Source organism: Syngnathoides biaculeatus, chromosome 6 (genome assembly GCF_019802595.1).
Source record: "Syngnathoides biaculeatus isolate LvHL_M chromosome 6, ASM1980259v1, whole genome shotgun sequence".
NCBI lineage: Eukaryota > Metazoa > Chordata > Actinopteri > Syngnathiformes > Syngnathidae > Syngnathoides > Syngnathoides biaculeatus.
In genome coordinates, this window is record NC_084645.1 from 30,189,526 (window position 1) to 30,261,614 (window position 72,089).

The window sequence follows — 72,089 nt, forward strand, 5'->3', positions numbered from 1 at the left end:
CTGTATTTATGTATCAGAAGTGTTTTGGGGATGAATATTTTGAATAATTATGTTTCGATTTTCTCAGGCTAGGAAAGGCACTCCCATTGTTGTAAGCATAAATGTGCACACATCAAGAAAAATCATTTAAACTACAGGTGTCAAACTCAAGGCTCCGGGGCCCAATCTGGCACACCACATGATTTTATGTGGCCCGCAAAGTCAAATACAGAGTGTCAATTTCCATGATTCTTGTAAAAATTTGTTCCAAAATTTCAAATTGTCATATATCATCAATGATAATGTTGAGATATTACAAGCATTGTTGTGTTACCAAATGTGAATAGTTGAAAAACACATTACCCTAAACGAGTTCATAAATTGATGACGTAAATTTGACGAGATGATTAAATATTTTTGTTTCACAGTCATAACGGCCCTCTGAGGGAAACCGGAACAACAATGCGCCCTGCAAGAAAAATGAGTTTGACACCCCTGATTTAAACAGTAGTTTGGATTGTTTTAAATTTGTGCAAATATTTACTGGATTTATGACTTCACCACATTGTCAGTGACTTTGTTGTTGGTCTCTGTAGTTCTTCAGAAACATTTATGGATTGGAAAAAATACAAATAATTTGTGTATATATTTGCGTAAATGATTTTGAGACAGGCGGCACGGTAGGTCAGCTGTTAAAGTGTTGTCCTCACAGTTCTGAGATCCTGGGTTCAATCCTGGACCCGCCTGTGTGGAGTTTGCATGGTCTCCCTGTGCCTGCGTGGGTTTTCTCCCGGCACTCCGGTTTCCTCCCACATCCCCAAAACGTGCAACATTAATTGGACCCTCTAAATTGCCCCTCGGTGTGATTGTGAGTGTGGCTGTTTGTCTCTATGTGCCTTGCGATTGGCTGTCAACCAGTTCAGGGTGTACCCCGCCTCCTGCCCGTTGACAGCTGGGATCTTCTCCAACTCTCCCCATGACTCTTGTTGGGGATAAGTGGCTAAGAAGATGGATGGATGGATGGATGGATGGATGGATGGATGGATGGATGGATGGATTTTGAGACAAAGTGGAACAGTGTCTGACTGGTTAGCACATCTGGGTTCAAATGTGGCCTCGCCTGTGTGGAGTTTTCATATGCTCCCTGTGCCTGCATGGGTTTTCTCTGGGCACTCCGGTTTCCTCACACATCCCAAGCCCTGCATGCTAGGTTATTTGAAGACTCTAAATGGCCCATAGGTGTGAATGTGAGTGTCAATCGTTTGTTTGTTTGTATCTGCCCAGCGATTGACTGGCGACCAGTTCAGAGTGTACCCCGTTTCTCAACCAAAGAAAGCTGGCTTAGTTCTGCAGCGCGCCCACGACCCTAGCGAGGATAAGCGATACAGAAAACGGATGAATTTTGAGGTAATTTTTAATAGTACTCCGCTTTTGCCCAAAAATCAGATGGGATTATCGGCCGCCCTCATCCGCCACCCTAATGAGGACAAGTGGTATAGAAAATGAATGGACGGATGAATCCCTTGTAGTTACAAAAATGCTGCCTGTGTCTATTGGCCATGTTTTGCATTTTTCATGGGTATAAATCTGCACACTGTTAATGATGTAGGACATTAAACAACCTCATTTGAGTACCCAGACCGCTCCATTTTTTTTTTTGTTGTTGTTTTTTTTTTTTTAAAAGCTCGGTCCAATCAAGCAAATGATTCCTCTCGTGCAATATGATAATGACTGTGTGTCTTCAAGAGGACAGGGGAGGACCCCCATAGATTATATTAGCACCGTAAAAGATAATTACCATATGCCTGTGCATCCTGTAAACTGACGCGCTTGATGTTTGTATCGTGGATTATGAAAGTGTCTTTACTTAATTACTTCAGACTCCACTTGAGTGGATTGAGACGCGGTCATTTTTCAAGCTTCATAATGTGGGGAAACACCGTGAGGTAAACTATTGTGTCATAAATAATAATAATAATAATTGAAGCTACAAGTGGTGATGAGTTTGCACATATTCATCTTTAATTGCATATCTGGTTGCTTCACTCAGAACTATGCTGAAATATAATTTCCCGCCAATTCTTGTTAATTCCCATGGAAAGGTGACAATTTTTAAACCAGTCTCCAAACGATTGACGCCGTCAGTTCTGCGTCAGACGCTGTTCCATGGTGTAATAACAGTGTTATACTCAAAGAGAACATTATGTTTATGTAAATAGTGCGTTGTGTTGCGTGACATGTTTGGCATCCCTGAGTGTGAGAACTCATTGTGCGTGAACCCGTGTATGTAATTTCATTATTCAAAGCCAGCGTACTCCTTTTTTTTCTTCCTCCATCATTGTAAGCGTCGCTTATGTTGATACTTGACCTGTGCAGGTTATCGTTTGTGTATACCTGAGCCCCACCCTCCTCCCCCCTCCTCCCGCTCCGCCTGAATCAATTGTCTGCTAATCTCTCGCTCCGGCTTTTCAATTGTGAGAAAATGTAACCAGCGCGAGGGCAGCCCCCGTAATGGCTTGACCCGTGAGCCCCCCCACCCCCCACCCCAACCCCTCAGACAAACAAAAGACCTGTGAGGAAATTTGAAAAGTGGCGTCGTGATAATAAATGAGAACTCTTCACTCTGCCACTTCTCAGAATAGATGATAATGTATGAGCAGTTTACAGTTTTATCTGCTCCAAATGTGTGATTTTTGTTCAAGATTATCATAATGTAACTTTTCATTTCTGGTCATTAACTCTACTTTACTGTAGTTGTAAATCAAAGTGGGTGCACTCCAATGACAAACTCTCTCATAAAATGAACAACGTGAAATTTGATTGACATGTTATTCATGAGTAGTCGTAGCCCCCCCCCAAAAAAAAATAAAAAAAATCTCACAAAGCCATGTTTGAAAACACAGGAATTTAACCATTTTTATTTATAGGGACACTGTCATGAAATGCACGATTTTTAGTATGTTATTAATGAAAAAATGGCAGCCGACATGGACCCATGCGTTTTTTCACCACAAAACATGATTTTGACGTACAGAGCTTTTTGTAACTCCCGCTGTGAAAATCCTCTTGAGGGATTTGTTTTCGAGAAAAGGAGGAAGTGACGTACATGGCAGGACCGCCCTCAAGTGAACTCAATTGTTTTCTATTAGTTCTACATCCGGGAACATGGCTCGTTGTTCCTTTGTGTTAGCCAAAATGCCGGCTCGTTGCATTGCTGGACATTGCTTAGACATTCGGGAGGATGGATTTACCCTTCATAAGATTCCAAGAGAGACCCGGTTCATTGTGAAAAATGGATTGCACGGGTGCAATGGACAAGCGCTTCATGGGTAGGTAGGTGTGTATACAGCTAATAAAAAAAAATAGTAGTTTGGGGCAGACCACGTAATCCGTCTCTCATAATGTAACAAAAGATCTGCATATGTTTGACAGGGGTGCTATATGTGTTGATGTGCATATCGGACGGCTTCACGTCGAGCTCCCCCGCGAAGGCTGCCGTGTCGGCCCGCCAGCGAAGGCTGCCGTGATGGCTCGCTGGCGAAGGCTGCCGCGTCAGGCTCGCAGACAGCGGCGGCTATGAACAACAGCTGCCGACAAAGGCGCACTCAGCTGCGTGCTACGACAACGGCATAAAGCGGCCCGGCTGATAAGCCACCTCGGCGGCGAAAATGAGCCACCCCAGCTGACAAGGCCGGCGGCCGGCGGCCGGCTCAGCCTTGGGGTGGCTTGTCGCGGCGCCGGACTGCGATGGATCATCTCCATCGTGGAAGTGGATCGGACAGGGAGGCGGTTTGGCCGTGATCGCATATCATCGGAATATGGCTCGAAACAATAGGGTAATATTGCCCCGGACACTTCACTCGATTGTGAGATGTTCTCTTCTTCGAAAAGAGCTTCCGTGTCAGAAGGGGCATCTCCCATAGTAGGGTCCACAGTGTGTTTTCAATGGCGAATGTCCGGGCTGACATCACGGACAGGAGATGCAGCCAATATGGCGACCACTTGGATGTCGTAGAATGACACTTCCGCAACTTTGCGCATGAATGACGCGCTCTCCGCTCATATTTATTTTTTCGTGTAGACACTGAAGTGAATCATGTTATATGTATTTTTCATTTCATTCTATTCTATTTTAGAATGTTTAGAGGGATGACGCTTGACCTTTAAAGGAGCTATTTTCGAGTCATTTGGGGAATTTTCCGATTGGTGCGTAATTTAAACAACAAATATAAGACAGAATGGCAACATTACCAAATTTTCTTGCGCATTTGGGTGGTAAGTGACAAACATTTTATGATCCACAAATGGGAGACTGGTAAGTGGGAAAAGCAGTAGTGGTTTTAAAATATTACTTCCATGGTTTTTTTTGATTGAAAGATTTTTACAGATGAAATCTATGCAAACATTTCAGACTTCTTATGGTAAGAGAAACGCCTTCCACATCTTCCTTTGTCTGGCTGCAGAATGCTGTCGGCCGCATGCAAGGACATCCGCCGGTTAAACACAGTCTAAGTAATAGATGGCGATTCAACGGTCAAGTCATTGACGTTGATGTAAGCGCTCGTAATGAAGCTAAATCCGAAACTGCAAAATTGCCAAGTTAACATCCTTTTTGCGGGCTTGCTCCGCGTTTCGAAGGTCTGGCGCGCTCATTTAGTTCTCAGAGGCACATAATTAGTCCGCTTCGGGACCTTTGGCTCACCGAGCGCCTGCCTGAAGTGATTGGCGTCATGGCTATGAAAGCCAACGTTTTACCTTTGTATATAATACCTAAGGGTGATTGTAGAGATAGCACTGTTGTTATAGTCTTATGACATACATTAAATGAGCTTTTCATGTAGAACATCCGTAGTATTTCAACTAATGGCATGTTTTGATGTCTATGGAATGACAATGGGGGTCATACATGTTGACATATCTCACCCAGAGGGGGAAATGTTTTCTCTATACAGACTGTTTTCACTTGTATCATTTGCTACTTATTAATAAAAAGAATTTTAATTACAGTTAAAAGCACAAACACAGCTTTGACTCAAATATCCTTTTCAGTGTCATCACAAAAATGTAGATCATGCAAATGATTAAAAAATACTGTTCCATTGTCAGTCGAAAGGCAAATTAATTGAAGGAAAATGGCAATTCGCTTCATATTTTACGACTTCCGATGTTCATACTTTGGAACGAGTGGACTAGCATTTGGATTATCAGAAAGTGGCAGCAAATCAGATGAAAACAGCGTCGGACCCCTCTTTATTCTGATTTTTCCATTGGTCCATGGGCCAAACATATAGTGAAGAAAATAAGTATTTGAACACCCTGACAGGAAAACGAAGGAGTGGATCGATAAGAAGCATATCAAGGTTCTGCCATGGCCCAACCAGTCTCCAGATCTAAACCCAATAGAAAATCTTTGGAGGGAGCAGAAACTCCGTGTTTCTCAGCGACAGCCTAGAAACCTGTCTGATCTAGAGAAGATCTCTGTGGAGGAGTGGGCCAAAATCCCACCTCCAGTGTGTGCAAACCTGGTGAACAACTACAGGAAACGTTTGACTTCTGTAATTGCAAACAAAGGCTACTGTACCAAATATTAACATTGCTTTTCTAAGGTGTTCAAATACTTATTTGCAGCTGTATCACACAAATAAATCATTAAAAAAATCATACATTGTGATTTTTGGATTTTTCTTTTTAGATTATCTCTCTCGCAGTGGAATTACACCTATGACGAAAATTTCAGACCCCTCCATGACTTCTAAGTGGAAGAACTTGCAATATAGCAGCGTGTTCAAATACTTATTTTCTTCACTGTGTTGCGCGTGGCATTCCTCGAAACTGGAGTTCAGAACTTTCAAGAATCAACTCATAAATATTCCCGAGAGTTAGAGAACAAGGCCTGACATGAAACTCCAGAAGTACTTAACACCCCCGGCAAAATATTTTAAATTCCATATACAGTGGTGCTTTGAGATGCAAGTTTTGATCTAGTCTGTGTCCTGCTTCTTAACTCAAAACACTCCTATCTCAAATCTCCTTCTAGTGTCACCAGCTTGGCCACCGGGAGGGGCTAGAGTCATTCAAAACAAACGAAGAAGAATGGATTGCTTCTGGCGTTGCACAACACGGTAAATTGTTGTAATAATACTTTTTTTTTCTTAGAAGATGAAGAATATACCTTTCAGGGATGTTATTTATCTATATATGTTGTTCACTTGTGTCACTTCAAATATCCGTTTCTTAAAGGATTCTAAGACCACGACTGTTGACGCTAACTGTTAGCATGTCAATGGCATTTTCCATTCATTTGTCATTGTTAGCCTGAATTTAGAGGACCTTAAATCAAAACGACACATCTAATTCTCTCATTAAGCTTTAAATGGAAGCGGCATTAAACGTCTTAAAACCTTTCCTTTTTTTTTTAAAATGAAACCGTCAACATATGTGTTGTGCTCTTTATTGTGAAGTTAGTGGTCTCATGTCATCCCCTCAAGGAGCTCAATGGGATCTTCCATTGGTACTGTCAAGACGGCAAGGTGTTTTTTTTTTTTTGAAGGGGTCTTAGAAACCCCACAAAAACAAGTGAAAAGTGGAATTCTGTGAATAACTTTTCGTTAGCCTCCATGCAGAAATCATAATTTGCATTGGAATTGCAGTGGTTTGCTCCATACATTTTTACCATTGATCTTTAATTTCCCAAATAGTTGTTATAAGAATTTTAGCCAAACGCCGAGCTCTAGTGATAGCTAATGGAAACACGGTTTTAAAAAAGAAAATAAATGGCCAGGTTTTTATGGTTGCAGTATTTGCAGTGGATTTACCCTTCCTCACTCGTCCTGATTTTTTTTTTTTTTTTTTTTTTGTCTGCACTCACAGAGACAAATCCCCAAGCCCTGGCTGCTGCTTTTATTAAATTCACCTCAATAAAAAAAGCTCAGACAGGATTTATTAGGTGCTCGGCGCGGCCGTTTAGTATTTCCCTGCGTTATTAACTGAAAATCAATAGAAAGCAAAGAAAATGGAAGTCATACAAGTGTTGTCGCCTTTATATTATGTCGCTTGTCGGCTCAGATTCATGGTAGGCGGACTTTCTGCTTACATTGCAGGAGCTCAAGTGGAAGTTATTCATTAGAGAAAGCCGGCGGTCGGCTACGTTCTCTGTGGCACCTCTGACGCATCTGTCTTGGTGAGGCTGGAATGGAGTGAGAAAGGATGCCGATGTGGCCTGATAGAGATGTCACACGCAACACGCCGCCCGCCCGATTTATGATTATTTTGTTCTTAAGACCTTTTTTAACACCATTACGAGGCCTGTACCCTTGGAAAATAAACTGTAATAGCATTACGCTTAACCCTCTCTCACCGCCGTAAAAGCCATCAGTCATTATAGCCCGGTGCCATTCATTCCCTTAACTTCTGCCATCGTCACTCCTGTGGCGATGACAAGGGTTTAATCTTGATCTTAAACAGAGGTGCTCTTACCTGCTAGTTCACTCTCCTCAAAATGATGCACACAAGGCTAAAGGACTTCATTCTCAGAGCGGTGAGGCAGATGTGGTAACCAGTTGCCCAATTACAACAAAAAAAATTTTGGTCAACATTTTCAAGCAGGTCCTTTTGACCCCCAACCTAATAGCACGGTTAATATGCTAAGAAATAAAAGATACTCACCAAGGATGCAAGGCAATTCCATCACAGGGAAAAGTGGCTTTGTTCACGTATTAAGCTTTTCCTCTCGGAAAAATGTCGAAATAAAGAGCTTGCGCCCCTCACTAATTTAATTACTCTTAGGGACCTCCGTGACAGTAATGTAAATATTCCATCACGAGGACCTGAGAGACAGCGAGTAATTACTTAAGGCTTTCTTCACATCTCTCCTCACTACTACTTTTTTTTTTTTATTACCCAAAAGCTTTTTAACATTAGCACTGTCTTCCTGACAAATTAAATGAAATTTCATTAGGCCCGGGCGTCCTAATGGCATGAAACTATCAGCTGTTGTGCGGCCGGCTCACTCCTGGCTCCGGGCTAGCCCCGGTAGATTAATCAAATAGTCAAACCGAGGCGAGGGGTGGATCGATTCCCTTGTCCGTTTTTGTCTTAAGCTCAGAGCCGCAATGGCTTATGTATCGGTCTGCATATCTTTACCGGGAAGTCTATCCCAAAACAATTATTACAATGTTGTGTCCTTAATTCGAGGAGAAAGGAGATTTGTGAATGTGGTTAACGAGTCTCCGAAGTGTACTAGCATGCCTTTCAACTCTCCTGTTCATCTTGTGCGTGTCAGTTTGACCCATTGCATATTTAACCATTAAAAAAAAAAAAGAAATAATGAAGGGTTATTAAATGTACTGCATTTTAAATTTTCAAATAAAATCATATTTTATGCAACATTTTATACTTCAACAATGTGTTGTTTTAAATTCTAACATTATAAGCATTTCTCCCCCAAAATGGTCATTTAAACACATTTATGGTTTATTTACGTCTTAATTTGGGGTGAAGTCATGTTTGTGTGTGTCTATGAAAAGGGAATTATACCCTAGTGTGCGAAATCTGCAAAAAATTAAATGATAAGAATAAAAAGCAAAGTAAAGTGAATTAATTCAACATTTCTGGACACTCCTTTTACTTGCTTATGTGAATATATATACTTAATATCGCATTTCAATTTTCTGTGTGTGTGTGTGTGTGTATATATATATATAAACCTTTTTTTTTTTTGCCTTCAAAATTTGTTTAAAATATAATAGCTATGTTTGACCCCACCTGCCCATAATAGCTGGGCTAAGCTCCAGCACTCCCGTGGCCCTTGTGAGGATGAGCGGTTCAGAAACTGGATGGATAATAGGAGGGCTATATATTCACCTTGATATGAATAAATGCATAGTGAAGAGTTCAGATGTACTTAATGAAGCATTCAATCATAGAAGAATTTGTGGGGACAGCCCATAAAGGTTTCTGTCATTGGTTTTGTCGCAAGCTGCCATTAGCTATCACATTTAACACCTTGGCTCTGGTCAACTTTGAGCTGCTTGACCTTTCACCTCCGAAAGTGGGACGTGTGTGTGTGTGTGTGGGGGGGGGGGGGATCGGGTGGGTAAGGCCCCGTCCAAATGCGCCTGGGCCACGCGGGACCCTTCAGGGATTTTTTCAATCCAATTGGCGTCTGAGAGCGGATGCAGATCTCAAGGTTGCACCTGGGTGTTCAAGGGCAGGTCCAAGTGTAATCGGCACTTAGATCATAGATTAATCTTATTTGCTATCTATTAGGCTTGATTCTTGCTTCCTTGGCTTCCCCCCGCCGGACCCCTCCCAAAACCAGGATTACTGCGATAGTTTAAGATAATGGATTCTTATGGAAGAAGAGGTCAAGAAGCGTTCTTGTTTCCCAACCTACGGCTAATATGATTAATCTAAAAGCCACTCTTTCAAAAGAGGTCTCACCTTCGGTAGCCCTAATTGGCAAAAAGGTATAACGTGAGTGGCGAGGGGACTGCAATTTGATTGGCTCCGCTCAGGTGTAGGTGAGAGGAAATACAATTTGTGTCATTCACTTATTTACTGACGGAAACGCAGCCGGCATAAAGTGTGTTTTCCATCAAAACAAATCAGCGAGGGTGCACAGATGGGATTTATTTAATATATTATGGGTAATCTGATATTCTTAAGCATTCAACCTTTCAGTCCTCCTGTGCATTGTATTGCTATATAATGTCGTACATTGATGTTAATGAGCCGAGACAGTATGGATAATTGACATTTACTTGTTTAAAAAAAAAAAAAAAGGCATTTGGGTGAGTTGAAGACAGACTTTAAGGACATACACTATAAAAAATGGCTCCGTTAACATTTAAAAGCACTTTAAATGGAGGATAATTGTCCATCAACACGAAAGGTTACATTGAGAGATTTATCGATTTCCCTAAGTAGCTCATTTTGATTCCAAATCTTGCCCTTGTTTTGATTTCTGCGCTTTGCCACGCGCCGGGCAGATAAACGGCAGATAAACTCTGATAAAATATATCCAAATGTGGCAGCCTCCCCGATAACCTCCCCAAGACACGTCGCTTATCTCTTCCGCTCATCGGCAACTGAATATTTATCACAAACAACAGCCGCGTGTTCATACAGATTATATACAAGTTGCACCCCGTGTTTATTCGCCCCAACTCCCACCTCAAGTATATTAAGTGATATTTTAAGCCTGGGTGTTTAAATCATTGACACACTAATTTGCAAATAAATTACAACAGTTAATCAATAAAAGATTTTCATCAGATGAGTTTGAATCTCAACTTAATTGGAGTGTTCCTCTTGTCTACATTTAGAATTATTTAGATATTTTTGTAAAGGATTTGTATTATTTGATAATTCGTAGGATAACCTTTTTTTTGCCTCTACCACAATTTTGTTTAGCTTTCCAGTATATTACTGAAAAAAAAATAAGTTTTCAAGTGTGAATCACCCATAGGACTAGAAACTTGAAAATAATACCCAAAAATCTTATTTGATAACTTTAGGGACAGAAAAAGTTGAGAAAAGCGTAGACATTGTCCCGATCGCCCACCCGTAGCGAACGTTGAGCCCCAAAGCCGGGCCATCACATTAATAAAAGCACATTAAAAAAATAAAAACAACCACTGGGGCACAACACCATGACTGAGGATAACATAGAAATCAAAACTACATAAAAAAAGGCTGAGGTGAACTAACCAAGGAGTAATAATACAACTAAGGGAGGAGTTCTTGGACAAGTCCAGAGAATTGAACAGGAACAAGATCACAGAGTTTAACCTGCCTTGAAATTTCAGGAAGAGCTTTTAATAACTTGTTGCAAAAACTATTTTAATGGTGCTCTATTTGAAGTTAAAATTAACCATTCTCAATGTCCAATTTTTATTTATGACACAAAAATGTGTCAATTTCACCCACAAAACAATGAGGGGATTTTGGTAACATACATCGTTTAATGACAGTGTTTAACATACTCCTTAATGCAACAGATTTAGAATATAAAAATGCAAGAAAACCAAACTAGATTACACTCCCTATTACCGTCCTAAATGAGATTGTGTTCATGTAATGGTGGAATAAATGCTGCCGGTGTGCCGATGTGAAACGTGATTGACTTGGTTTTAAAACCGTCTGACGCTGATTTTTCACCTCTCAGCTTCTGTTTAGCGCTTCAAAAATGGGATTTCAATTACACGGCGACCGTCTGGGCTGCCCAGGTGTGTTCCTACAAAACGGGGAACGTAACCTTTCGTGAGGAGAGATTGAGGCCTCATTTCCATGCTCACCTGATAGCGTCACACTACTGTGCTCATTAAAAGCTGTCAGTCACCCAAAGGCGTCGCGTTTTGTTTACACCATTTGTCAACGTCAGCGGCGTCATGGGAATTGTGAAGACTCTCAATCGGAAGCAATCTCTGGTTGCAATTATTTATCTTAAAGATGTATCAATATGGTATTGATTGCTTGCATAATTTCCACAACAGGAGTTTTTGTACGGGACAGTAAAATGGAACCATTTATACTATACATTTTTCCTCTCAGCAACTTCTACGTAATAAGGTGCATTTTTCTTTCATACACGTCTTATTTATAGATGGTACCAATGCTACTAGAAAATCACCTTTATTGAACCAAAGCACCATTTTTTTTTTTTTTTACATTTGAACAATCTCACAGCACGGAACCAAACAAATATGTCATAAGAAGCTCAATTTACTCACAAATTGTCTTAGTGTCAAAATCGGGGCCTGTGTAGTTAAACACAAAGCTGATATGATCGCAGCGCTTGTTGATAGATAGATAGATAGATAGATAGATAGATAGATAGATAGATGGATAGATGGATAGATGGATGGATGGATGGATGTTAGGGTGAGGGCTAGGGCCTAATTATCATGAACAAAACGTGGTAATGGTCGACCAGCTAGTCGACGATCAATTTCACCATCAAAAGGCCACATCTGTGCAACCAAGCCGAATACCAGAAAAGTAATATAATTTGGTAGTCCTACAATGATCATGTGATGTCTGAATTTTACAAGATATGTATATTTTTCATCAACGTACCTGTTTGTATATCACTGGTGTGCTGTACCATTTATTCACATTTACATTTCCCGATGAAACATGTTACATTAAATCACCGTTGAGTAAATTGCTTAATATCTGATAGCCGAGAGATAGTTCATCAATATATAGTGCTTGTGCACCTCATCAAATCATGTCACTGGCCAGAAATGTCGGTCAAACAAACCATTCTTCAATGCTAAGTCGATTGGAGATGATCCAAAAATACGTCTTACAGCACAACGCCCAGAATTTTGTCCGATACCGTTAAAAATTTAGAAGGTGATAATAAACGAAGGTATGTGGAAAATTGAGAAACGCATGGCATAGAGGACCCGTATTTAATGCCAAAGTCGATGTTTTCGCCGACAAGAAATTGCACTATTACCCTGCTTGCGCTTGTCTTGGACAACTGGATCTACACATGTATCTGGTGTGTAAGTCGTTGAGATTCACACGGAAGAGTTTGAAACCGCAGAAAAGTCTGGACGCATACAAATACTTTGTTGCTAGATCTGTTTTCAATCAAGAATAAATCCCACATAGTGATGGAGCCACTCAGATTTGTTCATTTCAAATACCAATATTTAAATAAATGACTGTTGACTGCTGTTTTTAAACAAACTTGCATTCATTCACTATGATTGGGGGAAAAAAAAGACAGGGAGTCGGCTCCTCCGTACACGAAGCGTGTTGCGGCCACACGTTAAACTTCGGTAAACTTCTCCGTGACAGATTTTTTTTTTTAAATATGCATTGTTCCTAAATGAGTCCAATGTGTATTTAAAAAAAGAAAATAAACCGCTGGGATAGGCTTCAGCCCCCATACACGGAAGCGCGTTGCGGCCACTCGTTGAACTTCGGTAAACCTCTGTGTGACCGACGGTTTATTTTCTTTTTTTAAATACGCATTGGACTCATTTGAGAGCAATGCATATAAAAACAAAAAAACAACGTCTGTCAGGGAGAAGCTCACCGAAGTTTAACGTGTGGCCGCAACACGGTTCCGTGTATGTTGGAGACGACTCCCTGTCTTTTTTTTTTTAAACGCATTGTTCTCAAATGAGCCATCTTGGCATTATAACTACTTCTTGATAATTCAAGATTGAGAAGAATAATTCCTACCTGAAATGAAGTGATCGCTACACAGTAGTGTGTATTAGATTGGGCACCGTCCATCACGTTTAATTGCCGAAATCTATCGATCTTTTCTCCTCTTTTCCGGTGGTATTCCATAGAAAGATCTCTTTGAATATCTGTCTCGTCTGTTGTGACAACCAAGAGCACAACAAGTCTCGGGCATTGTGAATATTCTGATTCAGTTCAATGTCCCCCACAATGTCGAGCAGCTCTTTTTGACCGGTAATACGGCGCCGTGAAAATGGTGACATCGCGTGCACGACCTCTATATGAAACAAATTGCAACATAAAAATGAAGTTAAAGTTTAATTACTATTTTTTCAAAAAAAAGGCTCTGATTAACAGGCACAAAACAGCATTTTGTCACGTCATTAGTTTCGGTTTGTCCCGTTCGAGTGACCACACCGCGTCATCGTTTTCCACAGCAGCTGCCCTCATGTCTTCCCTCACTACAGCTATCGTCCTTCTCTCAGGTCTTCCTGTATCCCTGTGACTTGGCAGCTCCATCCTCATCATCCTTCTAACAATGTACTCACTCTTTCCCCTCTGGACCAAACCATCGAAGTATGCTCTCCCAAACTTTGTGTCTCATAACATCTAACCTCGGCGGTCCCCCCGACAAGCTCATTTGTAATCCCACCCAACCTGGGCACTCCTCTTCACCTCTGCCGCTTGTCATCTTCTCAGTGCCACCGTCTCTAAGCCAGAATACAAAGTACATCATGGATGGCCTTGCCACTGTCTTAAAAACCTTTTCCTTTATCCCAGCAAAGACTATTTTACAACACATGACACTTCTGTCAACCATTGCAACTACAACTGCAAGCTAATAGCAGCAAATAAACACTCCTAGAAAAGGGAAAAAATGTGATACATCTAACAGAGATGCAGGGCTGCAAATTTCTAGCTGCGTATTGGTCAATGTGTAGGTAGAAATGCGATAGAGACACCAGGAAAAAAAAAATATTAATGGCGTGGGTTGACTGTTTTTTTATTAGTTTTATTCTCGCGTTTAGCATAATTATTCCTTTGAGTAAATTGTCACCCCGTTGCAAAGTTTTCCTCCATTCAAAATGCTGTATCCAGTGCTTTTTCTCTCGCTGACTGATTTACCTCTATATGAGCTTTATATTTTGTGCTGCATAATCACTGCATCAAAATGAAGTGGAAAATGCTAATGTCTCTAATTGGACTACTAATAGAGACCGTTTCCCTAGCTCCGAGCTTTCGGGGGGTCTGTGTAATCAGTGTCGACAGTCGTTAAGGGAATGGAGAGGCAACTAGGAATGTCAGGAGAGGGCCCAGGCGGTTCCGGCTGACACTACCCCAATCTTCCGGCACCCATTAAATGGCAGTTTCAACACATTACCAACCATAACATCCTTGAATATCACTGATTTTATTTGCAGTATCAAACATTTCATTTCACGCGCCATTAATGGAAAAGTGCTGCGGTTCTAATGCTGCCGAACATTTAGTAACTACCTGGACTCGGAGAACCAATTAACTCCAGCGACAACATGGCCAATTAAACACACAAATAGGTGAGTCCGGCGTTGGTTACTGCCCTAGTAATTCACTTTTGAATAAACCCATGCAGAAAAATACAAAAAGCCTTCATGGAAATGTCCTGTGAAGTGGGTCGAGCAAGGAAAATAGAGACAAAGACTGTACAAAGAATTCGGTAGCACTTCCATACAATAGGTCATGATGTGGAGTACAACAAAAAAGGGGTGGGGGGGGGCAGAAAGTTGATTAATAGTTCGCATAAGACTGAAATTAGAACTGATTTAAACATACAAAAACTCAAATGTAACATGTGCAAGTGTGCCACCATTCAGTCCATAGCATTTGCTATAAATCCATTGGCCTCACACTTCTGAGGACCACGGTCCAAATCCCGGCCCCGCGTGTGTGGAGTTTGCATGGTTCTCCCTGAGCCTGCGTGGATTTTCCTCACACATCCCCAAAACATGCATTCATTAGAGACTCTAAATTGCGCATAGGTGTGATTGTGAGTGCGACTGTTGTCTCTCTGTTTATTCAGTGATTCTTTTGCCTACCACTAGAGGGGGTCCTCGTACCACTAGTTGTACTCTTACCAAACATTTAGCAGTATGGCAAAAACTACACTAAATTGTAGATCATTTCAAATTAATTCAGTGATTTGCTTTGAATTCATCAGTTATGCAATTTTCAACCTAATGTTTAAATCCGAGTAAATGTTATACCATAAAGACAGTTTTTTGGGACTGTATTCCTCTTGTTTTTTAACAATAAAGAATATGGACAGCCATTCTTGTCTTGTCATTGTCCAAAGTTAAAATTAGCTCATCGTTTGTGGTGGGAGATGTTTCTACTTGTGCCAAATACACAGCTCGTTTATACACACAATTTTAATTTTAACTTTAATTTGTTTTTTGGGGTTTTCAGACAAAATTCTGCATCCACAAGTGTGAAGTACAGTCCGCATTTATTGCTTGCTTTTTTTTTTTTTTTAATCAATAATCTGGGTTCCCGATTTGCAAGTACGCGCTTTTTGATTTTTTGAATTTTGAATTGTCTTTTTAAAAAAAGACAGTACGTCCTGTGTTTATTGAGAAATGCATTCAAGGTTCATACCGATGGCCCCTCACGGCTGCGTAGTTCTCTTGTCGTCATACTGTACGTCCCCATTCTTTGGTCTCATCCAGCCGCCGAGCTTTAATCCGTTCCTTTCCGCTACCTCCGGGATAGATATCTTGTCGTATTCCAGCTTATTGTTCAGGAGCAAAGAGGTAGCCAAAGGCCAGGTAACTTGGATTTGACTGGTGTATTCTCTCATTCCACAGGACACAAGATACAAATCAAGTTCCTTTGACCCCATTGTCCTCTCCACACTCCGACTCCGCCAAAGGCGACACTCTGGTATGGGATCCTTTCTTCACTATTTATTTATTTATTTATTTATTTATTTCCTTCCCTTACCTCCTACAAAAGCCATAAGCCGCATATATTTCCTCAGATAAAGCGTCCGACTGTGAGACCCGTTGATGTTTTGATTATTAATGACGTTTACACATTGTGCAGGCTTAATAATACTGTAATCATTTGAAAAAGATGCACAAGCGATGTTTTGGGTTGTTTTACCATTTTAATGAACTGAAATTTCCGCTCCTGAGCCTGCAATTTATTATTATTATTATTTTCATATCGATGGGCAATCTTCTTCACTAAGCGAATTAGGTGCAAACCAGTAAAGCCAGACACCCCAGTGGCCCATTCGGTGCTGTGTGGTCCACGTTCACTGCCGAAATGCGCTCTTCTTGTCATCCTGACCTTTCTTCCGTTTTAATGAAATCCGACGTGGCTTAAAAATAAACAAGCCCATTCTCTGCCGCGTTAGCCTGCAGACGCTAGTGACCTATGAACTTAATTTTCTATCCAAACATATATTCATAGGTGGCACCTTCCTCCTTCCGTGATAGAAAGTGTCACAGGTGTTGAAGTCTGATTAAAAATATGATAATGTCAGTGTCCTCGCCCACAACTATTTTAATCATGCAATGACAGGAATAGGATTAAATGTAATATCTAGCATATTTTATGTGCTGCCACGGTGGTGTTTGGATTATATTAGCTATCACTTTGCAATTCTTCTCCAGTCATTTAACAAGTGTTCTTTTCAATGTCAAACGGAATGATTGAATGGGTATGTTACGTTATCGGCTGGCAATCTCAAACTTAACCATTGACTCGGGGAAAATGTAAATAAATGTTGCCTTTCGAGACCATTTTTTCATTTAAAATAAAAAACATGACTTAGAGGTGTGTCACTTATGTACTTCAGTTGCTATTGGTGGTCTGAATAGATGATTAATGTACAAAAACAGACAATAGATTGTCATTATGTTCGTAGAAAATAAAAATTGTAATGTGGATTCTCTGAAACCACATCACCATTTTATTTTTATTGGGTTCAGGTTTTGAAGTAGTTGTAACACTACTTGAGAGCACAGCATTGGTCTGATTGATTTTTCACAGATGTCAATGTCTTACAAAATTCTGGCTACAGTTTCGTTTGAGGTAACCTTACTATTGGTATTGGATTGTTTTGTTGAACAACTACCGTAATTTCTGGCCTATAAACCGCAGCTTTTTTCACACGCTTTCAACCCTGTGGCTTATGCGGCTAATTTGTGCATTTTGTTCTAACACCTGCAAGGGGAGAGAATGAGACCAGTGGAATATATGTGCCGAAGAAGGGACTTTTACCGGTATGTTTTTTTATTATATTTTTTTTTAATCGGCGCCGTGCTAGCATTAGCGCCACGCTACCGTGTTTCTGCTGTGTTGCTGCCACGTCTCAATGATTTAGTTTTTATTTATTTATTTTTATTTTTATTTTTTTTAACCGGCTGTGTTAGTGCTGTGCTACTGTGTTGCTACTGCCAAGCTGCCGCGGCTGTTTTTATTTTTTTTTACCAGTATTTTTATTTACTTTTTAACCAGCCCTGTTCGTGCTACCATGTTGTTGCTATGTTAAGATAAGATAAGGTATTAAAACTCTGTGTACATGCTCAATAGGGTGTAAGTCTGGAAATCAACATGGGCAGTCTAAAACCACCCCCTTGTTCACTGTGGTTCTGACTTAAATATTGCGTTATCATATGTTCATGAGAGTCCCTGTAGCTCAGTGGTTAGAGCACTGGTTTGGTAAACCAGGGGTTGTGGGTTCGTATCCCACTGGGGCCTTCACTCCCTGAGAAGGGTTGCGTCAGGAAGGCATCCGACGTAAAAATTGTGCCAAACATATATGTGCGTTCATCTGAGGTGACACGCTGTGGTGACCCCGAAAGGGACAAGCCGAAAGAAACTTACTTACATAGGTTCGTGATTGAGTATGAATGATTAAAGTTTTCAAATTTGCATAACATCGGCTCCATAAGAACAAAACCGCCCTTAACTGAACTTTGTTGTCAGAATATCTCATGTGCTGAATTTTCAAGGGTTTTTTTTTGACAACAGAAAAATTGACACTTTTTTTCAGACACAACTGTTATCAACAATCCCTGCAAACACATCACTACTGGTATATTAAATCAATCATATTGCTAAGTTTAGTTGTTCATATGGCCCGGCGGCGATTATATTTAGGAAGTGGCACCTGTTTCATGTCACGGAGACAAACAGTACAGACCTCTGCACCCCATACCACCTTCCTTATCAGCACCTTGCCCGCAAAGGGTTAATTCAATCATGTCAAGGTTCCCTGCTCTGTTCCTCACCTCTGCCATCATACTTTAGGCCCATTGGAGCATTTCCTCATTGATGGCACCTTTGGCTTCACAATAGAAGCTAATTTGTTAGAATCTTTCACAGGTCAGGGACTGCTTAAAGGCGACGAGGGCGCCTCTGCCCCGCTGGAAAAATAGAGCCGCCGAGAGCCTGGGGCAAATTAAATGCCCACTCGTTTTATGGCCGTAGACATACAAAGCATAAATATCCATTTATTTGAGTTCAATTCGGTCCGCAGGATCTTGCCATGCCATCCCAGTTAACGTAGGTTAATAGATTGATTCCACTGACATGGCTCATAATGAACAGTAAATTGTTTTATCTCTTAAGTCTTATTTGGTCGTCCAGGAAAACATACGAGGTAATATGGCTGTGGCTAAATGGAGCGTAAAATAGATCTCTCCCCAAGGCATAAGGATAGGTTGATGGCGAGGCTATGATTAATGAAAATAATAATGCTCTTGAAATAGACATTTTTCTCTCTTTTTGGCATTTTTGGCCCTTCCCTCCGATGGTCATTCTGATTGCTCATGCACAAGATGATGGATTCCTAGGATTTTGATTTTTGTCCATGGGATTCTGTTCTTTGGGAGAGGCTCTCTAGATTCAACGGTGAGCTCAACTCACTTCATCGCCATAAAAACAGCCATGTACTCTAGCTACAATCTAAAGCGTGAAGGGTAGGTAATGTGGGCGCAACAAAATAGCAACATATCACATAATCGCTCATACATCGATAAAGATGAATAAAACTAATAATTTTTTCCATACAAGTACTTACATTGAGTACTTGCAAAATCAAGTACCAACCAATATTTAATACTGTCATTCAATCTTGCAGTCATGATAAATGTTTTGTTGAATCCAATCTCATTCAAAAACGTTTCATGCAAATAAATGACTTGGTGGAGAAACGGCTTGTCTTGACTGACATTTTAATATCCACATGCACGATTTGTCACAGTCTTGCCACACATTTCACTTGAATTTTGGGTCTAACACAAGTCTTTTCAATTATGTGCTACCTCAGTCCTAACACTAGGGGGCACTTTGTAAAAGTACTCTGTATGAATGAAAGAGAAGAAATAAGAGATGAAGAAGATTGTAAAGTCTGCTGGACATTAGTAATATCAAGGCCATGTTACCTTTTTCTCTCTTTTTTCTCATGCGTTTTAGAGTACTTCCACTTTTAAGTGATATTTCTTGCACTAAAATCTGTTTTAATTGTACATTTTATTAGTTTTTATTTTTGTATCAGAATGCTTTTAATCATGCAAGGCGCATTGAGTTACGTTGTGATTGAAATGCGCTATACAAATAAATTTGTTTTGCTTTTTATGCTAACTCCAAAATAAAATGAGTAAAACTTAGTAAGGCTTCTTTATACTTGCGCAGGCAGCAACCACGCTGGCCTCACTAAAAAAGCTGTCCCACGCACAGTTTGCCTTTAGATGCGAGCGCAACCCACGTGCGCTGTTTTAAAAATGTGCTGCAATTCCGGGGGTATTGGCTAGGACCCCACTGGGGTGGAGTTTCCTCTGCATTTTTATGGCCAATTCCCCGAGCCGTTTTTGCTTTCCGGAAAAAGTAACAAAGCAACAATGGCGACTGTGGAACATAGTCTGCTAGAACAAAGGGACCAAGATGACCAGATGATGAGTTTCATATAGTAATTATATATATTAATATTAAAAGGCAGTTGTGTGGGTGGTATGTGCTGAGTGCGTCATGACAGCATGTGACTGAAATGGACCAATCAACAATCTCCACGGCATTCTGCGTACAGCCACAATTTGTGCTGTGTGTGTGTCGAGGGGGGTCCTCGCGTGTCAATGCATCGGTCATGTGATGCATTGACACGCATAGTGAGGCCTTAAGACTGTTTTTTGAATATACTTTAAGTTACACAATCTAAAAAGTTATAATATTGACTGGGGAACTAAAATGATAGTTTATCAAACCATTGGTTATGTCATTTTTTGATACGCCACACCATGGCCTGGTGAGGGGAGCTTGACTGGCAGCTGGTGGCGAATTCTAACTTGGAGTCAGACAAAATTGTCCCCATGTTTACCTATAAAGTACCTCTACATGGCTGACATGACTCCTACCAGGAAGTTTCTTAGGCTGGTAAAGTGGTATCGGTGGAGTATACGTTTATTTTTACGAGTATGAGTGCTGGACAGACGTACGATATCTGCACTGGTACACTACTGCTATGGATATTGGTCCGTCCCTAGAAATCAATATTCACTGTTTGACGGTGCATGTCCAGCGGACCAATGAAAAAGTTTTTAACATTTGGCTGATCTGCTACTCTCCGCCTATTAATGTATTTCATTGTGATGCTATAGATGGCAAATTGTTGTTTGTTAGTCAACGATTCCCACACCTAGTGGGGTTCTTCAATGCCGCCCCACCCCACCCAAAAAACAAAACAATACAAAGAAAAGTTAACTTCAGTGTTTAATCTACTGATAAAGATGCCTCTGCACACCAACATTGTAGCACCACTGAATTTGCTCCTCCCATTCCGTCATTTAAGGGCACGCCGACTCCTGATGTCTTCTTTTAACCAAATCAATGACTTTTAATTCTGTACTATTGATATGCTTAGATAATGCACCAATTGAACTGTGCTTCTGGAGATGAAGAGTAATTGGGCCCTGACCCCTTGGTGTGCTTCTCGTCACCGCATCAGCACCCCCAGTACATTCTGTCTTGCAAGGAAGAGAGCTGGAAGGGTGTGGGAGGTGGAGGTGGATGCGGGGGGCTCACTTTGTAGACACTCACTTGTGGCAAGGTGATAAATTACAGTTCTTAACTACCATTGATTACCCAGTGTTTCTCTAGCTCTGGTGACAACTGTTCAGTCACTCTGAATGGCTTTTAATGGCACATTAGAGAAAAGAAGGTGTACAGTTTCCCCAACATTGATTCCGCTGGCTTGTTGCCTAATAAAGACAAACTGACACGGACTCCTCTCTGGGAATATCCAGCTTCAGACATCCGACCCAACTTTTTTGCAATGCAATATATTACAGCTGCAAAGCGCACAAATGCTTCCGATGGCTCTATGCCAACACTATATCGTTAAACCTCAACCTTGAGACGTTTTAAAATGTTGTTTTTGTTGTTATTTATAGTATATTTGGAGGCAGGCAGACAGTTTTATGCTTCCTTTATACTGTTGGGTTTGTCGTGTAACATTTAGAGGTGAAGATATTAAAGTTGGAAATAACTGGAGGGTGTTTCTTCAAAGGCATTAATGAAGCACATTAAATTTAACAACAAAAGTACAGTTTAAGAATATTGCAGAACTTTTGGTCGATCTTCAATTTTTGGGGTATTAAAAGAAAAATAATTTGGGGGTTCTCAGTTCAAGGAAGAGTTCCAGATATCGTAACATCCATAGCGTGATCACGATACAGTTTGGATGAAAAAGACTTCATCCTATATGTCATAAATATCAAACAATGAAATGAAAAACAGTTAAGTGTTAGCTGTGGATCCTTTCTTGTGCTGGTTAACCCATTCGTGGGCAGCGTCCCATTTTTGGGACATCATGATGTTCACCCATTGTATCCTTCAGTATATCAAAATATTGAAGTGTTTTAATCTGAAGCCATAATTTGGTATCAGTAGAGGATAACTCATTGGTCAAAGTTAGCACAAAGTTATTTCCCTTTCCTTCCTGACGCAACATGGCTGCCTCTAGCTCATGCCTCATATAACTTAACCATAAACGAAAAAGAAGTGTTATTTCCTTGATTGTGGCCTGTTAGGAGACTTTCATCACAATAAGGCAAAAAATTGCCACCCTGCCCATGAATGGGTTTTAACCAAATATTCCTACGCCATTCCGCAAACTAGTTCATCACTTCCCATTTGTAAGCTTGAAACCTCGTATGTCAGGAACGTTGTAAACCGAGCATCACCCCTATAGAAGCAAAAATGGAAATGATATGTTATGCTCAATAACACAGTGATCCACAAGTTCTGTAGCTACGCTGGTAGTTGTCGTGGTAACAAAAGCAGTACTCTATGTTTTAGAGGGAAAATGGGTTATCAGTGGGTTATTTGCATGTGACAGGACCCACCCGGTCAATATAGATTAATTTCAGCAAGACAAGAAAAATATTGTCAAGTGTACTATAATCTGTGATCTTTGGGAAATTTTGACAAAAGCATTAAGACAAACTGAAAATTCTTGGGGGGTAAAAAAAGCACAAATCCATCTATCTGTTTGTCTCCATTAACGGCTTCTTCCCATGGTCCATTTTCAAATGTAAAGCAATGCTATACATATTTAGATATTTTAGCGCTTTCCTTTGTCTATTTTTGCTGCTGCGATTTTGTGTGCGAGCGCTGTGCAAATGCAGGTGTGCGCTACTTAAGTATCATACACCAACGCCACGCCGCCCGCCCCGAAGCAAATGAAGCGGCGAAGCCTGTCGCCGGGGTCCTATTTTAACTGCGGGAGTGCAATAAGCGGAGCAAAGCTGTGCAGTTGAGCTCACAGAGCGTGTTGGCTTTGTACAGCGCACCTGCTCTTTTGGATCTTTTTGATTTATGTGCGTGCTCGCAGCACCAAATGCACAAGGGTTGAGGTGACTATAGATCAAACACTGTCTAAGAATTGCCGCATAACTCACGTCACTGCTTTTGTGAGCGTGTGTGTCATTTGGTGGAAATGTTGATGATTGACAGCAGATGAACTTTGGGGGGGAAAAAGGCATTTGGAGGGTATTTAGTTTAGCATAATTTCTTTTTGTACCTCCTGAAATCCCTTTGTTGTGACCATAATATTAGAAACACCTATAGTGCAGTTATACAACACAGTAATAAACAGCGTTACATACTGTAAATAACCCTCAAATCATGCATTAGCTTTGTCTGGACTTTTTTGTGGAAAGAAAGTGTCCTAGGGTCACGTAAGAAAAGAAAAAAAAAAACAATATGAGAAAAATGTGTGAACTTTGAAAGAAGTTGTAATGTTATGAATGAATGAGCAAAGAATATAATACAGTGTTGCCTCGGTTCTCGAACACAATCCGTTCCAGAAAGACGGTTGAAAACCGAAACATTCGAAAACCGAAGCGCGATTTCCAATTACAATGAATGGATTTTTTTTAGCTTTTCCTGATAATAAACTGCATTGTAGAAATACATGTATTGTTCAAATATTTAATATAATTAAATCATTTAAGAAATATATTTATTTCTTGTTTAAAATGTATGCTTTGGTAGTAGAGTATGCTAGGCTGGGAGTGCATTGCCGTCTCCGTAGCGAGTCGGCCCCTCGCCTTGAAAACCTTTTTTTAATAACAAAAGTGCAGAATAACTTTAAACGAGCAATAATGAGGGGGGTTTGTTGTATGTTGTTTTTTATTTGCACAGAAAGTACGTAACGTACAAAAAATTTAACTTGCAACTAGAGGTAGGGTTAATGGAACAAAAGAAAAAAGCAATGCAAAACAACTGTTTCAAATGTCTTCGGTGGGGGTGACTCGGCCGTTTTTAACAAAGAAAGAATCTAATGTAGACTATTTCTGCCATCTTTTGAGCACCTTCTTGAAGTGGCTCATGACAACGTCATTGAAATTTTGCAGTGGTCTGCAACATTCTGCTTTGTTAGGGTGATGGAGTTCGACAAAATTATGGATGTCGTTCCAATTAGTGCAGATAGCTTTTATATCGACATATGAGACATCCTTCCTGCCTTCAGCCTCATCAGACGACATCTCCTCCCTTCCTCGCCAACACTATCCTCAGCTAACTGCTGCTCGTTCATGAAAATAAGAAGCAACTTTTCGACTTCCTCCAAGATCTGTGGCCTCTGCTTGGTCAACACGGTTGCTCCTTTAGCAACATCACTTGCTTTCAGGGCATCCTTGTGTTTCAGAATGGTGCTGATCGTCGATTTCTCCATGCCATACTTCTTTGATAGCTCAGAAACACGCACACCAGATTCATATTCGGCTATCAAATCCTTCTTGAAGGCGTCAGTTTTACACACCACTTTCCTTTTTTCAGCACCAGCGAGTTACCTTTTTTGGAGCTATGATCGGGGGGGGGGTTAATATTTCTCAATTAGAAGAAAAAAAGTCACTGCCGGGACAGGTAGGCGTGCAGAGGAGTGTGTGGGTCAACTGGTTGGGCTTCGTTTCGTTTTTTTTCGGGATCTGTTCAAAAGCATGATAACAAATCGTTGTGGGTCAGCTGGTCGGGCCTTCGAAAACCGTTCTTCAAAGCAAAAAATCTCAACATTTTCGTTCGAAAACCAATTTGTACGAAAACAGAGACGTTCGAAAACCGAGGTACCACTGTAAATGTCTAGAGAGACAGCACCAGCCAATCTGGGACTGTTTGGGAATTTTTCTTTATTTTATTGTCTCAATGTTATGACATAAAACTCTCAAGCACAAGTTAATTTGAAATGTTTTGTTTATTATGATTCTTCTTATTAAATAATGACCTTATGAACGTGCCAGAAGTACATTTTCCCCTGACATAACTTTCAATGAGGACCCAAAATTGTTCGGATATGTATATAATGACAAAAGGCCTCGAAATATCTCCAGAAACCATACACAAAATTTTACACCCGGTCGGCCTTTGTTATTTGTGGCTGCTATTTTGGGTGTATTCCAGGGGTCGTACACTGACAAACTCCCACAAGTCCCCATTGGCGGTTTCTGGTATGTACAATATGTTGGGCCGCACAGGGCTTCATTTCTAGAGGTCAGAAACGTAGACCCACGGACACTAGATGAAATGGTTTGATCTTGGCATTGTGACATTGTTGATTCTATGTGGATTTTGCCCTCCGTAATAAGAGATTATGAGGTCATCAAGGATTTTCCTCATGTTGAAATGAGAGTTTATTGAGTTCAAGGAACTCTGTATTTGTTGGAGCAGCCAAGACTAACAGGAAAGCAAATATTCGAGAAAGATTGTTTTGCCTATACCATTTAAACTGGGTGGAGCATTCCATCATATTTTTATCAGTCTTGCATTTTGGTTTAAAGCAGCCATGTTGGTCTTATTCCAAGACTCGTGCTTTGGTTACCTCCAACAAGGGAATTCACTTAATTAGCCCCAACCGGATCTTCTTCTTTTCCTTTCGGCTTGTCCCGTTAGGGGTCGCCACAGCGTGTCATCTTTTGCCATCTTAGCCTCTCTCCTGCATCTTCCTCTCTCACCCCAACTGCCCTCATGTCTTCCCTCACCACATCCATAAACCTTCTCTTTGGTCTTCCTCTCGCTCTTTTGCCTGGGAGCTCCATCCTCAGCATCCTTCCACCAATATACTCACTCTCTCGCCTCTGAACATTTCCAAACCATCGAAGTCTGCTCTCTCGAATCTTGTCTCCAAAACATCCAACTTTGGCTGTCCCTCTAATGAGCTCATTTCTAATCCTATCCAACCTGGTCACTCCGAGCGAGAACCTCAACATCTTCATTTCTGCCACCTCCAGTTCAGATTCCTGTTGTTTCTTCAGTGCCACCGTCTCTAATCCGTACACCATGGCCGGCCTCACCACTGTTTTGTAAACTTTGCCCTTCATCCTAGCAGAGACTCTTCTGTCACATAACACACCAGACACCTTTCGCCAGCTGTTCCAACCTGCTTGGACCCGTTTCTTCACTTCCTGACCACACTCTCCATTGCTCTGTATTGTTGACCCCAAGTATTTGAAGTCATCCACCCTCGCTATCTCTTCTCCCTGTAGCCTCACTCTTCCCCCTCTACTTTTCTCATTCACGCACATATATTCTGTTTTACTTCGGCTAATCTTCATTCCTCTCCTTTCCAGTGCATGTCTCCATCTTTCCAATTGTTCCTCTGCATGCTCCCTGCTTTCACTGCATATGACAATATCATCTGCGAACATCATGGTCCAAGGGGATTCCAGTCTAACCTCATCTGTCAGCCTATCCATTACCACTGCAAACAGGAAGGGGCTCAGAGCTGATCCCTGATGCAGTCCCACCTCCACCTTAAATTCCTCTGTCACACCTAAGGCACACCTCACCATTGTTCTGCTGCCATCATACATGTCCTGTACTATTTTAACATACTTCTCTGCCACACCAGACTTACGCATGCAGTACCACAGTTCCTCTCTTGGTACTCTGTCATAGGCTTTCTCTAGATCCACAAAGACACAATGTAGCTCCTTCTGACCTTCTCTGTACTTTTCCACGAGCATCCTCAAGGCAAATAATGCATCTGTGGTACTCTTTCTAGGCATGAAACCATACTGTTGCTCGCAGATACTTACTTCTGTCCTGAGTCTAGCCTCCACTACTCTTTCCCATAACTTCATTGTGTGGCTCATCAACTTTATTCCTCTATAGTTCCCACAGCTCTGAACATCCCCTTTGTTCTTAAAAATGGGAACTAGAACACTTTTCCTCCATTCTTCAGGCATCTTTTCGCCCGCTAGTATTCTGTTGAATAAGTTGGTCAAAAACTCCACAGCCATCTCTCCAAATTGCTTCCATACCTCTACCGGTATGTCATCAGGACCAACTGCCTTCCCATTTTTCATCCTTTGTAATGCCTTTCTGACTTCCCCCTTAGTAATCATTTCCACTTCCTGGTCCTTCACTCTTGCCTCTTCAACTCTTCCTTCTCTCTCATTTTCTTCATTCATCAACTTCTCAAAGTATTCTTTCCATCTATTTAGCACACTACCGGCACCAGTCAACACATTTCCATCTCTATCCTTAATCAGCCTAACCTGCTGCACATCCTTCCCATCTCTATCCCTCTGTCTGGCCAACCTGTAGAGATCCTTTTTTCCTTCTTTCGTGTCCAACCTGGTGTACATGTCTTCATATGCCTCTTGTTTAGCCTTTGCCACCTCTACCTTTGCCCTACGTCGCATCTCGATGTACTCCTTTCGCCTCTCCTCAGTCCTCTCAGTACCCCACTTCTTCTTCGCTAATCTCTTTCCTTGTATGACTCCCTGTATTATGGGGTTCCACCACCAAGTCTCCTTCTCCCCTTTCCTACCAGATGACACACCAAGTACTCTCCTGCCTGTCTCTCTGATCATCTTGGCTGTCGTCGTCCAGTCTTCCAGGAGCTTCGGTTGTCCATCGAGAGTTTGTCTCACCTCTTTCCGGAAGGCCGCACAACATTCTTCCTTTCTCAGCTTCCACCACATGGTTCTCTCCTCTACCTTTGTCTTCTTAATCTTCCTACCCACCACCAGAATCATCCTACATACTACCATCCTATGCTGTCGAGCTACACTCTCCCCTACCACTACTTTACAGTCAGCCCCAACCGGATCCACGGGTTAAAAAAAAAAAAGTACACCTGCAGTGTGATCCAACACAAGAACTGTAGCTAAAAAAAAAAAAAAAAAAAAACATATCAGGGCCAGAATAATAATAAACAAATATCCACAAATGGAATTGACGTCACAGCTAATATTGCGGCCCCCATGTTTTTGGGCAACATCTTCCTTTTGAACAATACTGCTTATGACAATGAACGCGGTCATCTACTCCAAATCCGGTTTCGCAGTGCTCTTCCGTAACACTGTAACATGAGGCAAATGAAATAAGCTTATCTTTTTTTTATATATATATATAAATATATCCACAGCTGAAAGCCATGCACAGAGCTTATTGACCTAACAGGCGTGACGGCTTGTGACTTCCTGTTGGGCTTGTGAAGTTTCAAGATCCCCCGGGATGAATACGTCCCGGGCTTTGAGTGAAGGAAAACAAGATTGGCCATCCTTGAGTTATTAGTCATTAAGGGATCAACAGAGTTTACAGGAAATGATCCTCGTTGCCGCTGGACTCAGCCCACAGATATTTCATTTAAAATAGTACGTCGCATTTCTGTCCAATTACCAGGCAGTTGTTTTGTTTCAAGAACAATGCAAAAGTTTCTCAGCATGAACGCGCACCATAAAATAATGAAATGTTCCAAACTTAAATGCTTTCAAAGCTGCCGTGGTGTGTTCTGCGTGCACGTTTTATATAAAGATACATTTTTGTAATGCATACTGGTGACCTGTTAACTTTTTGTGTCAATGTCGAGGTAAGTAAAACTTGCTAAAACTGTCCACACAGATGCTGACATGAATGAATGAATGCCGTTTATTGTCATCATACGACTGACTGTACAATGAAATTGGAGAGCGTCTCCCTGCGTCAGAGCATACATAAAATAAATATAAAAGGCAATGTGTTGCCGTATAAGTGTCACTGGCACAATGTCAATCCAGGTTATTATTGTTATTGTTATTATATCAAAAAAATTGCATTGAGCTTTTACATTAAATTCGGCACACTTTTTAACCCCCTGTTGTGTTAAGTAGTTTTTCAGTATGAATCTGAATGAATTGTTCATTTTTTTGTGAAAGTCCTTATTTGATTTGGTGCTGTTTTTTTATGTAAAATTTCGAGGCAGGATAATGATACATTTTTAAAATTTGGGCAAAATGAGATGATGGTGAAATAAGCTTAAAAAAATACTGAAGTTCAGTTTTCATTTTTGACCACATTTGTTTCAGTTTTTAATGTAGAAAATGGTAAATACACTGATTTCCACGGTATGGACTTCATATTGATTTTGTGATCAATAATCCCATGAATAGTTTTTTTTTTTTTTTAATATTTTTAGTCAGTTTCTGGTAGTGTTGACTATGCACATGCATATACAGTCTTATTTTTTTTAATGTTGTATTAAAGTCTTAGCTGTGATCGCAAATAAATTATTTTCATCATGCCATTTATTGTGATTTATTTTCAGTATCTGACACTTTTTGATAAGAAAGCAAGCCTGAAGTAAAATGGACTCATAAACATTTATTGCTATACATGTTAAGACAACTGTTTTACCATGCATTTCTTTTTTTGCAAAAATCAAGAATGATCTGTTAGTAGTTATGTGCCAAATATTGATTTGTAATTGTGTTGAGATATAAACATTCATCAGGATTTTATTCCGTTTCTGACACTTTTGGATAATTGAGGAAGGTTCAGGTCAAAATGGCCATGGATTATTATTATTGTTATTTTTTTGCTGGGTTATTGATATTTTAATGAATGGTTCATGATAACGGTACACCCAGGAGACCATCACTGTCCACCTGTGAATATAATTGATAAAATGCTAATATATTTGTAGTTCATGGCAACTGTGTCCCAAAATGTCGGGGAAAAAAAAAAGCTTCCTATTTAGACGTCGACTTGACTTGACCGAGCAAACACGACTGATTATGTTTAAATAGCCGAGGAAAGCATTTTTGACATTTGTGTCAGTTTGTGACCCGCTCCTCACCGGGCTGACCTAGTCCGTCAACAAAATGTCACCGGAGACAAATCCAAAAACAAAAGCAATGAGCCCTCATTTGAATGAGGATAATGTCATAATAGCAGCAGGTTGAGATGCTGTTAGAGCGATTGCCATTGTGCCTGAACCTGATGTCAAAATGCCACGAGATGCGTCCCCCCGCCGGGTCAGCGTGCCCCGGAGGTCGGGGCTTTTGCCCCTGCCCCGGGCACCGGGGGCCGCGCTTAACTCTCGAGTGGGCCTGGCAGTTCTGTCAGCCGCGCGTCATGTGAACGTCGAAGCGGTGTAACAGGGTTAAACTGATTAGCAATGCGTTTGTGTTCCCCGGGTCACTTTCTGGAGAACAAAAGTCATATTAAAGGATCTTTTTGTTTCTCCGCCGCAGTTCTTCTGACGTACAAAAGTCACTGACGGAGAGCTGCCATCTTTCCTATTCACTTTTTTCGCAGTTGGTGCGCTCTCTTTGTGGATATCGCAAATCCTTCTGCAGCCTGAGCCCAGCCTTCACATTCTTAACCCGCCCTGTCAATACATGAACTCCTCCATTCCTTTGAATTCTCACTTTTTTGGCTTTCACTCAAACTTACGCTCTGCCTCTCCGTTTCCTTCTCACTTTCACCCACACTCGTCCCTGGGAAATGTGGATCTTTTCCTGACAAGTTCCTCGTGAAGCAAAGCCTCTGGAGATCATCAGCAGTGCTCTGCCAAAAAAAAAAAAAAAAAAAATGTGTGGGAATGTCTGGATGGGAAGGGGAAAAGGGGGACTTTTAATTGTTTTTCTGTTTTTCCATTCTTCTTCTCCTGGAATTAGTCTGTAGAAAAAAAGGTTATTGCTTTCTATTTTTTCTACAGTAAGTCACACTAAATGCTCATATATGATTCTGTTCAACTCCTGTTCTTATTGCTTTGAAAATATTCTCCATGTGCTACAAATTACGCATCCTAATTTTGTGTTGTGTGATACAAATCAAGCCGCTTTGAATATATTTTTTTCTTTTCTGTGTACTGGTGATTACACAGCGGCTAACCTGACTGCATGCACAGCTGGAACAACAAGTGCTCTGGTTTGACGCTAATTAAGAGCTCACTCGCTTCCCCAACCGGAGCGCTGAGGTCGAGAGTTAGAAAACGCTGACAAAGGTTCACTCAGTTTGGAGCTGTACTAAACTCTTTGAAGTAAAACCATTTTAAGATTCATTTGACCAGGCCAGGTTGTATTTTCTTGTTAGCGTAACATTCTGTACCAGTGTACACTGTGTCTCACCCATCCCCCACTACTGTAGTTCAGCGCAGGTGGTCTTGGGTTTACGTTCTTTTCCGACAACACCGAGCCAACCCAATTTTGTAAGTAAATGGCAAGACACAATACCAAACCAAATATTTCAACCAAACAATTGGAAAACAGCAACAAAAACTGAAAAAATATTGCTAACCAGAACGAGATAAAGTACAGTGTGATGTCAACTTTTCTGTGTGCCATTCATATTCATGACATTTGCATTATAAAAATATCTGAATATAAATTAAAGTCAAAATAATCCACAGAACATAATATTGAAAATCAAAACTCATTTGTTTAATTTGATCCGTAACTTTTGGTGTATTTTCCTTACTTTTTCAGTGTTATTCCGTATTATTGGTGGCTTAACTGAAATATCATCGGGTATGTTGATGACGACTTTGTGCTAATTATTTTTTCTTATTATGAAAACCAACAATCTCTTTGTGTTTTTGATCAATCAGAATTTAATCCATACAATGTGGAGTTATAGATGAGTGCGTTGAAAAGTAGGAGTTCTCTCTGCTTTTCTTTGGATACTTTATTCAAAAAGTGTGCAAATACTTTGAAAGGGTTCATGTGTCAGTTGCCATCGTGCAGTGATGGACATGAAAGGACGGGCATTGTTTTCACACAATGAGCCTCCATTCTTAATGCAGATAAGCATAACAAAGTAAAAGTGGGGGGCCGTCAAACATCTAAAACTAGCGGTGTCCGGCCGATATTTACATGTTGGCCCTTCTCATGCAAGGCCGCGTTGCATCAATCAGGTCCACAATCAACCTTGTTTTGCAGTGAAAATGATTTCATTAAAGGGGCAGAAATTCTTGAAGTCGTCTGACTTTTTAACATGACTTATGCATGGGAAGCAAATAATGGGGGGTGATTATTTGTTCATAAATCACTAGAAAATTAGGGAGCGCACACTTGGCTCATTTAGTAACTTTATTGTCTTTGCATTGCAATTGGCGTGATTGCCACGTCTATTACTGGATCACATCAGGGGGCTGATTGCCCACATTTATTCTAAAGATAACAACTGGCTGATGTAAACAAAGCAAGGGAGGATGTTTAAAACCAAACGGTTTTGGGCCAGTAAGGTGGAGAAGCGGTGGCCGGGTGTGGAGCGAGGGGGGGTGGACGAGAGGTCCCCGTGGATGGCGGCGGGCCGCGGAGGTCTTAACTAGTGCCTGCCACTTGCATGGCCGCTCCACAGGAAGCAGGCCTGCTGGTTTGTTTAGCTGGATGTGATTTCGAATTGCAAGAGTGGAGGGGGGTCGGGGGTGGGGGCGGCCCCACTCATATGAAACACAATGGGGCATACTTTCTGAACACGGCTATTAGGCAATAACGATGTGGCCCAGGTCCAAGATGTTGGCGCTCCGTGGGTGTGTGCGCAGATTAAAATATGCCCCTCCTTGTATTAATCAAATAGTGGCCCCCGTGTGAGGGTGACGCATGAGTGCGTGTTCCTGGAGCACAGGGGGAAAGGCCGTTTCCTCACATTTTTCACAGACCCTCAGAATTTGAACGTCTCTCTTGATAACTTGTTTGACGTATTGATGTCTGTAATGAATTTTGTGATTGTTTTTTTTCCCTGAGTTTGTTTTGCTTGGACTGTTGCGCCGTGTCTGCTAAGCTAAAACCCCTCTGAGCTAATAATATCGCTATCCTCACTTTTAGGATGATCACATGTTACAAAAGGTAGACAATGAACTTGTTTGCCAAGCAATGTAAAAATACCAGAGAAGGGGCCCACCTTTTTTGCTTTTTTTTGTTTTTATTTTCATCGGTTTATATTATGCTTAGTCGTGTCTTTCATACAAATATTCATACTTTGATTATGATGTTTTGAAGTCACAAACGACACTCTGTGAATTATTTTCTGCAGCAGAATATGTGGTTATACGACACGCTCAGTTCCACCCGCGCTTTGTTTTTCACACATTTTACAGTACGTAGAAATTTTTCCATATATTTACCGTGGCCGCATGGTGGATCAGCTGGAAAGCGTTGGCCTCACAGTTCTGAGGTCCCGAGTTCAATCCCAGACCCGCCTGTGTGGAGTTTGAATGTTGTCCCTGTGCCTGTGTGGGTTTCCTCCGGGCACTCTGGTTTCCTGGCACATCCCAAAAAAACATGCAACATTAATTGGACACTCTAAAATTTCCCCTAGGTGTAATTGTGAGTGCGACTATTTGTCTCTATGTACCCAGCGATTGGCTGGCAACCACTTCAGGCTGTACTCCGCCTCCTGCCCATTTACAGCTGGGATAGGCTCCAGCACTCCCGCGCCCCTCTTGAGGATAAGCGGCGAGGAAAATAAATGGATATATTTACCGTAATTCTTATCAAGGTCACAATGGACATGCAATAAACTGATTTGTACAACAGCATAAGAGTACATTGTCATATGGCACAATCAGCCTTGTGCACTTAGCACCGTACTTGTTTTTCACTTGAATGTTTGATAGTTATGAGCAAAAAGTGTTTTTAGCGTATACCATAGTTACGACTGCACTTGCATAGGTTAGTGACAGACTACTGGCTGCTTGGCACAATATGAACAATACAATTTATGATACCTCAAATACATACGAAAATAATGTATACCACGGACATGCTAACATAACGAGCATGTAGCCAAAAAAAAACAAGCAAAACGCAACACTTGTTTCCAGCAAAATGAAAACTACTATCTGACAGTGTCGCTCTTCCTGTTCTCTCCCAATTACATTAGGTGTCTTCGAAGGGTCAGCAGTTTTATTTAATTTTAGTTTATTAGTCTATTAACGTCTCTTAGTACGTGTTTGTAGTTGAGTCTTTTACTTGCAATAGTCCCTACACACTTAATTTCTCAGGATCACCACACTTAACCCAACTTTTGCCATTATAACGTCCCCCATGTACCGTCCTACAAACATCGAAGTAGATGTGCTATTAACATATTGAGCAAATAGAGAGCAATCCCCCCCCAAAAAAAAATCAACTACAAAGACACCCAGGAGTATCCCATTGCAGGAAATAGCTCGTCTCATTTTCTCTGTAACTGATTCCAGGAAAGGAGTTACATGAGAGAAAGAAGTCAAGCGGTGGGATTTAGACCACTGAACAAGATAGATTATTCCAAATTCTAATTGCAGAACTGTTGATTTAATTGGGATCCATTTGGCTGACAAAAGAAAGCGAGAGTTGCGGGCCGGCGGGGAATGCCTCCGGGGGCCCGAGCGAACGCCGAGTGGCTCGACTCAACGCTCGGGGACGGATCACTTCCAAGGCGAACCGTGGGAGCTGGCAGGATGGATGGCGGCGGTGGGAGCGAATGGGAGGGGAGGTCCGCTAAATTGATGGCAGAGTGAGGAGCTTTCACTGGAGAGGCATCTTTATTTGGAGAAGGGGGCCCGTTTCAAACCCAAAACTAAACTCCCACTTGGCTCCGTAATGTGTAACGCGACTCCGACCTCGCAATGAGACGAGTGGATATGGTTCAGCAGGACTTGTAAATGGGCCGCCATTATCGTAACCCGAACAATTTGTCAGAATCACAGAACCAAGAGAACACAGCAGAGAGTGGAAGAGAGTGTGTATGACTCTAAGCGATAATAGTGGAATGTCTACGGTCCAACACAATCTGTAATTTGTTTACATTTTAAAATAATTGTTGTCTTAAAATATAGAAAAAAATCTTTATAAATAACATGGATAAGAAGGTATTAAGCTGGTCAGAAGATGGATGGGTGGATGGTATTAATGCGTCATTTACTGTCATGTAGCAGGGTGTGTGAGTTTTTTCCCTACCAGATCTGCTCGGAAAATAGTTGATGCTGACAATCGTAAATGTTAAACCTGTTAAATATTTACGAACATGAATCCTTTTGTCTGCGGTTGACACTGGGTTGGTCTGATTTACAGACTGTGATTGAAACATGAAACACAATAATTAGGAAACCATTTCTTCCGCAATTCCAATCTCTGCCGCTGCCATTACTACAATTACTACTACTACTACTACTACTAAGGAAAGCAAAGCAAAGCAAATTTATTTGTATTGCGCATTTCATACATGAGGTAACTCAATGTGCTTTACATGATTAAAGACATTTGAAAACAAAGAGATAAAAGATTTAAAATGGCATAAAAACAATAAAAATGACAAACAAAATATTTTAAAAAAGACAATTAAAACCGCATACAGTGCAAGTAATATGATCTAAAAGTGTATAAAAATATATTCTAAAAAGCATGAGAAAAAAAGAAGAGTTTTCAACCTGGATTTCAAAACATTCCCACTTGGGGCTGACCTCACCTCTGTTGGCAACTTATTCCATATGTGTGCAGCATAATAGCTAAATGCTGCTTCACCATGTTTGCTTTGGACTCTGCGCTCCACTATTTGACGTGAGTCAGTCCATCTCAGAGCGCTAATGGGTTTGCATTCTGTAAGTATTTCTTTCATGCATTCAGGACCTAAATCATTTAGTGATTTATAGACCAGTAGCAGAACTTTAAAATCTATTCTAAATCTGACTGGAAGCCAGTGCAAGGACTTTAGGATTGGAGTTATATGCTCTTACCGCTTTGTTTTGGTCAGAACGTGAGCTGCAGCATTCTAAATGAACTGCAGAGGGTTTAATACTCTTTTTTTTTTTTTGGGGGGGGGGGGGTCCAGTCCGAAGACCATTACAGTAGTCAGGTCTACTTGAGATAAAAGCATGGATGAGCTGCTACTACTACTACTACAGGACACCTTGCGGTGCCATGCTGGGGTTATCGTTGTGTGTTTTTTCGTGCCGTGTTGATCATACTAAGTACAGCGCTTTCCGTGATCAAGATTTTCTGGACTGATCTGTGAGTTTGAAAAAAATCGATAACTGCTGATCAGATCACAAGATGGAGCAATGTGTCTATTTAGATTTGACGTGTTCATTTACTGTATATACTTGTGTACTGTATACACAGTATATTAATTTATCTATTCTCGTACTATATTCCAACAGTGAAAGAAAGAAATGAGTGCTAACTTACTCTAATTAAATCACTTTATTATAATTACATTTCTTCACACACAATTTTTTGTCAATTTTTTTCGACATAGCGCTGGCATGTTTACATACTATACAACAATTAGTGCTAGCACTAGCTTTTTAGGAGACATAACATTTGTTACATACTTGCGAGCTCTATTGTGTTATAAGTATGTGAACATACTGCAAGCAAACCTTGAATTAAAGTCCTCTCTCGAGCAGCGATGACCACAAGCACATTTTTCCCCATTTGGTTCTTATAATACATATGACGCGATCCATTGTTGTTGTGGTTGCCGTGGTAAGGAGTGTATCCGGTCACATGCTAAAGCCCAGTGATTGTAAAAGACAGGATGCGGTGGTATCGGAATACAAGATTTTATTGGAATAGTGTCATACAGGTCAATTGTGAAAGACCAAATTTGTCTTGTAGTCTGATCCACACATTGAGTGTTGTCTGTCTGTCTCTCACTGACAAGATGTTTTTTTTAAATAACTTTATTGGTGGGCAGATATTAATAGTACTACGTCAAAAGAGTAAAAATAAATTAGCTTTTGGGTTCAAACATAGTGTACACGATGACGACACAGAGTGAAATGTCTTTTGGAGAGTTGATCTGAATTTTAAATTAATCAATTTTAATTATTGTATTTATTTATTAATAAAATTTAAACTTTAAAGCTGATCAGCATAAAATACAAATCATTAGACAGTACCGATCAAACCACTCACATGAATGTAAAGTCTATGGAGTACACCACACAGGAGAAGTGCTTGCAGATTTTTTGTACGGTACATGTAGAAAATGCTTCGAGTTAAGACCAATTATATTCTGGTTATTCTAGGTATTATTGAAGTTCCGATCATAATCATGACTTAATGAGGCCAGGTATCATGTGGCCCTCACCAGAGGGATTGTTACCCCTTCAAGATTACAAAGCCTTGCCTCTCGTGTTTGGTTGTCTCCAGATGAAAAATATAGTCGGCGACGCATTGCAACGGGGGATGGGGGTGGGGTGGGGGGGGACGCAGGTGTTGGAGTGTTTTTACTACCTCTGCAGAGAGGAAGGGTAGGAGAGCGAGGGCACATGACCTGGAGGAGGTTCAGAGGTAGGGGCCAGACCTTCACAAGGGTGCCCCGGGGGATTCAGCCAGTGCTTATCTCTTCCTACACTTTTACTTCTTTTTTATCCTCTTCCACAGTACTGCTTTCATTTCCCCTTCCTCTCACTTCAGCGGGACGAGTACTCCTCCATTATTTCCTACCAAATGCCAGCCATTGTCTTATCTGCTGACATGCATTTTTCGAAGTCTGGAAACCCTCCCTTTTCTGTCTTTTTTTTAGCAAATATCTGATGCGATTGTAAATGGCAGAGTTGATGCACTGTTGGATTATTGCGTCTTTAGTCTTTTAATGAGTCCTAATCAATGTGGAGCAGCCACACTAAAGACGGAATATTTTCTTTTGGTTTCAGCGTTACAGCGGTGACTCGGGCGGGCGGCTTTTAATCCACACACATTGTGTGGCGGGCTTGCCCTCACCTTGCCCGGCACTTAAAGAAGCAATCTCTCACAAAGTCCCTCCTATAAAGCCCACGTGAATGTGCAGGGTGCTGATGGAGAATGGGCCCATTCCCAATGTAAATGAAGAGATGCATATCAGTGTTAATCCATTGCTTTGTAGTCACGGCCATACCCAAAGTCTGTCTAATTTCCCTTCGCACTCCCTTTTGCAGCCAGGAGTGTATCGATCGGCAGTAATTGAAGTGTACTTGATAATCCGTGAGGCAATGGGTGGGTGGAGTGGAGGGCGAGGGGGTGTGAGAGGGAGACCCTCAACTCTTACATCGATGTACAGAGAATGGGGCTCAGGGGTTGTGTGTGTGTGTATTTTGAGTTTCCAGCGCAAAGAGGGAGGAGAAGGGGAGTGGAAAGTGGGTGCTCTAATGTATGGGCGGGTAAGGCAACACCCCCCCTCGCGGCTTCTTCTCACCTGATTAAACTCATTGAGGAGCAGACAAGTGGAACAAATAGATATAAAGGTTTTGCCTGGCAGTTTACCGCCGCCGCCATTTCTTCATTGAAACGGCGAGCGAGCGCATCTACATGCTGAGCTGTGTGCTAACATTTAGCCAGGGCCGAGGCCTGGGGGTAGGGGGGCGGGCGGTGGTTTCCACAGCACAACCCAGCTTCGGGTGGTAACATGCAATTTCATTTGTGCTGCATCTAAATACACTTAAATGGGTTACATAAGGCAGCCTGGTGGTTTAGTGGTTGGTCCGTCTGTCTCACGGTTCCAAATTCACCTTCAGCCTTCCTGTGTGGAGTTTGCATATTTTACGCATTCTTGTGTGGTTTTTTCCTCAATACTCTGGCTTATTCCCACATTCGAGAAACATGCACGTTTGAGTCACTCAATTGCGTGAGTGAATTGTCAGCCAACAATTCGCCCCCCCACCTAAAAAGGGTTAATAATTCAGTAGATGCCAGTGTGACAGTCTGAGCGCTCCCCCGTGCTGAAAAGTCCCCTTGGAATTAATGAGCATGTGTGTAGAATTTTTTTTCAAGTTTTGGAATTTTTCTACTTTTTGTACAACCGTGCCAGTCTGAAACTTCCCCATCAATGCTTCTTCCGCGTGTTCATTTTTGCTCCGCGTGCATTTCACTATGGACGTTTCAAAAAGCCGAACACAGCGAATGAAAGGATACAGAAAAAAACGTGAACTTATTGTTTATTTATCACCTGGAAAGCACGTTACAGCATTGAACAAGAATCAACAGGATTGTTCGGGTATGGGTTCGGGTGATATGACGCTTACTTTCACTATCTCAAATGTGCCTTCATGACTGAGCCCGAACAATCCTGTGATTCTTGTTCAATGCTGCAACGTGCTTTACAGTTGATAAATAACAAACAATACATTCGGATTTGTTTCTGTATTCTTTCATTTGCTGTGTTTGGCTTTGTGTGATGTCCATAGCGAAATGCCCGCGGAGCAAAAATGAACACAGACTGACACGGATGTAAAAAAAGAAGAAAAAGTCCAAAAATTCTACACTCATGCGCATTAACCTGAAGAAAACCTTTTAGCACTGGGAGCGCTCAGACCGTCACACCGGCAAAACACCTAGACTTTTACAGATCCAACACTATGCACCAAGTGTGTACATAATAAACTCATGTTACATTAACAACTGTATTAAGTAGTTGTGTTATTAATTACAAAAAACAAGCATATGAGTTTCATAAATTCTGTGAGCTATCATACTAGCACAAAAAGCTAAATAACAAAATTGAAAGTGAAATTACATTTTGGGGAACGAATATCCACGCGAATATTTTACATAAAAGATGTCAAATAATTAAGTTGACCTTTTGCCATCTACACACATTAATGTGTCTTTGGCAGTACGGGCTAACTGTATCAGGAAGTAGACGACTTGGGCAGTTTGTAGATGTGTCGGGAAGGCAGCTGAAATACATTTTCACTTGCACTTTTGTGCATGACGAGCATTCAAGGACCGCAAACAAAACAGGACAACACAACGGCAGACGAAACAACCTGAAGGTGTACGCCACACATATGACACAGACATGAGAGCAGTAACAATGTTTTTTTCGCTCAACGTGGGGGGTGTTTCTCACATTTTAGAAACACACATTCCAGACTCCAAAAATGGGTGAAAAAATGGACGGTAATAAGTTGTCTTTAAAAGTAAACTTTAGTTGATTGCTCACCCACATGCACAGAAAGGAAGAGGAGTGTTCCACTGGAAAAAAGAAAAAGAAATAACCATAACTCCTTGAGCCACCAAGCTGCCCTGCGTGACCCCTTTTTTAAGTGGCCAACGGGTAATTGCTGAGGCGTCCCCCCCCCCCCCCCCCCCATCAGCCTTAAAAGTCGGCGTGCGCGCCTTACGTGTCATCTCTATTTATTATATTCCACACGCCGCCCGGGCCCCCGGTAATCAATTTCACAAGGATACAAGGCTGATATCGGACCGCTGTGCACATTATGAGGCCAGCCCTCCCCTTATCAAGTGCAGAATTGCTGGCTAGAGGTCACCGGCAGATAAACAGGGTTGTAACACAATTCCCCCCCCCCAACCAACACACAGACACCCTCACTCACCTGATCCCCCCCCCGCACCCCCCGCTAGTGAACACAAAGGTTAGAAGGTGACAGGGTAAGAGGAGGGGGACTACGTGGAACAAAACACCCAGCGAGGGATAGCTTGTTACGGCCGACCTTCAGAATTTCATCACCGCCGCCTCTCGATGATTTGGAAGCGCCCGTCTGGTCTCGCTCTTGAGTCAGCGATTGTGTGCACACGTGCAGTGTCGAGAGAGGGGTTGGGGTTGGGGGGGGGGGGGGGGGGCTGCCGACACCCTGGCGTTGATTATCTCCAAGCTCTCTTTACAGACCTTTATAGACCAACCACAACTGCATCAATCATTTTCTCGGCCGGCGTCTTAGTCTGCGGGCTGCCCCGCGTCCCACCTCGCCACAGCGGGGCTAATATTATCGCATTGGGCTCTGTTTCTGAAGCCGCTGCATCCAAAACAAAACTGTTTGTTCGTTATCCAGTCCAAGCACAGTGTTTAAGAGCGTAAGAGTCATGGAATATATTACGAAATTTTTCAAACTAGATTTTGTTTGTGTTATATTGTAAGATTCCCCCGCCCCATAATTCCAACTTTTTTTTTCTCGTTACTGCAACAGATGTCATAATAGTCCACTTCTTTTCCTTCATAGATGATTTAAATCCTGTCAAAGTTTTTTCACATCAACAAATTATGACTTTATTCTCATAAATTGTTCTTGTACAATTGTCTTTATTAGTATGATCTTTTCTTTTAATATTTTGACTTTTTCCTTACAAACCTAAATGTTTCTTGTGTTATTTCACAATTTACTTTTCTCACCTATTATTGTTTTGCTTACAATTTTATTCTCAATGTCTTTCTCTTTTTCTTGAATTTATATTAATCTTCTGAATAATGCAACTTTTTCCCCTTACTGAATTCCATTTTTTCCCCTCACTTAATTTTTTTCCCCAAGTACTGTGACATTACTTAGAATATTCCACTTCATTTTCCTCATATAATTACCACATCATTTCTTGTTATAGCTGAGTACTTTAATTTTTTTTTTTTTTCTCGCTCATGTCGCGGTCGTATCCCAGATTCTTTTTTGGAATATTCGCACTATTTCTTTTGGGCGTGTCCATAATTTCCCCCCCCCAGTTAAGCAGCCACGATGTATGAGCGACTCAAGCGAGTGTGTTTTAAACATGTTTGCGGCATGTCTGCATGTTTATTGAGCTCATTTGCGGTCAGCGGACAAGGAAGAAATGTCATGCGCTTGCATCAGCCTTAGTAAACATTAATCACAAGTCCATCTTTGTTTACTCTTTCCTGCTCCCCCGCGCCGGCAGCTGTGCATATTTGCCGAGAGAATTGGCTCGCCGTGTCACTATATTTTGGCCAGATTCCCATATTGCGGACCGCGTGGCATATTAGTATTAGTATTTGAGGAACGGCGGTCGCTATTAATGGCTAAAATGGGTCAGTGGCGTGGACTTTTTGGTGAGGAAATGATCCAGGATTCCTTGTGGCCAAATGTAGCTATCGGTCACCTGCCTTTTGTTGTAGACATGGGGTCTGGTGCGCCCTCCCCGCCCCCCGCTCGCACAGCTGACCTTGTGCAGCCTTTCCAGGCCAAAGGCTTGATGAGTGTTTTTTTTTTAAAGCGCTCCCACCCTCCCCCACCTCCACAACATCCCTCGGCATGTGCGCCGCACATCCGCTCTGTCGTTAAAGCCTCCGACCGTGGCTTTAGGATCGGGCCATATGGTGCAGCTAGCCGAGTGTTGCGAGCAAGGCTTTGTCGCCGTCATAATCTGATGAATCTTTCTGGAGAGAAAAAAACAAAAAAAGGTTTTCTATGATGACATCACGACCAATCGTCTGTGCCGCAATCTGCCCCCCGGTGCGTGTCCAAGAACTTACATTTCAGTACTTGTTGACACGTACCGATCCTTGATAATGCCATCAAGTCTTGCACCTGTGATGAAATGTTTTATTTTACAATATACATTTTCTTTTATTAAATATTGTTTGAAAACAAAAACACTTGAATAATGATCACACTTTTTCGTAAGAGTTACAACTTGTCATTTCTGGTTCAGTTGCATTTGTTTTCTGACAATCTTGCTACACATTTTACTGAAATATAACGTGGTATTTTTTAAGTTTGATATATTTCATGTCCGGTGCTTTGTTACAGCTGTGTTTGTTTTTTTAAAGGGCTATAAATAAAGTTGAGTTGTCTCAAAAGAAAAACACTTGGCGACACTATGTAAAAACAGTACATACAGTAAATGGTTCCTACTCAAAAAGTATATGTCAGGCTGGTACTGAGTACTTGACACATATAGTATTGACACTGAAAATAATCCTTTTATCGGCGCATCTCTCATGTGTATTGTACGTACAGCATTTTGGGTTTGGCCACAAATTAGAAGCAATAAATATATATAATATTCTGTACATTAGTGTTATTATGAGAACACTTTTTTGGGAGGGAGGATAAAAAGGAATCAGAATTTAAAAGTGTTGATGTCAAATTAATATAACTTCATTCTCGTAATATCTTTACCTTTTTTCTAGTATGTGGCTCGCAATATAAAAACATTCTCATAACTTTATTGTTCTAAATTCAGAAATATACATGAAACTCCAACTTTGTCATTTTCAACTTTTATTACCTTTATTATTCCACTTTTTGTACTTTTCATTCTCCTATTGACAATTGTAGTCACGTGAAATGATTCATTTTTGACTAGTAAAATGTTATTCTTCTTTTGAATTCCCATTTTCATGTTTAATTGAGCATAAGTCCCAACTTCCTTCCAGTGACATCATCACTCATATTACATCTCTATCGTAAAATTGCACTTTTTAATATGACTTCGATGCTTTTACATGACTGGAAATTGTCTCTTTACATGAGTCATAAAAGTAGTATGTAATCGCCGACCACAAACCTCCATGAGCTAGAAAATTTGAATCATGAAATCATTTTTCTGCAAACTGGGGTCCCCGATGCTCCGAATACACGAGCTCGAGCTTTGGGCTCTTTTATCCTGACTATTTTTAATGCCACTGGCAATTAGTGCTAGTTAGCTTTAATCAGCTCGATGCTTATAAGGCGGTCCTTGGAAAATATTCTAACCTGTAAAGGGTGCCTGACCCCAAAAGTTTGCTTTTAAGTAACATGAAGCGGCATAGCGGGCCAGCAGCACCTCGCCACCACATGAAAGGTTGCCATTGGAGTCGTCGCAGGCATGTTCAATTGCAGCATGAACAATAGTTGCCAGTTACGCAGTTAAGACATGACCAGTTGTCTGGCAACACGCTTAGTATGCAGCTAGCGAAGCGTATCCCACACCCACCCACACACACACACACACAAAGATGGAGGAGATTTTTTTCCGAGAGGTTCTCTTCGTTCCAAAAGAAGCCGTCAATTCCATGACCTGAGGGGTGAATAGACGCAGCTGATGTTCTGGAGAGCTTATCACTGGTCAGATTCGTGTCTGAAGGGCCCGAGAGAAATCGACTGGAATGGTACTCAAAGCGGTGTACACAACTTATTTTCAAAATGTGAGAAAATCCCATGACAAAGGAAAAAAAATGCTTTGTGTGCTTACTGTTCTTATAGTCCGTAGTGTACTGGAAGTGACCCATAGGGGACACCACACGCAACTGTGTGTGTCAAAGTACCAGGACTAACCTGTGAGAGGCAGCACAGAGCATCCAGACTGCCAGAAACTACATAGAAGAAGAAACTATAAAAAGATAGGCTCGCGGTGAGGGACGTTTAGTACATTGCATCTGGAAAGTACTCACGACACTTCACTTTTTTCCTCATGTTACATCCTTGTTCCGAAATGGATTCAAATGATTTTGAATTTCAGCAGAACGGCCTCAGTGTAATGGTGGTGATGTCATGAAAATATAATCCCTGCTTTTACTGTCATTATGGGAGCTCGTTTTTCTCATCTGTGTGTGGGCAGTTTAAGAACAAGTATCCCCTTGCTCCGCCAGCAGTGGCTCAATTTGCATGAGGAAAAAGTACCACCTCAAAACAGATTAATTTCCACCAGACTCTTGCTGCTGTAATTGTTTTTTTTTTTGACCAGGGAACTCTTGATTTGTGCAAAAAAGAAAACATAATGGGACACATTTCCAATGAAGACAGAACAGCCTCTGATTGACCATACGGCCAGACAAATGGAACCATTGTGATGTTGTGACACTCTTTGACGGTTTCACTGTGAGATCTCTTCATCACTGCTGTGCCGCATTGTAATCCGTCACACTCTAGTAGCCATAAGACCGCATAGGACCATGTGGACCGTCGATATCAGATCATTACATCAGATGCACCCTCAAGCCTGCTAAGGCAATATTTGGACTTTTTTTGAATAATCTTCTTTCTACTCAGGTTGGTCCCACTATGCCACAGGTGTCAAACCCAAGGCCTGGGGGCCAGATCTGGCCCGCTGCATGATTTTATGTGGCCCGCGAAGGCATATCATGTGTATCAACTCCCATGATTTTTGTTAAAATCTGTACCAAATTTTCAAATTGTCCTAACATAAATGATAACGTTGAGATATCGCAGGCATTTGTGTGTTACCAAACATCATCAAGAGTTGAAAACCCAGGTACCCTTGATTTCTGATTCCTAAATAAATTTCATGTGTAAATATGATGAGGTGAAAGATTTTCATGGTTTCAAGTCATAACGGCCCTCAGAGGGAATTTGCAACAACAATGTGAACCGCAAGAAAAATTAGTTTGACACCCCTGCACTATGCCTTTACAATCTCAAGATGGGCGGTAATGCCTTTATTTTTTTTATCTGTAAGTTTCTGTATTAGTTTTCACGAGTGACTGCTTGTAAGACGCTAATTTTTGAATTTGAACTTTCAGAACACAAAAGTCATATTTCAAGGTAGGAAGTGAGCTGGTCAAGCCATGCCAATGCAATACATACAGAATATGTATATAGTTGTATTTATCGTTGATAGCTATCACATAACTAGATTTAAAATTTCAAATGTATACCTGTTTCTAAAAAAAAAAAAACTGTGCAGAGTCTCTGTCACTGAACTTCAGAAATGTAATAAATGAATGGGGCGATCATTGATTGATCATTGATTCCAACCTGTTTCCTCGCTCTGTCCTATTACGATGTCGCTGTACAGCATCTGGCGCAATCCACTTCCTCCTTGACAACTACGCTGAATTTTTTGTGGTTCACCAAAAAAAATAAAGCATAGTTTGTGAAGTTTCAAAATGTTGTTTCCCACCAATTATCGGCATGTGTAGGTCCCTAACTGTAATTTATTCCCGATTATTTTTTTTCACTCACCTCAGATGTTTTGTACGCGTTTTAAGGACATTTTAATTAACGGGTACATTTTGTAAAAATGCTGTTTTCGTATCCTGTTTAGCTACGCATTGTTGACGAAACACATAGATAAAAGTTGGGATGAAAGGGACATTCTGGGTTGTCGTTGAAACAATATATTTGAGAAACTTCTGTCTTCGGGCAGAGTGCGGCAGATTAAGTTCACTAATCGCCATTTCTCAGCCAGACACCCATCTGCATTGCATAATAATAAAATTTGATCTAACCTCAGAATTTAATAATCTTGCCACTGCGTCGCATTGCATTTATTTATTCATCTATTTTTTAAATGGGACAACTACTGCTTTACGGCGCATAATACAATAGTGTTTGGGTTTTTTGTTTTTCCAAGGGATTAAAAACAAGGAAGCCGCAGCTGTACATAGCAAATAACTGCTGGTTCGAGTATGCCGGCGCATAACCGCGTACGATGGTGAACTTGCCCTCTACAGCGCCACTATCAGCGGCGAGAAAAAGCAAAGAGGTAAGAGGACTGACACAAGGTAGCGTTTGCAATTGGGAGGTTTTGGTTTCAAGCTCGCCAGTCATCAATCATGCCGGCCCTATTCTGCTCTTGACAGCTCACTACAAGGCTTGACATTTAACACTGGCGAGCCTGTGCCGCTGCCGCCGCACACCGCAGACAAAATTGAATAGAACGACACTTTTCCCCTCTCCGGTAAGTGGGCGACGCTGAGGCAAAGCAGATACAAATTAATAATTCCCATCTGCAATATACTTCACAGCGTGGAGAGAAATGACTGCCGTCCACCCCCTTTTGGCCTCACACTGACACGCACAAAAGAGCTAAATGAGAAAGTCAAGAGGCCTCTGGGCCTATTAGACTAAATGCTAGTGTGTGTGTGTGGGTTTTTTTCTTTCTTTTTATGCTGGGATGGACTCTGTGAACTTTGTTTTAGGCCCGACTTGGACACTTATTACACAGCTCATAAAACTATTACGCTTTAGGCCATGTTTTTGTATCTGAATATTTCGATGTCCAGGTATACATAATGGGCTCAAAAGATAACCGTACTGTTGCACTTGAGATTGTGGCACATTCATGCGTTCAACATGCGTTTGAAGTCGTATAAAACTGTGCGAGTTACAATCTCAGCCCTGTGTGTGTCGGAGAAATGTTTCCAAACATTTATTCACCAAAGGCACACACTTATATATAGCAGAAATCACACCAAACACAGCCAAACAAAAGGTATTGAACTAATGAGGATCTTATCTTAATTAAAACAAAATCATCTACTCAGGGGCGGGACAGTGAGCAACTTGTTAGAGGGTCTGCCTCATAGTTCTGAGGACAAGGGTTCAAATCCCAGCCCCGTCTGTGTGTTCTCCTTGTGCCTGCGTGGGTTTTCTCCAGGCACTCTGGTTTCCTCCCACATCCCCCCAAAAAAGGGCTAAATTGCCCCCAAGTGTGATTGTGAGAGTAGATAGTTGTTTATTTGTGTACTGCGGTTGACTGGCAACCAGTTCAGGGTGGACCCTGCCTCCTGCCTATCCTACCTTGGATAGGCTCCGGCACCCCCGCAACCCTTGTGAGGATTGGCGGCTCAGATAATGCATGATCTATACAGTGTGAAATCTCGGCCTGCTACAAAGATGATGTACTCGCAGGAGGCCATGCCTTTTTCCGTGATATCAATGGCAGCAGGTTGATACACAGGTTTATGGTACTTTTGGACATTTAAAGGAAGTGCATTGAATTTGATGGATGACCAAAGGTATATAGTTGAAAATAATTTAAAAAACATTTCATATGAATTCAGTAAAAAAAGGTTTAAATCTGCACATCCTGTAAGTTTATCTTTTTACTCAAGAAAGAGCATCCTCAAGTAACTACGAAAGAAAACTGATAAATTACACTTGTCAATTAGTGTAACGTTGTCTGTGCATGTGGCGCATGCAGTGGGCAACTTTGCAAAACATTTGTGCGTGTGCCAACTGTCAGGCCACTATTGAATATTATTTGAAACATATATTCTACTATTGAATTTAATATAAATATGCAGCACTGCTTACCTTTTAGACTTCAGCATGATACTGCCCTGTGCTTGAAAATGCCAAATCCTCACCAAGCTTAGCTGACAAATCATGGACTGAGAAACTAGAATTGAGAAAACTGAACTCGTGCACTGATTTAAGTTTTCCACAATTCTGATTTGAGATGCGCCTTTATGTAGCATTAAAAAGAAAATGATCCGTAATATGTACCCATAAAGACGCACTTCCCCGTTCGAAGGAAGACGCTCCGGTGGCTGTCGTCACGGCAGACGTCGTCTCACTCGCTCGACAGCAAATCACAGCAGCGTCTGACCCGCAGTCGCAGACCGAGCCCGCTCCCGCCTGCATTAATAAGCCAGATAAACATAAAGCTAAATACCAGGCCATGATCTGTTAACTTTTATGAGCGTCGGAGTGATTGGCTTATTTATTTATTTTTGGTTGGGGTTTTTTTTTCTCATTCGCTTCACTACGCCGGAGGGATCGCGGTAGCCGGGAAGGATATGAGAGCGTGGGACTCCCCGTGGAAAGGCTGCACTCCTCTTTTAATTCGCCTGCATATATAATTGTCAGGGTTCCCACTTAGCATTAGCGCAAACCTCCACGGGCATGTCACACGCAATAATGTGTGATATGTACTTAAAGGGGCCTTGGCAAGGGGGCAGCGCTGGGACTGTTCATGCACTGCGTACATAAATATAGAGCATGTGTAGCTTTAATTAAAGCCTGTCCTTTTAAAAGCGATTCTAAAAGACAAATGATGCATTAACTGTCGCAATAGAAGGTCATCTAAATAATGTGCAGCCCGTTTTATGTTCACTCGCTGGACACCTGCACACTCTATGACATTTAATACATTCAATTTCTGCTTTTACGAAGGTGATAATGCTCAGTTGTGATAGATATTAATTCTACAATATGTTTGTCAGGATTGTGGTTTGCAGCTGTGGTATAAAACAGCAGGGCGCCATATCGAGAGCTCATCCAACCAAATTATTAGAAACAGCTCTCAGTGTGAAGGAGTACAATTCAATGCCACGACGACGACAATTTATTTGTTTTTTCATATTTTTAATGAAGTGTAGTTTGATGGTTTGTAGCGAGACTACGATGAGAGGGATTGCACAAAAATTGCATACATGGTAGAGAGTAGGATTAAACTATAGTGAGCCATGCGAATTAAATGGAACACCTACAGTGGATAGTTCGTAGTAGGATTATGCTAAAATTATAGTGAGTAGGGTTACACAATTACTATGAGCTGTACTGCAGGGAGTTAGTAACAGGATCACACTTGGTTAGTTGCATCGATCCATTATCTACCAATTCTCTGGGTCGAGTCGCAGGGGAAGTAGCTTTAGCAGGGATACCCAGACTTCCCTTTCCCCGGCCACTTCTTCCAGGTCTTCTGGAGGGATCCCGAGGCGTTCCCAGGCCAGCCAACAGACATATTCTCTCCAGCGTGTCCTGGGACGTCCCCGGGGTCTCTTTCCAGTGGGACATGCCCGGAATACTTCACCAGGGAGGTGTCCGGGAGGCATTTGAATCAGATGTCCCAGCCACCTCATCTGGCTCCTTTCAATGCGGAGGAGCAGCGGCTCGACATTGAGCCCTTCCCGGATAACCGAGCTTCTCACCCTATCTCTAAGTGAGAGCCGGGACACCCTCCGGAGGAAACTCATTTCGGCCGTTTTGTATCCAGGATCTTGTTCTTTCGGTCACGACCCACAGCTCGTCCCCATAGGTGAGGGTAGGAACGTAGATTGACTGGTAAATTGAGGGTTTCACCTTTCTACTTAGCTCCCTCTTTACCACAACGGACTGATACAAAGTCCGCATCACTGCAGATGCTGCACCGATTCGTCTGTCGATCTCCCGCTCCATTCTTCCCTCACTTCGTGAACAAGACCCCAAGCTACTTGAACTCCTCCACTTGGGGCAGGATCTCATCCCCGACCCGGAGAGGGCACGCCACACTTTTCCGACTGAGGACTCTTATTTGGAGATGCTGATTCTCATCCCAGCTGGTTAGTATCATGATTGCACCTATTAGTTATAGTTAATGTAGGAGGATTACAGTAGAATTTAGCAAGTCCACACTCAAACTTAAGTTACTTAATTAATGTTGGGATTTTTGTTCGCTTGTAGGGTTACACAAAAATGACTGAACATATAGGGAGTTTAGGGAAACACTAAAAACAACTACAGAGGGTTAGTCAGTTGATACGTTTCCGAAAAAGCCACATGAATGATGACCATGAAAGAAAAACAAGAACCGGTTCAATCTTGAGCGCATTTCTGTCTTAAGGGATGGGTTTTTGAGGGTGTGGCCAAGTGGGACAGTGACCTATCAGATCCAGCAGATGGAAAAAACCTTTAAGTGACAGTAAATCCCGTTTTTGCGCAGATCCATCTAGGATTGGTGGAGGTCTTCTCTCTAATGAGGTTGATTCTAGTTTTAGCAGAATTTTCACTAGCTTGTGCAGGTGCAACTCGATGTTTCACTCTGAAAAGCCTCATTATGCCACCTGAATTCTTGTTGGAATCGAGTAATAATTTCCTTCTTGTTGTGGCGACTGTGATTTTCCTCGCTTCCAGTTATTGCTCAGTGATTTGTTTACCCAATAGCAAAGATCCATATTTCACCGTATGACATTTAAAAGGGTGGAACTGAAGGTCGCCAAGAGGTAGGGGATGCGGGCAGACGTCTGCAACTGTTTGTTTACCATAGCGCTCGTTGGTGTCAGACTTCCTGACATTCTTGTACCTTATCTGCGCTATTCCTAACGTCTACGAACCGGTGCCAGTGAACACGCGCGTGTGTGCACGCGCCTGGGCTTCGCACCGGGCCGTCGTCCAAAAGAGTCGGTGCTTGCGCTTTTGCGGAGTCGGGGTCACGGGAGATTAACCCATGTGATCTGGCAGCGCTGGAAGAAATGTGACTGAGTGCGGACCAGAGGGCAGCGCAGGCCGGAACAGGTTCAGCCCTTGCTTGCTTATCTCAGGAGGTGCCCTCCCCCCAGCCCCCTTGCTGTCGACAAAACTCCCTTGGTCAAAGAGTGCTGAGAGTGGTGTAAAAAAGCTGTTTACAATTCAAGAAGGTCAAGGACTTAAGGACAGATAACTATTAACAGAATAATGCCACAGACATTCAAAGGACACCGCGACAACGACAACACAAATCATTTTAGGAGATTAACTCGCTTTAGCAATTTACCATACTAACGCAATTATGCTGCCTGACAACATTTAATTTGGATTGTGAGCGCACGCTCATTCCAAGAAAAAAAAATGCTCAGTTCAGCAGTCTATCTTTTTTTTTTATATCAGGAATCCAAACTCAAAACATTTAAAAGGAAACTAAACCTAACATGTCAACACTTTATTTTGTAAATGTTCACCTCTTCTTTTCCAGTTGCTGTTTACAAAAATCTACTTGGAATTTCTATGAAAATACATTTAAAACATCACTTCTATTCATTTATGGCAGCAGCCACTTTTAGGACTTCACTCTTGGGAGAATACAAATTCATTAAGATTTTGATCTATGTAACTCCTGCCCACATTATTTCCTCTGAAAATAATACAGTTAGGAAATATTCAGCCACATCTAGCTGTATACTAAATAAGATTTCATTACACACTACACGAGATTCATATTAAACCTTGATGCTACCATCTCTTTACCAATGCTTTTTACCAAACTTCTGAGTTAAGTAAATATGACCAACTACTGTATATATTGAAATCAGACTTGATCCTGTGGTCTGGTATTTCACTTTCGTATTTTTGATATTTAATTATGAAAAATCCATCTTTTTTTTTCTGTGTGTGTGTTTCATTGAAAAATAAATGAGAAAAATAATCATTGACTTTAGTTTAGTGATTCTTTCATCCATCCACTTTCCGTACCACTTATCCTCAATAGAGACACGGGCACACTGGAGCCTATGCCAGCTACTTTCAGGCAAGAGGCGGGATACACCCTGAACTTGTCGCCAGCCAATCGGAGGGCACATAAAAACAAACCAGTCGCACCTAGGGGAAATTTAGAGTCTTCTTTCAACTTGTCACACATGTTTCTGAGAACATGCAAATTCCACACAGGCGGGGCCGGATTTGAGGACCCGGGTCCTCAGAACTGTGAGCCAGATGGCTCGACCAGTCGTCCACTGTTCCGCCTTTACCCGTTCTTGCTCATCATTATTTAAAAATACACTCGCATGTGAGCCAGCTGGCAGAGGTGATAATCTTTAGCCTTTGAAGTATTTTTTTCCTTTTTTTTCTGTTTTGATGGATCGATTACACATGCCTCAGTAAATAGGTGACAAAAACACAGTGGAGTACTTTGCCCTATAGATCGCCAGGGCAGCTGCGAGGCTGTCAGTCACGCCGGTGAATAGTGTCACACTTCTTTGAGGTCCCTGCCTTCTTGAGGGACCCGCGAGCCGGCTATCTTGGATCGGCCTGTATCCGTGCAGAGTGGCGTCAGTGACAGGTGGCTCGCTGCTTTAATGTAGCTTGCCAGTTCTTAGAAAGACTGAACGCACAAGATTTCCTCTTAAAATTCACAGCACAGGAGACATTAGGCATTCCCTTCCCCCGCAATTTAAAAGGGTTGCCATGTGCCTTGAGAAAATGTGTGTGAAATACCCCGAGAGTCAAGAATTACTGTAAACTTATCACCCTCTCTCAACAGCCTCGGTCATGGCAGTTCGTTTTTAGGGTTGGCTGTTCCATCTCAGGCAAATTAACCCTCTCTGGACCAAATAAAATTTTGCAGAGAGGAAAATCTGATACTTTCAGAAAATGATACTCTGGACTTCAAATTTTCAATTTTATTAAACCTGTTGTAAATTTGCAACCCCTGCCTGGAAATTGTTAAGCATGCACATATGCTTCAACCTGATGTCTTACATAACAATTACTGATAAAATGCACATCAGTTTTTGCTCCTTTCTGTATGTTGGCACTACAGGTAAAACGATAAGATAATTTCACATCACAAGTGGCTATCTCCGTGCCAGTTATCAGTTGCTAACTCCGAAAACGGCTTAAGCTAGCACTGATTTGTGCTTCCGACAACATTGGATCTCGTCTTGGCTTTCCACTTTGATGACATTTTGGTCCTTCATTTCCTGCACAGACTATTACGGTATATATCGTTATAGTACAGGTAATTATACGTGTAATGTGTAGTTCTGGAATTGTTCTTTTTTTTTGTTTGTTTTTCCTCTGCTCTTATTTGTCTCTGCTTGTCCCCTTACAAAATTTGTTCTTTTCAGCTGCATTCCTGATAAATATCAAAATACACATATAATATTAAATGTATTAAACAACGGAGCAATGTTCGGGATTATGTTACAAAAGAATGAACTGATTTCATATTCAGAAATGGCCAGTAAAAAGACAAAAATGGGCAGAATTAGAGCGCTTCAAGAGGAGGATGCTACTCGTGTTGCTCAGGTTGAAGCAGGTGGAGATGGGCCTGGCTCACGTTGGAGGCCAAAACATAAAAGTCGAGAAATTAGACAAATTTCCGTTGAATCTTAAATTTGCCAGTCAACATGAACTTGAGGGGCGTAAATAAGTTTTTCTCTGTGATTTGTCGATTTTTTTTTTTTTTTTTTTTTTTTAAATCCCCCAGATTGCTTAATTTATGTTAGCCTGCGGGATCCTCCAGAAGCTCCGCCACCCCCCACCAAACACACACACACTTTTTGTATCACCTTTTTCATGCCTTTGGTGTTTCCATCTCTGGTATCAAATCAATCAATACTACCTTTCCATTCTCTGTATTTTAATTTCACCCGATATCAGTAATCTCCCAGACATCTTCGTTGTGAGAGCGCAAGCAATATTTTGATCTACCGTGTCTTGGAGTCTACACGACTGATCAGACTCTTGATTCTTGGCAATGTTTCCGCAAGTGAGATGCGGCCGTAAGGTGGCAGCGAGGTCTACCTGATGTTTTTCCACCTTGTATCCAGTGGCTGGTGACTCCCTGCAGCTATGCTTAACCCAAACTTGTCTAAACATACAATCATCACAACATTGTTCCAGGGGTTAGCACCTGTTTCCCTAAACTGTATACGCTTCTTCAACCCGATCGGCCCCTACCCAGCCCCCCACCAATGCTCATATACACAAACACATGGCCACTTTCATTCCCGCACACCTGATGTGCAGCTATGACCCTGAAGGGCAATTATTGCCTCAGGTCAAATATCATTATGACCTGATCAATTTTATGCTTGTATCCATTTTTATTTTTAACTTTTTTTAATCTCCTTAATCAGTGTCACATATCCAAAATTACATCTTCACATGAAACAACACACATCTCCAAGCGCCCAGATTGCAAGTAAAAACAAAAACCTCCACATTAGCTGGCAGTGAGAATATAATCCTAAACAATGATTAAAAAAATGTACAAATATTGAACGTTCCATAGCATTTTCTTGGCCCGGTTCTGAATGTTTCACCTCCTCTGATTTACCATAAATGAGTTAACACCCACATTAATCCACCACAACTATTGGCAACTTGTTTGCTTATTTAATGGTGGACACACCTTTATATTAATGTAGGATACTGTATTTGTATACCATATTGCATTATCAGTTATAGCTGTGATCTAGATTTACATCAGGTGTATCTCTGTTTATTTTTGTTGTTTGGTGAGACACAAGTGTGTATACCCTCCAACTGGTGTATTAGGAACGTCCAACCTGGCGTTATAGATATCAGATATGTTGATATCTGATAGTCATACATATCGAGAGACCAGTTTTTAGTATAAATATATCCCATTCCATACATTTTTTTCTTATTTTTTTCTACTTTTCTCAAGCGTGGCACTTGAACAATGCAGTATAAAACCAGACTTGTTCTCTTTTCAATACTGTTACTGTATTTATTCAATTATTGTACGAATTAGTACGGATTGTAGTGGAAGGAGTTTGATGGACCGCCAATTTGTTCAGATTTGATTCAAGAACTACTTTTCCAACTCTACTGCCTCTAACAGAAGTAAAAATAATGAATTTTATGGTCAAACTTTGTCCATGGTTGCCATTGTTCCTTGTTAAGGCCAATGACCAAATTGTGCTGAGGAAATGCCACACTGTGTCATCTTACCCAAGTCTAGGCATAGTGACACCTCTGATTTGGAGGAGAACTGCAGTACATTTTCAAAACTGCGTGCTTAGGTTGTTCTCGAGTATCAAAGCAAAGTACACGCAGGCTAGCCGCAGTGGTGTCCTCGTGGTCGCCACACACGGGAGAATAAAGAAGCATTAATTCTGCCTTTAACAATAAATGACTTTGATTATTTGCTTTCCAAAACAAATCCAGTAGTCAATGGATGCTGGTGTGGCAACCCATGAAAATATCAAATACTCTACTCTTTATTTAGAGCCCTTTAGCTACATTATGGAGGATTTTAGGATGTGACAAAAGGTCTGGGAAACAGATGAGTTCTTCAGCAAGTATCGCCTGTTATGTTCCCACAGGGGAAAAAAAAATTAAAATCCTGATTGATACATTAGGGAATTTTGAAATGCAAATGACCGGAGTTTCACTGTCGTCATTTTGTTTGAATTAGGAATTGTATGATATCAATGATGTTCTACTTTAGCAAAATATTTTAGTCATTTTTCTTGAATGATGCATTCAGTGGTTTGACTCGGCGATTTGTACTATAAAAGCAGCCTTATATGATACTTTCCAACTGTTGGGTGAGGAAAGGAGCCTAAATCAGTTGTTTGGTAACTTCACTTTATTCAAGATAGCTCGGATTTTTCGTGACACCTTTTGGCTAACAGCTAACAATATTAGCTTGATGCTTTTTGTGTTTCACACGGCGTTTAGTCACAATCCCGCATGAATCCATATTAAATGTGACTGCATCCATCAGCACCTCCCTGGCAGCAGCCCAGTTGTCTGGCTGTGGCTGTTTAATCTATTAAAGTGCACCCGTGCCTTCCTCTGTGACATTGAGAATGTGAGAGCGGCTTTGAGCTGACATCATGCTTAAAGATCAGCCTTCCGCAGACGTGAGCAGTCTGGTGGCTCCTCGTCTTATTGATGCCCTGACTTTAATGTCATTGAACATGCCATTCAATCCCTTAATCCCTTTTTCTAATGAAAATAATGTTGTTGTTCATTTACGTTCCAGTTGGCCTGCAGCTTCAACTGTTCGGCTAATATTTTTATTTTTGCACTGTTTTTGAAACTGACTCAACATGAATAATTTCTTTCCCCAAATGTACAGTGGAACCCTCACACAAATGTTCTCATAGGACATTATGTAATGTGAACTATTTGAAACTGTTGCCGCCGTAAATATAGGCAATGTTTCAAGTAGCACCGGAACATTAGTGCCATGCATGAAAGTGTTTAAAAAACACTTGTCAGATGAAAAAAAAAAAAAAAGATTCAGAACTACTTACCCTTTGAAGTTGTCGGGCAGCCAGGCGCCCTTCCTGGTCCAGGAGCCCCCGGTCAACACAGTTTTGTAGTGTCATCACAAACAAGAACAAAGTAAAAGCCAGAATTTTTCTTTTTTTTTTTTTTACACTGATTAAGTTAAGATAAAGTCTCATGAGATTTGCTGATATAGATGAGTTTTCAACCACCAAAGTTTTGTATATTTTACCCACAGACTGTTGGTTGAACTCCAAATTTGATCAATTTTGAGGCATTTTCGTCCTATATATGTATAGCCATCCATCTATTTTTCTGAGACACTTATACTCACAAGGGTCGTGGTAGTGCTGGAGCCATTCCATGCTTTCATCAGGGCAGGAAGCACGGTAAACCCTCAATTGGTCACCAGCCAATCGCAGGGCCCACGTTGACAGACAACAGTCGCACTCACAATCACACCTGGGGCCAATTTCGAGTGTCCAGTTAATGTTGCATTTTTTTGGGATGTGGGAGGAAACTGCAGTGCCCACCCGGAGAAAACCCACGCAGGCACAAGGAGAACATACAAACTCCACACAGGCAAACCCTGGACCTTTAGAGCTGTGAGGCCATCTTTCACTCTCTCTTGCTCTCTGTCTAGATTGATTGATTGATTGATTGATTGATTGATTTCATTTCCAAGCAGCCACACTTTTGTCAATTTTCGCCGGTGATTGATATTGTCCGACAGAACAATGACCAGTAAAAGCTTTCTACATCTCAGAAGGCCCGTTTAACTAACCCATTTGCTTTTGTTTTTGTTGTTGTTGTTGTTTTTGTGTTTCGCTAATGTGCTGTGAGATATTTTTCTACTGTAGAAAATTTTTTTCTTATGTGCTCAGTTGAGGTAGGAAAGCACAGATGGAGGAATTTGGATCATCATTTTGTTGATTTGCAAAGACAAAGGGAAGGCGAGGCCTGCTTACTAAATGAATGTTGCATTTATGGGAAATTCTGGTTCACGGTAATAATTGTGCTTTAGGAGCCGACTGTGGTTAAAAGGGAAACTTCCATTCCCATGAGTAACACTTCAAATTTAGACTTTTTTTTTTATGAGCATCTGCGGGGCTTAAAAAAAAAATAAAGGGGACAACTGTCAGTGACGTGATTAGCCTATGCAATTGGTATAACAAGGAAAGAAAGAGAAAGTGGCAGTCGCTGGTACTTTAAAGTGTCACTGTCTTTGTGCCACTGACTAGTTTATGATGCTGATGTCAAGCATTGCACTCAATGAGGCCTTTGTCCTGGGGGCTGAGACCAGGGCAGTGGGAAAACTGCCCACTCTCAGTCGGCAGGCCCATCCATCTTTCCGTGAGGCCTCGGCGTTCCCGTTTGCACCAAAAAAAAAAAAAAAAACTGTATTAAAGATCTCTTGGGTTAATGCGCTGGAAAATTGGCTTGCATTTTTATTGGTGGAGGCTAGCAAGATGAAGGGAAAAACAAGTCATGGAGGGTAGAGAAGAAGAATATCTGGAGGAGGTAGGATGGGGGCACCCAGGTGGACGACTGTAAAATGGAGCCTCTTCTCTTTATACTTGGACATTTGGAGAAAACAGAATTTTTCATTTATTATTATGAATGACATGCCGTCACCTTTTGCATTGATATTTTTTTACATTACTTTTTCAGCATGTTATGGGGTTTTTTTTCAGGATAAAAAGTTACATGCATTTTTCTTTGACAAGAATTATTTGGGTATATTTTTTAAGAATTTTTTTTTTGCCAAAGGAGTCATAATCTTTCAAGATTATGTTGTATTATAGTTGTATTCTTAAAAAAAAACATGTATTTTTATGGGAATAAATCCATATTTTCCTTTCAAGATTACAAAATTAAATGTTATGGGACTTAAGTAATATTTTTTTTTTAAGAAAAGTAAAGTTGTACAGTTTAGACGTAGTTCTGGCTTGGTGTAACACTGACAATTAACTACCATAGCCAGCCCTTCTACTTTCCTCAAAATCATTGCTTATGTTCCTGCTTTAAAAAAAAAAAAAAAAAAAAAAACTGCAAGGGAAAACGGTCGCAAACACACAATCAAAACAATCTAGCGAAGGTCTTGGACATTTTTTCTCACTGAACAGTACTTGTAGAATCATGTAAAGTGATACCAGAAGTGATCTTGGATGTCATCACAATCAGACAGGAAGTCACCATAAAACAGAAAGTCTATACAGTCATCCTGTCCACAGTTCAACATCTTTTAGTGGCCCCCACTCAATTGTGACAGGATGGTTGATGGTGGTGGTGGTGGGGGGGGGGGTCCTTGCGACTTCTTTGCTGTGACTTCGCTAAAAGAGAAGCGTGTGCTGTATGATGATCTTCCCCAAGTGTTAAGTGCTACTACTGCCCAGTTTTCATTGGCGTCATAACCACTGTGGACTTGTTGACCCGGTCATGAGGACATTCCAAATAAATCTCACCGGAACACAACAAGACCTCTACCATCAGATCCGACGAATCACATTTTTCTTCAGCTATGTCCAAAATTTTGATGGGAAACTTCCGTCCAAGGCTGCTATTGACTAAGACCCGACCGATTTATTTTTAAGCTGATGCCAATAGTGATGTTTGGCTGAATGTAAAATGTTATGTATTTTCACAAGAAATATTTAGAACACAATGGCTTAAATTGCATGTGCTGGCATTAGTTGGTCATATAAATTGGAGTTTATTGACCAACATTTTACGTGTAGGTTAACTCTTTCACATTCTCAATGCTGGCGTAAGACATTTGTTTATTGTTCTAGTTCTATGATTCTGATTTTAGTGTGGTGCTGGAGTGTGTATATCAAAGACAAGACATCCTATGCTTCAAAACGCTCGTAATGATATTTGTGCGCTGTGAAAATAACTACCTTAATTTGCGGCTTACAGAGCGCACCTGATTATAAGCCTCACCCAGTACATTTGTAAAGGAAATGCCATTTGGTACACACATAACCCGCACCTGTGTAAAAGCCGCAAGTGTCCACATTGAAACCCACATTGAGACACCAGATATTTACAAAGAAAGATGGTACACAGAGTTTTCAAAGTTTTAATATATTAGCTTAGCTGAACATAGCAAACACACGGTTGCACGAACAGGGCTGGTTAAAAAAAAAATGGTAAAAATTAAACAGCCACGGCAGGTACAGAGTAGCAAGACAGTAGCACAGACCTAACAGGGCCGGTTAAAAAAAAAAAAAACATACCTAAGTCACTGAGATGCGGCAGTAGTACAGAAGCAACACGGTAGCACAGCGTTAATGCTAGCGCAGCGCTAACAGGACCGGTTAAAAAAATAAAAAAAACATAGCGGTAAAAGTCACTTCCTCGGCACATATATTCCACCGCTCTCACCCCTACCTTTTCCGCTTGAGTGCCCCCTTGCGGCTGTTTGGAAAAGAATGCACAAATTAGCCACATCACCACATTAGCTGCAGGGTTGAAAGCGTGTGAAAAAAGTTGCAGGTCATAGAACGGAAATTACGGTAGTTCAAATTTTAAATTCTAACAAAAACAGACTTAAGTTAGGTTAGTTCGCAGGACGTTGGCAATGCAATGTGAATGAAAAGCATGACCGACGTCACGAAGCACGCATTGTCATGACACATGGCAAAGTGTGTTCAACAAAGTTAAACGGGAGACTGGTATTGGTATTTTTACAAGGTCGTTATGTCTTGCAAACGTACCTGTTGGAAAGTACCGCTCAACCCACTGCTGTTACTGAGAATATTGAGGGTTGAATGACGTGATGTCACAGCTCTAAGTTGTTGTACTGATACGGTTTTATTGACTGGACTAAGAATAAAATTGACATCCAAGGGTGTCATAATCTTTGTAATGTACTAATATGTGTTGTTATAATACAATGATACACACACACAATGTGAGCAGCATGGTAGACAATTGATTAGCACATTCGCATCGCAGTTCTGAGTTTCCAGGTTCTCCCCACTCCCCAAATCTATACATGTTCGGTTGATTGAGGACTCTAAATTGCCCCTAGGTGTGATTGTGAGAGTCTGTCTCCTTGTGCCCTGTGATTGACTGGCGACCACTTCAGGGTGTACCCCACCACTTGCACAGTCAATAGGGATAGGCTCCAGCGTGCTGGCGACCCGGGTGAGGATAAGCTTAACGGAACATGAATGAATGAATGAACATGTACTGTGTGTATGCAAATATTTTAAATTTTGGGTACAAAAATTGGCACAAATCCGGGCAAATATGATTATTTTAAAAATGTCTCGATCAAATCGCCCGTCCGCCGATTAATCGTTCAGGCTCCCCTATTGACACATACACACTGCTGGCGTCACCTTGCGACTCTCGTTCATTTTGATGAAGTGGCTCAAGTCGAACCTCAGAAAGAAAGACATCAGTGTGATCAATGAGTGCAGACTGAGCGACTTGCTGGACACGTTTATGGGTGTGGGAGGCTAATTAGGAAGCACTTCCCAGGGCTTTGGAAAGACAAGCCCACGTAACAGCTGCCGGTCAGCACCGGACTCCTCGGCCTGGGTCAAATAGGTGGCAGGCAGGCAGCGGCTGCGATGTAGGTCTACAGAGGCCAATTTACTTAATGGCCGTCCCTGAAGCTGCCGGGGACTACCGGTCTGTCTTCCCCAGGACGCTCTTGGATGATGCTGCGAGGGCCAAAACCATCCGCTTAATCACAGTCACCGCAGGAGCATCTTTTGGCTTGAAAAGTGAATTTAATGGGGTGGGACGCTCAATGTTGCAATGTTCCAAAGAGGAATTTGTGCCACGCTCAAAAGAAAAAAATTACGCCGAGGGTTTTTTTTTTTTGTTTTTTTTTTTTAGAGAAGGAAAAATGATCTTTGTTTAAGGTGAAAATTTATAAGGCAAAAAAAAAAAGCAACATTGTTCAAGATAAGTTGTAAAATTATGATGACTCACTATTGAAATAGAAGTTGTAATCTTACAATAATAGTGGTGTATTTTTCTTCAAAGAAAGTTTTTTCTTGGAAAAAAGTATTACATGAAAGCAGTAGCTTTTTTAATGTATATTTGTAAAAATTAAATATTTCCAAAAAAAAATTCTAAATAGTATTGATTTTTAAAAATTAAAAAGTCACAAATTACAAATCTTACAAGAAGAAAAGTTGTAATATTAAGAGAATAAAGTTGTATTTTCTATTGAAATGTCTTTCTTTTAAAAACATCCATATTAAATTAATCCCAATATTTCAATATTTTTTTATTTAAAAAAGTAATATTTCTATGACAACAACAATAATAATAATAATAAATTGATATTCTTTCATTGGAATAAAGTCATTTATTTTTGATGAAAAAAATATATCTTAAAAGAATTAAATTTTTCAATAAATATGGAAAGAATAACAGTTTTCAACAAATAGACTTGTTTTTTGACCCCAAAAGAATGAAGGGAACAACCTTCTTCTTTTTAAAAATATCTTAACCTTTCCAGATCAAAGTTGATTTTTTTTTCTGGATAGAAACAGAGAAATTACATGAAAAAGAATACTGTATTTGTTTGTTTTTTTCCAGAGGCCAAGAAGCTGATTGACTGGCAACCAGTTCACGGTGTATCCCGCATCCTGCCCGGAGATTGCTGGGATGGGCCCGGCACTCCCACAATCCTTGTGAGGATAAGCTCTTCAGACAGTGGATGGATGGATGAAAATTCGGGGGGGAATCCAAGATAAAACATCCGAATATTCTACGTAAAGGGTATTTACTTCAAGAAAAAAGGTACTGTCTACTTTTCTGAGCCCAACAGTTGTCCCATCTAAATTCAGTGAGTACATGAGTAGTTCTAACAAGTGAATTCCTTGCAGCCTAACACCCGGCATGCAATTATGAACCGATATTCCCTCATGTACAATAATTAGGTAACGTCATTAATTAATCTGTCACATTTAATTGCTTCCTCGTCCAATTGAAATGTGGGTGTGGTCACATCCAGACGGTTTCCTTACGCCCTCCACCCAAATGTTGCTCCCAGTGCCCCCAGGAGGTCACCCCGCTTTTGTCCAGATGCTACAGTAACAGGCAGGAAATCATGGCCAAACATGACCCTCGACCCCTCGTGTCAGGTGATCCGCCACCGCCCCTTTTGAAATGGACTCTCCGCTTCTATAAATGAGCCCGTTTTTCCCACCGTGTCCCTACATTCATCTGGTCGGGCCGAGCCTCTGGTTGGCTTGCGGTTTGTCCAAAATGTGTCCCCTTTGGGCTTTTTGGGGTCAAAGGCCTCACACCAGGGTCAGAGGCGCTCTTTACGTCTCCTTCCCACCAAAGGCTTTGTGATGTATAGAAAGAGCCCCCGGGAAACAAAAGCTGTCAGCAAAGAAGAGCGACGGACGCGGCTCAATACATCGGCACCGCCGCTCACTGCTCTAAAAGCTTGCGCTGAAATTCCAAATGAGACTTTGAGGAAAGAAACGACGACGGCACATATTGACCACAAGAAAGTGTAAGAAGCGTCTGGATATCAAGTGTTGTTTTTTTGTTCTTTTTCCATGTAATAGTTTTTTTTTTTATTTGGAAAAAAAGTGAGATTTTGGGGGAAATAAGCAGGTCTTGTTTTATCCAAAATATTTATTTCCCCAAAAATGTTTTTTTGGATTCATTTTCAAAACACCCAAAAATATGTGACATAAATATCTGTATTTCTTTTGAGTATCAAGTTTTTCCTGAGTAAAATTGATCTTAAAGAAAAGCTAATGTTTTTCGAGAAAAAATGTCAAGAAATGTTTTTTCAACAATAAAGACCTATATTCTTTGAGAAAAATATTTTCCAGGATGAAGGCATTATGTTAATCATATTTTGTCAATATAATCCAATAACCAGAATTTGATAATGATTGATTTTTAGAAAAAAAAAAATTATTAAAAAAAAATTGGTTATAAAATGATTATTTTGTTATTTTAATTTTCAGTTGATTTCCCCAGGTTTATTTCAACAAAATATTGTCAAACTATGACAATTATAGTTTTTTTCAAGAATAAAGTAAATTTTTTTGAAATGAGATATAAAAAAATGTCTTTCTAAAATAAATTTTCTACACGTTAATTCCACTGACTGTAACATGTATGTCATCTTGTTCAAATGATCTATTTCTTTTTATAACATGTTATAGCGCAGATATCACAGGATTAATCGCTTAATGTCAAGGTGGCCTAAGGTGTCAACAAACCAATTACAAACCAGCGTAGCCAAGTGGTTCACTGACATGGCCGATTCTAAAATGTTCCCTAAAGGCACACCAAAATGACAGTTTCACATTTTATTTATTTTTATTTTTCAAATGTAGTCCGTGTCAAAAGAGGCAGGTCGGCCTCCTTTGTTCCCCGTCTTCTCTCGTAATCTGTTGCAGATTCCAGAGGTTTGAAACTGGCTGGGAGTTTTTAAGCAAATGGCATCTGGTTAAAGGTCAGATTCGGGAGGGTGGTGGGGGGGCCCAGTGGGTGAAAGGTTGAATAACTCCGAGGAGGCTAGTGACCAAGATGTTTTACACCTTCGAGCTTGATGCCAACAACTCACACAAATGGCGATACTGTAGCAGCAGCAGTGTTCTCAAATATTTACTCCAATTACCGCCTCAAAAACTGCTTTGCTCTTCCAAGTACCACCATCACGCCCCACAATAAAATATGGTAGCGTAGTAGGCCCAAGGGTTCATCAAAAAAATGAGGCTTAAGAGGTTTACGTCTTAAAATTCGTTTATTATTAATTTCACATTATTTTTGCACTACTTAAGCAATAACAATGAAAATGTATTGCACAGCGTTAAATGTGATTACTTGAAAATAAATTGGTCCTAAATATTAAATGAGAACGTACTCTACTTCAAAGTTAAACAAAGATAGCCGGGCTAGGCTTCGGCCTTTTTTTTAATGATTTTTTTTTCATTTGATGATTCTTTCATAGGGCCAGTGTACAACTGGGGATTATCATACCGCGCTTTGAAAATCATTGGTCAGTATTTTTAGCGAGCCAGAATAAGGTTAGATTGTTCAAAATGCAAAAATGTCTGTTTTTAAATAGTCTTGATTATGCCCAAAAAATCATAGTTTTTTTTAAAAAACTATTTTAGGTACGTTATACGTGTTATTCAAGTCCTATATTTTCGAGAAAAATGTCTTAACGTGACGAGAACATTCGTTTTCCCCGAAAAGTTCTAATCTTATGAGAATAGTTTTATTTCAAGAATGTAGTTGTAATTTTAAAAAACATTTTCATTTTTTTTCTTGTTCCAAAATATTAATATAAAACATTTCTTGCTGAGATAAAAAGACGTAATGGTGTTTGGGATTTTTTTCTTCCTCCCCCCAGAAGAAATTCTCTAACATTCCAAATGGCATCTAAGCGTTCTTATCAGGTACTTTTGACATTTATTTACAACTGGGTCGACGAGCTGTCTCTTAACGAGCCGTTAAAGTGAAACGATTTTCGAAAACCAAGCTTTGCCTGAAGTTTTTTCAGCCTCTTAAATCCAGAGCGCAGGTGTGTAAAAGGGAACGTGCACTTTCCCCCGTCCTAAATTAGACCTGGAGGGCTCTGAGCGAGCTGTGGGGAAATTAGTAGAATAACCCTTTGATTCTAACCAGATGATTGCTCCAGTTGGAAGCCAGAGAGTTTTCATTAGGACTTGTAATTTACAAGGCTCCCTCTGCATTCCAGCTTGCGGACGGACGGATGGACGGACGAATGGATAGACAGCCCCAGGTCTTAAAAACCCTCCAATTTAGCCTTTGCCCCCCCCCCCCCCCTGTGAAAAGTGAAGCCGTGAACTTTGAAATTTAAACCCCAGAAAGAGATACTTGAGCATTGCTTGGATTTGTTTTTGTCATAATAGACTGTAAATCTCCATCGGTTCATCATGTATTCAAGGGTAAGTATTATACACAATCTATGGACAGACACTAATTCATTATTTTTCAAATTACCGTAATTCCCCGCCTATAGAGCCCACCTGGTTACAAGCCTCACCGAGTACATTTTTGAAGGAAATGCCATTTGGTACATAGAGTGAAGAAAATAAGTATTTGAACACCCTGCTATATTGCAAGTTTTCCTACTTAGAAATCATAGAGTGCTCTGAAATTTTCATCGTAGATGCATCTCCACTGTGAGAGAGATAATCTAAAATGAAAAATCCAGAAATCACGATGTATGATTTTTTTGTTAAGGATTTATTTGTGTGATACAGCTGCAAATAAGTATTCAAACACCTTAGAAAACCAATGTTAATATTTGGTACACTGGGGCCTCCACTCCATGAGAAGGGTTGCGCCAGGAAGGGCTTCCAGCGCAAAAATTGTGCCAAACATATATGTGTGCGTTCATCTGAGATGACACGTTGTGGCGACCCCGAAAGGGACAAGCCGAAAGAAACTTACTTACAGTAGCCTTTCTTTGCAAAGGTCAAACGTTTCCTGTAGTTGTTTACCAGGTTTGCCCACACTGCAGGAGGGATTTTGGCCCACTCCTCCACACAGATGATCTCTAGATCAGACAGGTTTCTGGGCTGTCACTGAGAAACACGGAGTTTCAGCACCTTCCAAAGATTTTCTACTGGGTTTAGGTCCGGAGACTGGCTAGGCCACGCCAGAATCTTGAAATGCTTCTTACGGAGCCACTCCTTGGTTTTCCTGGCTGTGTGCTTCGGGTCATCGTCAGGTTGAAAGACCCAGCCACGACCCATCTTCAATGCTCTGACTGGGGGAAAGAGGTCGTTCCCCAAAATCTCACAATTCATGGCCATTCAATCATTCCTTAGTACAGTGCAGTCGTCCTGTCCCATGTGCAGAAAAACACCCCCAAAGCATGATGCTACTACCCCATGCTTCACAGTAGGGATGGTGTTCATGGGATGGAATTCATCATTTGTCTTCCTCCAATTACAGTTAGTGGAATTATGACCAAAAAGTTCCATTTGCCATGACTCCTCTGTATCATCCAAACTAAAACTGGCGCTAAAACTCACACTAGTGGACTCACACTCGTGCTCGCGCTAACAGGGCCGGTAAAAGTCATTTTCTCTGCTCATCTATTCCACCGGTCTCATTGTTACCCTTTCCGCTTGAGTGCCCCTTGCGGCCATCAGAAAAAATAAACAAATTAGCTGCATCAGTGCATAAACCGCAGGGTTGAAAGCGTGTGGAAAAAAAGTTGTGGCTTGTAGGCCGTAAATTACGGTAAAACCATTCCACAGCTGCCTGGATAATGTTTCTGTGATTCTGATTTTGATAACGTATCCCAAGGATCAGGAATTACTCCATACATTTCACTCTCTGCAGTTAGCCTGTTTTTGAGGGGGCGATCCCATCTCATACGAAATGAGCCACTGCTCAACTCGCCGACCACGCCTGCGGGGTGTGACAACGAAAAGAGCTGGCATGAACACACCCCTGAAAGACACGAACATCGCGGATTGTATTTCCGCACGTCGTCGTCATACACAGCTACCAGATTACGCTTGTTAGTAGTCACTGTGTGGATCCCAGCATGTGTCGCATACAGTTTAGCAGACACATCATTAAAACCATGTTTTATGATTGTGGGCTGTTTGAAGAGCCATATTTTAACCACCCTCAAATTGACATTGATGAGCTACGAGTTCTTTTGAAAATTTTGTATCAACCGCCTTCATCCCAGCACCGCTGCCCTGTTTTGTCAAATGTTTACATGAGATACTTAAGGCAAAGAAAGCGCCGGCTCAGTGTGGAATTATCTTGTTAAGTTGAAACTACGACACGTCCTAAAATAAAAGGGCCGGCATGCCGCTGTTTGTAAACACGGCGAGGGGGAGGGCATGCACCTCAGCTGATAATGTTGTCTCAAGGGCGGGACCGTGGTGGGAGGCCCCATGCGGCCGGTTGACTTTGTCTTAGCGGGCAGGTCAGGTGTGATTCCGAGGTTTGTGTTACCTGGAATCCTGAAGAGGAACTTCCCCCTGGGGGGGGAGTTTGCCCCATCCGGAAGCGTTTTACACTCCTTTTATCACTTGTACTTTTCCCAGAGGATCACTCACAGGAGTGCGACTCCATTTAGTGACGGGGCAGGAGTTTTTATGCAACAAGGCTTCATGAAATGTTGGTCGGGCGCCGTACCAGAAGGTCACAAACTGTGGTACGCAATTTTAGTCATGTTTCATAAGTATCTCTTTTTTTTCATTAAATAAAAATGTTACATGACAATTTCCACATTAAAAATTAAAAAGTTGTTCTTCTATCTGGCTGTTACAGTTGTAGTACTTTGATGTACGACTACATTAATAACACTACCCTTATTTTTATATACAGTAAGTGGTACATTGAATAGACGAGATGTCGTGTGTTTGTTTTTTTTTGTGCGTCAAGACAATTTTTGAAATTTGAGCAAGGTTCAGAGTGAAATAAAACAGGGAGCGTGACCCTTGATGCACGTTGGGGTGTTTATTAAATGGGGCCAACATTCAAACACGCAAATACAAAATGAAAACAGCCGCAACGACACATAGGAGACGCTCACAATGAACTCACCCCGTGGTAAACGGCTAACTGGAGCTCAAATCGGAGCGCTGGGTCACTCACTAGACCACGCCCCCTTAAAGGTATTTGCAGAAATCTGAGAGGGGGGGTAAGAGGAGTTGATTGAGGCTACATTCAAAAGTTGCAAGCTCTTTGAAAACTGCATACTTCATTTATCAGTGTATTTCTTTACATTGTCTTTGTGTATATATGATGTTTTTTATTTATATTTTACAATACAATGCCTTGTTTTCTTGATTAAAATGTAACCAAAAAATTGTTTTGCGAGGGATGGAACAAATTAATGGTGTAACAAAGTCATTTCAATGAGAAATATGGATTTGATATCCAAATTTATTGAGATACAGGCCTTTATTTCAACGGCTTTGGGGGAGACGAATTTTACAGTTGCGAGAGGAGGGAAAAAAAAAAGTCCAATAACACACAAAGCAAACAGATGAGGAGGAGAAATAATAACCATCCTGGTGATCCAAAAATGAACCCGATCGATGTGTTTCACACACACAAAATGCTCCTCTCCTGTTTTCTATTGACCAAAAATAACAAACAGACATCAAATTGTCTTATAAATGATGTCCAACTGTGATTACAGCTGATGCCCTGCTGTGGGGTTTTGTGTGTGTGTGGTGAAACAGGGCCGGGGGATGAGGCGGTGGAGTTAAAGGAGGTAAAGGTAATCACACACACATACACAGACATATAGGCAGAAGTCCAAGCATGACCATGCTCCTGCCCCTTGTTTGTAAAGTGATGAATGAGAGCACAGAGCAGCGCTGGAGGCGCTGACTTGTCTTGAAAGGACACGCTGTCACGCAAAGGCTAAAGCAACAGTCGGCGAAGGAACTCGCTGACACGTTCACAGGGATGCTAACTGATTCCAGGACAGGCTTTTACATTAGGAACAGTTGGCCTGGCCCGCTGGAAAATGGACTGAGCTGAGCTACATGTTATTCTTCAACAAATGAAGCTACCCCGCCAGAGAAACATGGCGAGCTAAGAAGCTACAATAAAATGACAAAAGTAGACTAACTACATCAAAACTACTTCCGTTTTAGGCAAACTTTTGTGCAAGCAATGCTAACAAGAGTCGACAGTGCTGCTTCTTTCTCCCGCTGTCATGTACTGTAAACGTCTTGGACTAACGCAGTGATAGCAATGTGTTATCATCAACATAACCACAGAGTGTACTAAACACATTTATTACAGTGACAGATGTGCTCATCATTCTTCCAGTTATCAAATAGCAAACTAATCTTGTAAATAGTCTAACTGGAGCTTCATTTTGGTTTGCAGAATAAACACCAGACCGTATTCAGTTACTTTTCTGAGTAAGTAACACGACTTTAAGGTATAGCCACGGGGATTCACGAGCTGTACTGTACAAGTTTCTGCACAGATGCATTATTTGCATTGTGGATGCTCGTGGAAAGTACAGAGAAGGTCAGAAGGAACTACATTGTGTCTTTGTAGACCTAGAGAAAGCCTATGACAGAGCACCAAGAGAGGAACTGTGGTACTGCATGCACAAGTCTGCTGTGGCAGAGAAATATGTTAGAATAGTACAGAACATGTATGAGGGCAGCAGAACAGAGGTGAGGTGTGCCGTTGGTGTGTCAGAAGAATTTAAGGTGGAGGTGGGACTGCATCAGGGATCCGTGCTGAGCCCCCTTCCTGTTTGCGGTAGTAGTAGTAGGCTGACAGATGAGGTGAGACTGGAATCCCCTTGGACCATGATGTTCGCAGATGATATTGTGATCTGCAGTGAAAGCAGGGAGCAGGCGGAGAAACAATTACAATGATGGAGGCACGTACTGGAAAGCAGAGGAATGAAGATTATCCAAAGTAAAACAGAATATATGTGCATGAATGTGAGGGGCAGAGGAGGAAGAGTGAAGTTCCAGGGAGAAGAAAACAGTTGGCGGAAGGTGTCTGGTGTTCTATGCGACAGAAGATTCTCCGCTAGGATGAAGGCCAAAGTTTATAAAACAGTGGCAGAGCCGGCCATGATGTACGGATTAGAGACGGTGGCATTGAAGAAACAACAGGAAGCAGAACTGGAGGTGGCAGAAATGAAGATGCTGAGGTTCTCGCTCGGAGTGACCAGGTTGGATAGGATTAGAAATGAGCTCATTAGAGGGACAGCCAAAGTTGGATGTTTTGGAGACAAGATTCGAGAGAGCAGACTTTGATGGTTTGGACATGTTCAGAGGCGAGAGAGTGAGTATATTGGTAGAAGGATGCTGAGGATGGAGCTCCCAGGCAAAAGAGCGAAAGGAAGACCAAAGAGAAGGTTGATGGATGCGGTGAGGGAAGACATGAGGGCAGTTGGGGTTAGAGAGGAAGATGCAGGACATAGGCTTGGATGGAAAAAGATGACGCGCTGTGGCGACCCCTAACGGGACAAGCCGAACGGAAAAGAAGAAGAAGAAGACTGTACAAGTATCTGCATTCTTCTCCGCCACTGTGTCAAATTGTGTGGTTTCTTTCTTGCACCGCTGCATTTTCAGACGGGAGGTAAGATACGCGACGTCGAACGGAATAGATGCATTTAAGGTTTAGGACTGCCAGGGGAAATATGTTTTCTGTGGATGTTCCACTCCTGAAAAGCTACTTGATGCTGAAAACAGCGAGGGAATGACAACACTACTAAGAATGTAGTTAAACTAGTAACGCCAGGACCGCTTTGGAGTTGCACTGACATTAATAGGTTTCAGCTTTTGGATGTGTGAATAAGACGTTTGTTATTATTACTCAGGCCCGAGCCCCTACAAAAACACTCATTAGTCATTCTGTGTGAAAAGTGCATTTTGGGTGGGATTTTGCCCATTTCCAAAATTCACCCAGTCAGCACCAGCTTCGGATCATCGGTCATCAGAAATTATAGCACCTTCTTCAAAGAAATTTTAACTTATTTTAACTATTCTTTTGAATGAAAAATGTCAAATGTATCCATCTATTGTTTTAGCATGCTTACTCATCAAGTGGCATCGCTTATGCGACACAGTAAGAGAACTACGTTACTTCAACGACTGCATTTAAGTAAGTGGAATATCTCCTGTTTGAGTTTTTTTTTTTTTTAAGATTATGGATTATTTGAGACATGATTTTTGAAACCAATTTGTTTGCATTGTTATTTTGTGCTACACCACTGTTGTGCCAGCGAGGATTGTATTTGTTAACTTGGTTTTGTAAAATATTTGTACTGTACTAGGATTATTCCATCCATCCATTTTCTTTGCCGCCTATCCTCACGTGGGTCGCGGGGATTGCTGGAGCCCATCTCAGCTGTCAATGGGCAGGAGGCGGGGTACACCCTGAACTGGTTGCCAGCCAATCGCAGGCCACACAGAGAAAAACAACAGTCGCACTCACAATCACACCTAGGGGCAATTTAGAGTGTCCAATTAATGTTGCATGTTTTTGGGATGAGGGAGGAAACCGGCGTGCCCGGAGAAAACCCAGGCAGGCACGGGGAGAACATGCAAACTCCACACTGGCGGGGCCGGGATTGAACCCGGGTCCTCAGAACTGTGAGGCCAACGCTTTACCATCTTATTCACCGTGCCACCACTAGGATTATTCATGTACAATAAAAAAAGAAAAAGGTTGTGCTCTTTTTTTCCTTCCTACTGCATCGTCGCTGGGTTGGATGGTGATTCGATTTCAGCACGTACTGTACTCAAAATCAAGTGCCCCGATCAAAAAAAATATGTGGTCAGGACTTCCCAAGTTGGAATGTTCGATAGTTCGAAAGTTCTTTCTTCCACAAAGACAGAACATTTGTACCCTTTAAATGATGAAGGTCAAAGGAAAGAACCTAATGAAGGCCCTCCCGTCCTCCCGCCCCTCGGCCAGACACGGCGCCTTGTGCCAAAGTGCTTGTAGTTGGGATAAAAAGCGACGAGGAGGCAACTGATGTTGTCAGCATGTTGATTTGTTGCAGTGTTGTGAGTGTGTTAGGAGGACCGGGGGAGACCCAAACAGGACGGAGGCCTTGAGTTCTGCCAGCTGCAGCCTGTCTTGGAGCAGGCGATGGAGAGCTCCTCATTGAGGTTGGCAAACGCCGGCCCATAAACTTTCCCCGTCTCTCCCTTTGATTCTCTTTGGACATCTGCCTGGCCCTCCCGTCAGGAATGTGCGGCAGCTGTTTGCCGCGAGTGTCTTCGCCGTGTGAACTCGGGCTTGTGCACGGGTCCCGGCTTAATGAATTGAGCCAATTCAAACCGGGTCGCCCGGGACACTGGGCCTCGGTGCATAACTCTCCTCCGGGAGTGGGGGGGATGACAAGCAAGCTCACAGAAAGAGGCTGGGAAATGTATATTACGGAGGTTAACCATTTGCCCTCGTACTGTAATTGGCTTAGATTGTCTAGCAACCGGATTTGCAGGGGCAGAACCTGCACCGCGCTGCAGTGCAAAAGTTCAGCGGCAGCCGACACGATTGTGTGATCTGCGTGTGTGCGCGCGTAACGGATAGAAGCGGCTGCGCGGGGTCTTAC

General features: G+C 41.4%; 1 protein-coding gene across 4 annotated transcripts; it reads right to left on the reverse strand.

Moving 5' to 3' along the window:
* Window positions 1-28,779: 28,779 nt before the first annotated feature.
* Window positions 28,780-56,419, reverse strand: LOC133502384 (uncharacterized). 4 transcript variants are annotated; one of them, XM_061823119.1, is made up of 7 exons: window positions 56,370-56,419; window positions 56,062-56,094; window positions 47,819-47,950; window positions 42,142-42,172; window positions 33,292-33,378; window positions 33,062-33,198; window positions 28,780-30,501 (listed from the first exon to the last, which is right to left on the reverse strand). In XM_061823119.1, the coding sequence occupies exons 1-7, from the start codon at window positions 56,406-56,408 to the stop codon at window positions 30,313-30,315; spliced, it is 648 nt and encodes a 215-aa protein (XP_061679103.1). In that variant the 5' UTR covers window positions 56,409-56,419; the 3' UTR covers window positions 28,780-30,312. The 4 variants fall into 4 exon arrangements, 1 of the variants encoding a protein (XP_061679103.1); XR_009795471.1 differs by lacking the exons at window positions 28,780-30,501; window positions 33,062-33,198; window positions 33,292-33,378; window positions 56,370-56,419 and adding exons at window positions 41,906-42,021; window positions 47,627-47,711 and having other exon boundaries at window positions 42,118-42,172; window positions 56,062-56,311; XR_009795473.1 differs by lacking the exons at window positions 28,780-30,501; window positions 33,062-33,198; window positions 33,292-33,378; window positions 56,370-56,419 and adding an exon at window positions 41,906-42,021 and having other exon boundaries at window positions 42,118-42,172; window positions 56,062-56,311.
* Between the last annotated feature and the right edge of the window lie 15,670 nt (window positions 56,420-72,089).

Excerpts from the sequence above, each read along its gene's own strand:
- LOC133502384 (XM_061823119.1), bottom strand. The coding sequence starts at position 56,408 with ATGAAAGCATGGAATGGCTCCAGCACTACCACGACCCTT. Across the intron at positions 47,951-56,061 it reads CTGCCCGACAACTTCAAAGG|GCGGGAGCGGGCTCGGTCTG; the intron begins GTAAGTAGTTCT and ends TTATTAATGCAG. Across the intron at positions 30,502-33,061 it reads TGATCCACCATGCGGCCACG|AGCACTGCTGATGATCTCCA; the intron begins GTAAATATATGG and ends TTTTTTTGGCAG.